The sequence below is a fragment of the Bufo bufo genome, chromosome 9, assembly GCF_905171765.1.
Source record: "Bufo bufo chromosome 9, aBufBuf1.1, whole genome shotgun sequence".
Lineage (NCBI taxonomy): Eukaryota > Metazoa > Chordata > Amphibia > Anura > Bufonidae > Bufo > Bufo bufo.
Genome location: NC_053397.1, coordinates 17,523,906 through 17,595,994, shown reverse-complemented (window position 1 = coordinate 17,595,994; position 72,089 = coordinate 17,523,906). Strand labels below are relative to the sequence as shown.

General features: G+C 47.6%; 1 protein-coding gene and 1 long non-coding RNA gene across 3 annotated transcripts; one reads left to right on the top strand and one right to left on the bottom strand.

Moving 5' to 3' along the window:
- Positions 1–37,761: 37,761 nt before the first annotated feature.
- LOC120979736 lies at positions 37,762–64,190 on the bottom strand. Its single transcript, XR_005774372.1, has 3 exons — positions 64,140–64,190; positions 63,048–63,111; positions 37,762–38,018 (listed from the first exon to the last, which is right to left on the bottom strand). It is a non-coding gene; the product is annotated as an uncharacterized LOC120979736 (long non-coding RNA).
- Positions 61,371–68,855, top strand: LOC120979735 (serine/threonine-protein kinase pim-3-like). 2 transcript variants are annotated; one of them, XM_040408686.1, is made up of 6 exons: positions 61,371–61,617; positions 65,531–65,631; positions 65,962–66,012; positions 66,103–66,466; positions 66,583–66,759; positions 66,972–68,855. In XM_040408686.1, the coding sequence occupies exons 1-6, from the start codon at positions 61,533–61,535 to the stop codon at positions 67,145–67,147; spliced, it is 954 nt and encodes a 317-aa protein (XP_040264620.1). In that variant the 5' UTR covers positions 61,371–61,532; the 3' UTR covers positions 67,148–68,855. The 2 variants fall into 2 exon arrangements, with proteins under 2 accessions (XP_040264620.1, XP_040264619.1); XM_040408685.1 differs by lacking the exon at positions 61,371–61,617 and adding an exon at positions 64,338–64,630.
- The last annotated feature ends 3,234 nt before the right edge of the window (positions 68,856–72,089 follow it).

The following is a 72,089-nucleotide window of genomic DNA, read 5'->3' as shown; positions in this document are numbered from 1 at the left end:
CTTTCTGTGAAGGGGGGGAAGTTTCGCTCTTTTTTTGCGTCCTCCTATTTGATTTGGGTTTAGTTTTTTCCATTTGCTCATCCTCCGTAAGATTATCCGGCCTGAAGTAGTGGAATCGTCTCCTGCTATTGAAATGTAAACAATATATAGGCTAAATATAGACGCCGGAGGGTGCGCAGCAGCCGCCGTATACACCTAAAAATGTCAGCCCTGCATACCGCTAGGTAAACACTGCTGCCTTAGGGGGAGGAGCCATGACCGCCGCTGGGGAAAACATCACATGGACGGCCAGACGATTGAAAACAACATAAACAAGAAAAAACCTTGGCTCCTTCGAGATGAAGCCGGAGCTAAAAGGGTCACTATAAAGTCACTGCGCCGCGCTGCAACCTGCGGCATCATGCGACTTTGTAGAACTGATTGAGCTTTGATTTGACTTTGCTTTTGTCCCTCTACCAGCCAGAACGGTGGTCCACGGCCTCCCCCCATGTATCAAAACCCACCGTGTGAACTTTCCCTTAGGGTACATGCACATGGCAGCGTAGTTTATACACATTTTCCGCACCAAAATCCAAATGTTAAGGCCTAGTTCACACGAATGTTTTTTTTTTGCGAGTGTACGGTCCGTAAACGGAACCATTCATTTCAATGGTTCCGCATTAAAAACGGAATGTGTTCCGTAAGCATTCCGTTTCCGTATTTCTGTTTTTCCGTTCCGTTGAAAGATAGAACATGTCCTATTATTGCCTGCAAATCACAGTTCCGTGGCTCCATTCAAGTCAAAGGGTCCGCAAAAAAAACGGAACACACACGGAAATGCATCCGTATGTCTTCCGTATCCGTTCCGTTTTTGCGGAACCATCTATTGAAAATGCTATGCCCTGCCCAATTTTTTCTATGTAATTACTGTATACTGTATATGCCATACTGAAAAACGGAACGGAAAAACAGAACGGAAACACAACGGAACTCAAAAACGGAACAACGGATCTGTGAAAAACGGACCGCAAAAAACTATAAAAGCAATACGTTCGTGTGAACTAGGCCTAAGGGTGAGATCTGCACTGAAAATCCGCACATACCATTGACATGCTGCAGTTTTCGAAATCCCCACCCCAAGGCAAATTTCCGCACCGTGTACATGGTCCTGTATTAAAGGGCATCTGTCAGCAGTTTTGTACCTATGACATTGGCTGACCTGTTACATGTGCGTTGAAGGCATCTGTGTTGGTCCCATGTTCATATGAGAAAAATGGTGTTTTAATATACAGTACAGACCAAAAGTTTGGACACACCTTCTCATTCAAAGAGTTTTCTTTATTTTCATGACTATGAAGGCATCAAAACTATGAATTAACACATGTGGAATTATATACATAACAAACAAGTGTGAAACAACTGAAAATATGTCATATTCTAGGTTCTTCAAAGTAGCCACCTTTTGCTTTGATTACTGCTTTGCACACTCTTGGCATTCTCTTGATGAGCTTCAAGAGGTAGACCCCTGAAATGGTCTTCCAACAGTCTTGAAGGAGTTCCCAGAGATGCTTAGCACTTGTTGGCCCTTTTGCCTTCACTCTGCGGTCCAGCTCACCCCAAACCATCTCGATTGGGTTCAGGTCCGGTGACTGTGGAGGCCAGGTCATCTGGCGCAGCATCCCATCACTCTCCTTCATGGTCAAATAGCCCTTACTTTTTAAGTTTTCCCAATTTTTCGGCTGACTGACTGACCTTCATTTCTTAAAGTAATGATGGCCACTCGTTTTTCTTTACTTAGAATTTGTATTATGGCAAGAAAAAAGCAGCTAACAGTCTATTCAGTAGGACTATCAGCTGTGAATCCACCTGACTTCTCCTCAACGCAACTGATGGTCCCAACCCCATTTATAAGGCAAGAAATCCCACTTATTAAACCTGACAGGGCACACCTGTGAAGTGAAGACCATTTCAGGGGACTACCTCTTGAAGCTCATCAAGAGAATGCCAAGAGTGTGCAAAGCAGTAATCAAAGCAAAAGGTGGCTACTTTGAAGAACCTAGAATATGACATATTTTCAGTTGTTTCACACTTGTTTGTTTGTTATGTATATAATTCCACATGTGTTAATTCATAGTTTTGATGCCTTCAGTGTGAATCTACAATTTTCATAGTCATGAAAATAAAGAAAACTCTTTGAATGAGAAGGTGTGTCCAAACTTTTGGTCTTTACTGTATGTATGAAAATACGGAATGTACACGGACGTCATCCATATTTTTTTGTGGATACGTTTTTTGCAGACCACAAAATACAAATGGTCTTGTGCATGAGCCCTAAAGCTTTCCATACACTTTAAGGCCTCTTTCAGACGGGCGTTGTGGGAAAAGGTGCGGGTGCGTTGCGGGAACATGCACGATTTTTCCGCGCGAGTGCAAAACATTGTAATGCATTCTGCACTCGCGTGAGAAAAATCGCGCATGTTTGGTACCCAAACCCGAACTTCTTCACAGAAGTTCGGGCTTGGGATCGGTGTTCTGTAGATTGTATTATTTTCCCTTATAACATGGTTATAATGGAAAATAATAGCATTCTGAATACAGAATGCATAGTACAATAGGGCTGGAGGGGTTAAATATTTTTTTTTTAACTCACCTTAATCCACTTGATCGCGCAGCCTGGCATCTCTTCTGTCTCCTTCTTTGCTGTGTGCAGTAACAGGACCTGTGGTGACGTCACTCCGGTCATCACATGGTCCATCACATGATCCATCACATGGTAAAAGATCATGTGATGGATCATGTGATGACCGGAGTGACGTCACCACAGGTCCTTTTCCTCCACACAGCTAAGATGAAGACAGAAGAGATGCCGGGCTGCGCGATCAAGTGGATTAAGGTGAGTTAAAAACCCCTCCAGCGCTATTGTACTATGCATTCTGTATTCAGAATGCTATTATTTTCCCTTATAACAATGTTATAAGGGAAAATAATAATGATCGGGTCCCCAGCCCGATCGTCACCTAGCAACCGTGCATGAAAATCGCACCCCATCTGCACTTGCTTGCGATTTTCACGCAACCCCATTCACTTCTATGGGGCCTGCGTTACGTGTAAAACGTACAAAATAGAGCATGCTGCGATTTTCACGCAACGCACAAGTGATGCGTGAAAATCACCGCTCATGTGAGCAGCCCCATAGAAATGAATGGGTCGGGATTCAGTCCGGGTGCAATGCGTTAAACTCACGCATCGCATCCGCGCGGAATACTCGCCCGTGTGAAAGGGGCCTAAGGGTGGGCCCACACTAAGGTTTTTGTTTAGTTTTTCTGCACGTACGCATTTTTGTGGTGTTTTTTGGTGCAGTTTTGGAGGTATAAATGGCAGCTCCAGATGTTCACCAAAAGTCTACGGGAAATCCGAAATGCAGGACACACAATCCTTTTCTTTCTCCGGCCACTTCTGCTAATTAGGCGGCTTTTGTTTTATAAAACGCAACAGGCTTAAGCTTTCGCAGTTTTTTTTTCTACTGTTTTGACAATGCCTTCTCTATAGGGGAAATCTAGCAGAAAAAACAAAGGGCTCACACGGTCATTTAGAAAAATGCAGCTTAAATTTTATTTATTTTTTTAATCGCCATAAAAAACTTATGCAGGATGGAAAACCCTGTTAGAAAAAAGAATGTGTGTAGAGACCCTAGGAGAGCTTTCATCTTTCCTGAGGCTTCGAGCCAAGCACATGCATGCTCGGCTCGAAGTTGGTGGCTTTAGTCAATGTGTATGGGCCCCTTCAAGGGGTTGTTTTATTGGAGACAACCTCTTTCAAAAAATGTAGCCGCCAGTTTGCAGCTCCACTGGCAGACATCTGATCTGCTGCATCGGTTTAGAGATGTCACCCACTATGAAGGGTGAGACTGCGCAACCAGATCCGCCTGCATGGAGCGGTGTCCCTGCACGGTGGGGGGCTGCGGGGCTAAAACGGTGAAGGGGCCCCGTTTGTGCTTAGGACTGGTGGGGGTCAATACGATCAGATCAATTTCTGAGATGAGAAAACCCCTTTAAAGAGGTTGTGGGAGATTTTTATATTGATGGCCTATCCTCATGCGGAAACCCTCTTAAAGGATAGGCCATCAATATGGAGATCGGAGGGGGTCTGACTCCAGCAACCCAGCCAATCAGCTCTTTGAAGGGGCAGCGGCTGAGGGCCAAGTCCTCTTCTTATGACAGGGAATGGACCTGCAATACTGTGCCCGGCCACTATACAAAGTATGGCGCTGTGCTTGGTACGCTGTGAAAAGGCTGCAGTGCTCACTGGACAACGAGCAACTGATTGACGGGGGTCCTGAGAGCTGGAACCCCACCAATCAGGATAGGCCATCATTACCAAAATCTCAGACAACCACTTTAAGGCCTCTTGCACACGACCGTATGGATTTTTTTTTTTTTGTATTTTGCGGTCCGTTTTTAACGGATCCGTTGTTCTGTTTTTTGTTTCTGTTTCGTAGTTCCACAAAAAGTCTCCGTATGGTTTCCATATGCGATCCGTTGTTTGTGGATCGCAAACAGAAACATCAAATTTGTAATCACTACTGTAATGTACATGAATGTTTTTAAACAGTAAACGCATGTGCAAAGTGGGCATGGATCCGCAAAAAAAGGATGACGTACGGATGTGTTACGTATGCATTCCGTATTTTATGCGGACCCGTTGACTTGAATGGAACCACGGAACGTTATTTGCGGACAATAATAGGACATGTTCTATCTTTTAGCGGAACGGATATACGGAAATACGGAAACGGAATGCATACGGAGTACATTCAGTTTTTTTTTTTACGGAACTATTGAAATGAATGGTTCCGCATATGGACCGCAAATGCAATAGGCCTAAGGCTACATGCACACGACCGTATGTGTTTTTTGGTCCGCAAATTGCGGATCCGCAAAATAACCGGATGACATTCCGTATGGCATCCGTTTTTTTTTTTTGCGGATCCATTGTAATAGTGCCTATCCTTGTCCGCAAACAAGAAAAAATTAGGACGTGCACTATTTTTTTGGCGGAGCAACGGAACGGACATACTGATGCGGACAGCACACGGTGTGCTGTCCGCGTTTTTTGCGGACCCATTGAAATGAATAGGTCCGCATCCTATCCGCAAAAAAAAAACGGATCGGACACGGAAACAAAATACGGTCGTGTGCATGAGGCCTAAGGATAATTGATTTTAAGCCTCAGAATGCAAAGAAGAATGCTTCCACTCATTGACAGCAAGCACAGATCTTTAAAACTGTGAAAAATTGAAACACAAATTCTATTACAGAGTTGCAGAACTTTTCATTATATGACGGCTTACGTTTAGAGATGTAATACCAGAAAATTCCTTTAAATTTTAACCCAGATACCTGGCTGCAGCCGCTGTGTTCATCCAGGAGCTGCCGTCTGCTTCCAATCAAGCAGGATGGAGTCAATCTCAGCTAATCCGTCTGTCCATTTCCCTGTCCTACCTCCTTAAGATTAATGGCAGACAGAATCTGTGCCGGATTACAGGCTAACTTGTGATTAGAATTAAAACGACTGACTTGCTTTCCCTTTCACCGCCAGTTATAGGTATGTCTTTATGTAACCATCTGGTTCTCGGGTCTGAGATATTCGCTCCGCGTTCACACAGAGAAAATCTGCACAAACACACACATGAAAGCGCGGGGTCACATTCTCGCCGCGTCCTTCCACAACATGCAGAGCGATGCATAAAACATTCGGGCCGAGACTCGCTGTTCTCTGATGAAGCTGATTACGGCTAATTAAATTGATGCCAGATTAAAACAGAACAAATTGTGATGCCCTAATCTGAAATTCAGACATAAATATTTTGGTGGCGGTTCGGTGTTCTTGTACCTACAACAACGCATGCGGTAGCCATTCAGACGGCTTAAAGGTTACGTCCACCTCTCTGACCATTTATTGCTTCTAAAATAATAATATTTAGAGATGAGCGAATTTCATATTTTGAAATTCGCTCACGCTTCGTTTACTGGTAAAAGGTGAATTGCGTTTATGGATTCCGTTACCACGGACCATAACGCAATTCTATGACGGAATGCCTTTAGAGGCATTCCGTTGCTCATTCCGTCAGTCTATGGGCTGCCAAACGGATCCGTTCCATTATGTAGGGGAGTCCTCTCCTGCATAACGGAAACAGGATGGATCCGTTTGGCAGCCCATAGACTTCCATAAAGGCATTCCGTCATAGAATTGCGTTATGGTCCGTGGTAAAGGAATCCATAACGCAATTCACTTTTACCAGTAAACGAATCGAAAACGAATATCCAGAGCTGCACTCACTATTCTGCTGGTGCAGTCACTGTGTACATACATTACTTATCCTGTACTGATCCTGAGTTACATCCTGTATTATACTCCAGAGCTGCACTCACTATTCTGCTGGTGCAGTCACTCTGTACAAACATTACATTACTTATCCTGTACTGATCCTGAGTTACATCCTGTATTATACTCCAGAGCTGCACTCACTATTCTGCTGGTGCAGTCACTGTGTACATACATTACTTATCCTGTACTGATCCCAAGTTACATCCTGTATTATACTCCAGAGCTGCACTCACTATTCTGCTGGTGCAGTCACTGTGTACATACATTACTTATCCTGTACTGATCCTGAGTTACATCCTGTATTATACTCCAGAGCTGCACTCAATATTCTGCTGGTGGAGTCACTGTGTGCATACATTACGTATCCTGTACTGATCCTGATTTACATCCTGTATTATACTCCAGAGCTGCACTCACTATTCTGCTGGTGGAGTCACTGTGTACATTACATTACTTATCCTGTACTGATCCTGATTTACATCCTGTATTATACTCCAGAGCTGCACTCACTATTCTGCTGGTGGAGTCACTGTGTACATTACATTACTTATCCTGTACTGATCCTGAGTTACATCCTGTATTATACTCCAGAGCTGCACTCACTATTCTGCTGGTTGAGTCACTGTGTACATACATTACTTATCCTGTACTGATCCTTACTAACATCCTGTATTATACTCCAGAGCTGCACTCACTATTCTGCTTGTGGAGTCACTGTGTACATACATTACATTACTTATCCTGTACTGATCCTGAGTTACAGCCTGTATTATACTCCAGAGCTGCACTCGCTATTCTGCTGGTGGAATAACTGTGTATGTACTTTACATTACTTATCCTTTACTGATCTTGAATTACATATTGCATTATATTCCAGAGCTGCATTCACAACTCTGCAGGTTTTAGTGACTAACTTACCCAGCACATTCCACGTGTTCTGCGCTTTTTCTGGTGATGTGCATTTTGGGATATGTCATCTTTACACCAAACTTTGTACAGTAATCTGTAGGGGGAAAAAAAAAACTGTCGCCCTGGAGTATAGGAGTTCAGCTAAACTGTTAGGGACGTACCTGACTAACTGCATTGCCAAACAGCAGAATTGTGAATGCAGCTCTGGAGTACAAAACAAACTGCCACGCTCCTGAATAGGGCTGTGTTGCTATTCTCTGTGTAGCGAGTGGCCTTAGCGATATTATGCCAGAGAATACACAAAGGGGTCCTTTTGGTATCGAGATGGTCACATATGTTGGACCCCCACAGATCAGAAAGTTTCGGCGTATCCTACCAATATTCCATAACATTCACTAATGAGAATGCCGCTTTAAAACACGCACGGCTTCTCCATCCTATGCCGCTCATCATATATAGACCCCGCAGCTGACGGATTTCCGGCCATGTGCGAAAATACAATTATGAATTGATTTTTTTTTTAAAACTATTCTTCCCATGCCCTTTTCTCCAGCATCCCTCCGCCCCAGCCAACCGGAGGAATCTCTGTCATGTGCGGCTCAGGGCGTCCTACACAATCTGCCGCTTACAATTCTGAATTTGTTTTAAGTCTTTTCTAGCCCGGGGTAGGCGGCAATTTCCTGCAGTACCAGAAATCAGAACTGCTCTTGGTTTTGCATTCTTCTGGGGGGGGCTGTAGCGTAACGTCTGCAATGCAAAACACTGTAGTCACATGAGGCGGTCACTCGTGAAGAGGCAGGCCAGAACCGGCAGCAGCAGCTTCCCATTAACAAGTGACATTGATATAAACTCTTGCTAGGTCATCCGAGGCTGAGATCACAAGACCCGCTTAACCCGTCCACCGCCAGGCCTATCCGGTTTCACCTTGGATGGCAGAAGATGACTGGTTTTGCCGGACGTCCTCTGCTCACAAAGTTCTTTTCCAAAAGTAGAGACTCAGCTTTTCCAGAATTCTGAATGGCAAACCTTTCTATTCTATACGTTGCCATGATTCTCAGTCGGAGTCCGTACGGAGGCAAAACGAGCCCCAACGGCCCTGTGTGCCGCTATACTACTCCAAAGTATGTAATGGCGTAGATTGAACTGCAGTACCCCAGAATAGGTTACTTGCAAAATTGCATTTTTAAAGGGGTTGGCCCATCTCTTACTTTGGTGGCATATCGCTAGGACCCACACCTACCTCTAGAACGGGGGGCCCCAAAGTGAACATGGGTACGCAGAGCAAGTGTAGCCAACCTCCATCCACTTCTATGGGAGTGCCCAAAATAAGTTGAGCTTAGCGCTAACACAGGAACATTGGGACTCCGGTGAGTGGGGAGGTGGCCACCCTTGCGCAAAGCCCTTTCAGTTCACTTCTATGGGAGTCCCAGAAACAGCCAATCGCACTCGCTCAGCTATTTTTGGAACTCCCATTGAAGTGAATGGAGAGCACGCCCTAGATGCGTGGTGCGCTCTCCTGTACTTCTCACCTCTGGGACCCTCATGTATTGGATATTGATATGATATGAAACCAAAGTGTGAGATGGGACAACGCCTTTAATACTGCAATCCGCATAGTTTTGTATGGATCAGTCAGGGTTAACAATCATGACTCTGCCCTTATAGGAGGAGGACATAGGTCCGTCCCTAGTTCACTCTAGTGTTCACTGAGAAAGACAGAGGAAGTACATGTGCTCACAACCCCAGAAGACTAGAGAATCCCCATCTCTGAGATATTTGCATCAAGAAAGCCATCTCTACTTTACAGTATTTCAGAGAAAGAAAGAACCAAGAAGGTCCAGAATCTGCATGCCCCAGCATTGGGGTCAGTCAGTAAGGTATTCGCTGTTTAAGGCTAATAGAGACTTTACTGCAGTAAGAGGAACACTGGTATTATACCCTTCCACACTTGGACACGGTTCTAGCCACCCATACAATAATCCTGTACCCCTCAGCCTAGGAATTACAGACAAGTTCTGTAACACCCTTATTGCTGGTAGTCTCCAAGGCTTCGGCTTCACTACCGTTAAGGACCGAAACATCTCCGGGTGTGTAGCTTCCTTGTCTAAGACAGGTGTGGTCATGGGCTCTAGAGATGAAGGGTGACCACACACAGCAAGTAATGGTGGAGATTCCCACAAACGCCCCTGTATGACATCAGAGGCATAATGAGGTCTAGTTAGACCCAATCTGGCAAAATATGCATGTCGGAGACACGAAAGGGGTGGACTTACGGGTGTGTGACGCGTCGCACCGCTGGATACAATCTTAATCTAGGTTTAGGGTTTCCGTGATGGCCCTTTAGGTCATCCATGAAAAGACAGAAGGTCAAATTATATTAAAGGGGTTTTTCCATTGAGACAACTTGGGTTTCGTCTTCCCAGCTGCTGGGGCCCCCCACCAATCACAAGAACAAAGGCCTGCACTCCCCGTTTAAATAGAGTGTCCACTGCTCCATTCAACTCTAAGGCTGGGTTCACACGGGCGGATGCCGTGCGTGGCATCCGCTCCGTGAAAGAGTGCCAAGACCCGATGCAGACTGCAGAGGCACGGAGCATTAACATGACTGATAATGCTCCGTGCCTCTCTGTGATCTCTTTACTACGAAATCACAGTGAACTGTGATTTCGTAGTAAAGAGGTCACAGAGAGGCACGGAGCATTATCAGTCATGTTAATGCTCCGTGCCTCTGCAGTCTGCATCGGGTCTTGGCACTCTTTCACGGAGCGGATGCCACGCACGGCATCCGCTCGTGTGAACCCAGCCTAAGGCCTCTTTCACACGGGCGTGTCCGGATAAGGTACCGGTGCATTGCGGCAAACCCGCGCGAGTAGGTACCCAATTGCAGTCAGTTTTGACTGCGATTGCGTTCCGTTGTTCAGTTTTTATCGCGCGGGTGCAATGCGTTTTGCACGTGCGTGATAAAAAACTAAATGTGGTACCCAGACCCGAACTTCTTCACAGAAGTTCAGGTTTGGGTTCAAGGTTGAGTAGATTGTATTATTTCCCCTTATAACAGGGTTATAAGAGAAAATAATAGCATTCTGAATACAGAATGCATAGTACAATAGGGCTGGAGGGGTTAAAAAAAATATAAAAATTTAACTCACCTTAATCCACTTGTTCGCGCAGCCGGTATCTCTTCTGTCTTCTTCTTTGAGGAATAGGACCTTTGATGACGTCACTGCGTCCTTTTCCTCACAGATGAAGACAGAAGAGATGCCGGGCTGCGCGATCAAGTGGATTAAGGTGAGTTAAATTTTTATATTTTTTTTAACCCCTCCAGCGCTATTGTACTATGCATTCTGTATTCAGAATGCTATTATTTTCCCTTATAACCATGTTATAAGGGAAAATAATACAATCTACACAACCTTGAACCCAAACCTGAACTTCTGTGTAGAAGTTCTGGTCTGGGTACCACATTCAGTTTTTTATCACGCGCGTGCAAAACACACGAACAACGGAACGCAATCGCAGTCAAAACTGACTGCAATTGGGTACCTACTCGCACGGGTTTGCCGCAATGCACCGGGACGCATCCGGACCTAACCCGGACACGCTCGTGTGAAAGAGGCCTAAGGGCCTGCCAGAGAGAGAGAGCAGAGTACAGCGCTACGCCATTTCTGTCAGTCCCATAGAAAATGAATGGATTGGCAGGTCGCATGACCAACCCACTGCTTCATCAGATCGGGAGAGGGGGGGGACACTCGTTCTTAGGACTTGTGGGGGTCCCAGTGGTCAGAACCCCACCGATCAGTTAATTAATCACTATCCCATGGATAGGGGTTAACTTGAAAACTTGGCACAACCCTTTTAATGTCAGCTGCTCTACTTACCTGGAGATCTCCACCTTAATATTAGAGAAGACAGAAGTTCCCTTTAAGTCCTGTAGTTTATCTATTAGGGGTGCAGAGGGAGCAGTCTCACCCAGGCTCTGGTTCCTGAGGAGACTCAGAGGCCCCTCATTCTCATCAGAAGACACCACAGTTATACATGGCACGTGGTAGATAAGGGCCTGGTTACACATTTTGCATTCGGGCCCACTGCCACTAACAGATATAGTATAAATGGACACTACTTGTGCCATTTCTCATGCTCAGTAGTGTGGGAACTGCAGACTTTACAGCCCTATAAATCACATCTCCCTATCTACAGCAGTCATATAGCGGTAAGACGAGTTCCTCCTTTGTTTTTTCTTGTATAACATCCTGGTTGTGATATTAGAATATGCAAACGTGTTCTCCAAAGATCTGGAGCCAATGGAGCGGCTACATGGGTTGGCACGGCATGATTCCTCGCAGGGTTCCTTTGCCCCTTTATTCGTTCATCAGGTAATCGGCGCCATGTTTACACGGGCCAATGATCAGGAACCTACTTCGGCCTTAGTAAAAAGGCCCTAAGGTTACATAAACTAGAACAAAGTGTCTTAAACTCAATGAACTTCACAACTATTCAAGTCAACCAAAACTCAACACCACGAGACCGGGAGGTTGTATACTCAAAATAGAAGAGGGGGGGTGAATAGTTCTGAAACCACCCGGTACAGACTGAACTAGATCTTCCACAAACAGGAGTTCTCCTTACAATTACCTCGTGTTTACACCAATACATTTCAGGGCTTCGTTCTTCTGGGAAGTCACCTGAGGAAGGACCAAAAACTTGAAACCAATGAGAAGAAAAAGCAGAACAATGTGACTCACAACAACACATCAAAGAAGGTAAGTATGTGGAGTATGGAGGGTGACTGAGGATATACCCCCATCGACCATTAAATAGGCAAGAGCAATGAGCCATAAGGAGGGGGTCATTATGTGGGCAGGTGAGGAGTAGTAGTAAGTGGTGATAGTGACGTTAGGACGGACGGAATTCTAGGCTACGGGCTTTGTTGTTAGGACCAGTTATATAAAAGAAGTGGAGTTACCTGTTTAAATGTCCAGGGAATAGTTAGGGCCACGTTGGGCAGCACGGTATCAGTTAGTGGGAAGGGAATAGCTGTGCAGGCAGTCGGCTTTGTATATGGGCCATGGAGGTTGGCACCCATTGGCTAACCAAGGGGACCATCTATTCAATGGACACCAACTAACTAGGGCATTGGGGTGAAGTGTTGTGATTTGATCTTGGCTCCCCGATGGTGTAGCAGTTAGCTCCTTATTTTCCAAGGATGTATAACCAGATGGACCCCAGTAACACATTAAATAAGTCCCAAAAACACTGTCTAATGAGGTTGGCACCTTTGGCCGAGAAAGGCTGGTTGGGTTCATATGCACACACGCCATCGAGGATGTTTCATGGGTCAAGCGACACCCACTAGCATAACTGTAGGTGTACCCTAAAAATGATCAATCACCAATCCCAGAAGATCATCAGAAAGAACTTTCCTTGGATTGATCAAGTTTTTAATAACTGAACAGATGAAGACAACTTTTTTTTTAGGTTTTTAGGTTTTCAAGGGAAATAAACACAAAAATGGATGACTGCCGCTTAATTTTCTTCGGCTCAAACCCCCTGATGTTTTTGTTATGTCTAATAAATTGAGACATAATCCCACCCAAATATTCCCGCTGTCAGGGGTCTTACGGTAGACACAGAGGAATTTACATGGATGCTTCAGTCTCTTCAAATCCTGTTACTAGTCTTAAATACTTTGACCTCTCTGGACCTGTAAACCCTTTCTCAGGCCTTCATTGTAGTAGGTCTTTCAAGGTGGAATCTGAGGACTGAAGACGTTAAACATAGGAAACAATCACTATAGACCGGGTCAGCAGGTCAAGATCAGAAGCTACATCCTGTAGGGAACACAGTTGAGTGTAGAGAGGGGCTGTCAACTCTACTCTAACATCTTGGTAACATTGTTTTTTGGAGGCAGTCACCCACATCTTGGCCACCACTGCCCTGGACAGATCCCACCTCTGGGCTTTCTAAAGTTTTAACAATAGGGTCTTCTATACCGACTCAATCCTAATGATCTCCCAGTGAGACTGAAGAAGGCTTTTGAATTACACATGAAAGGATCCCATTCATCACCTCTGTTCGGTCAGCGTCCATATAAAACTCAAGCCGTTCTCAAGGACACTTATTTTTGGTAATTGATAATGTCACACGAGAGCAGAGCAGTACCTTGAATCTCCTGGGGCATGACAGCGAATGGGACCTGGGCCCTTATTTTCTGGATCTATGACCACTGTAAATTGCTGTAGATGTAAAGGGAATGCATCAAGAAGTTGGGAGTTTTTTATTTTTTTTTATTTTTGAAGAAAATGTCCGAGGGGCTGCAATATTGGAGGCACACTCTAGTGCAGCAGGAAGTGCCTGCTTTATGGCAGCAGCAAAGAATGGAGTTAATTGACAGAAACGTGCCCACGAGGAGAGCAGTTAATTCTAGCTAAGGCAGCAATGGAAGGACACCATTTGTTTCAGGAACACTCATAGGATGTTCACATAACTTTCCTTAAAGGGGTTGTCCTCTTTGAGGCATATGTGGCATGAGTACGCTAAGAAACATCTGTGATGAAGGTACTACAGGGACACCTATAGCTGGCTCAAGTACCTTAGAGGGCACCTATGGCTGATGCACTATATGGTACATGTAGCTGGGACACAGTAGGTGATACCTATGACTGAGACACTATAAAGAGTACCTATAGCTGGGACACTGTAGGGCATACCTATGACTGAGGCACTATAAAGAGTACCTATAGCTGGGACACTGTAGGGCATACCTATGACTGAGGCACTATAAGGAGTACCTATAGCTGGGACACAACAGGGGGTACCTATGGCTGAGGCACTATAGAGGGTACCACTAGCTGGGACTCAGTAGGGATACCAATGGCGGAGGCACTATAAGGGGTACATATATCTAGGACACAGTTGGGGATACCTATGGCTCAGGCACTATAGAGGGTGCCTATGGCTGAGATACAACAGGGGATACCCATGGCTGAGGCACTATAAGGAGTACCTATAGCTGGGACACAACAGGGGGTACCTATGGCTGAGGCACTATAAAGAGTACCTATAGCTGGGACACAGCACGGGGTACCCATGGCTGAGGCACTATAAGGAGTACCTATAGCTGGGACACAACACGGGGGTACCTATGGCTGAGGCACTATAGAGGGTACCACTAGCTGGGACTCAGTAGGGACTCAGTAGGGATACCAATGGCTGAGGCACTATAAGGGGTACATATATCTAGGACACAGTTGGGGATACCTATGGCTCAGGCACTATAGAGGGTGCCTATGGCTGAGATACAACAGGGGATACCCATGGCTGAGGCACTATAAGGAGTACCTATAGCTGGGACACAACACGGGGGTACCTATGGTTGAGGCACTATAGAGGGTGCCTATGGCTGAGACACAATAGGGAGTACCTATGGCTGAGGAACTATAGAGGGTACCAATAGCTGGGACACTGTAAGTGAGTCGAAGTTTCAGGACAGCTGGAGTGCTGAAGGTTGCTGATCCCTCCTTTGGTGGTATCTATGGCTGGGACACTATATTGGGCACTTAAGGCTGTAGTACTATAGGGGGCACACACCATTATAGGAGGGTCTGTGGTTTACATTCAGGCCTTTGGGGCCAATAAAACCAGAACTGTGATAATTATACGCAACGCCAAAGATAATTATAACATTTATGGCGTTTGTGTGTGTGGGGGGGGGGGGGCACTAATTTTCCATCGCCAGACAATGAACACAGTATGAAGATCTCCCATCTTACGCGCCCTCGTCGTTTTGCTTTGTGTCCACGACAAGATCCTCCAGCTCCCCGCGACTCATGAAAAGGCCCTTTTATTCAGCGTCCTGTTTGACATCACTAAGCATTTTTACCATTAGGTCGATGGCTGGGGCCCTGGAAAAACGTGTCCCTTGCGATGCACGGTGAAATGACGGCTTCGGTTCGTGTGTTTGTTTTTTCTTGCTTTGCCCATGGCTACATCCATTAATCACTGCCTCGTCCCATCCCCATCCCACAGGCCGTTCTCAAGGCAACCATCAACCAAGAGGGCCATGTTGCTGACATCACAAAAAGGAGAGGGGGGGGGGGGTATGTTATGTGACGCACGCACTCGCAGACCACGATGATGATAATGTAGCTCTGTGCCGCCGCTACTGGCGGCGATAGGGGCCCGTAAGACATGTGTCAGGAGCCATGTGATGGCGTCATTGTTGTCATGCATCTGAATAGCAGGGGGAAAAAAAGAAAATTAGGGTGGAATTACCCGGCCCAGTCTGACTCCACTTGTCAGATTCTTTCCACTATGCAATCAGTCCTCCTCGCAGCGCACATCATACACAGTGACTTTTTGTGATCTATCAAAATATTCCCGGCGCGGTGAGTCAGGCTGCAGGCCGCTCTGATTACTTAATGATGTCTACGAGTCCTGCCGGACTGTTTTCACTCTGTGCCGGGAAAGAGAGTCTAACACTCCCCCCCTAAAACCTAAAATATTATATGTCTCATTTACTTCTCTGCCAAAGCGGAGTCAGACGTCTGAATGTGAAATTATACATAGTGAGAGGGGGGGGGGGACTCTGCCGCTGGCAACGTAAAGAGCTTCACCTACACACGTGGAAGGGGAAGGGGGTGGGGTCACAGACGCGTGGCAGCAATAACGTTGCGTCGCGCTGGTTGTTTTTGAGTCGTGCAGGAGAGGGAGCAACTTAAGCGCGTCTTGGAAAAGTCGCATGACGGCGGCAATCAAGGATTACGAATCTTTTGAGATTACGCTCCCGGAATAATATGGTTAGGAATCAAAGAAGTTAAATAGCGGACTCACCGGGTGGAAGGAGAAAGTCGTACGGCACTGGACATTGACCATTAGACCCAGGGGTGCACCTAGCCTTTCTGCTGCCTGAAACGGCGCCCAATCCCTCCGGCCCTACTGTTTAAGGCCTCTTTCACACGGCCGTAGTGCTCCCGTGGCCGTACTGCGGGCCGCATACAGCGGTTCCGCAATACACGGGGCACCGGCCGTGTGCAATTCACTTGAATGGGTCCGCAAATCTGAAGATGCGGAACGGAACCCCATGGAAGCACTATGGAGTGCTTCCGTGGGATTCCAATCTGTGCTTCCGTTCCGGAAAAGAATAGAACTTGTTCTATCTTTTTGCGGAACGGACGGATCACAGACCCATTCAAGTAGAATGGGTCTGGATCCGTCCCGGCCGCCGCACGTGCATTAGGGACCTGCAAATTTCAGTCCCCAATGCACGTAACGGAACCAATACGTTCGTGTGAAAGAGGCCTAAGGCAGGAAAGCTTAACCTGCGGCCCTCTAGCAGTTGCAAAACTAGAACTCCCAGCATGCCCGGACAGCCTCCAGCTATCAGCCTACAGCAAGGCATAATGGGAGTTGTAGTTTTACAACAGCTGGAGGGCCGCAGATGGAACATCCCTGGTTTAAAGCATACTGTGATACAGTTAAATATAGAGAGATATTTCCACAGCACCCACCTGTCTCTAGGTCTTGCCGCCTGAGGCAATCAACTCACCTGGCCTCATTGGTGGTGCACCCCTGATTAGACCCAGGGGCCAGGTTAGCCTTAAAACAATCGGGTGAGTATCAGTATATAAATGTAAAGGGTTCATTCACACGACCACTTTTGGTTTTGGTACCTGTGCGATCTGCAAAAAAATGTGTATTGGACCCATTCATTTCTAGGGGCCCGGAGAGAACATGGATGTCATCTGTGCAGCCATTCTGCAAATTATAGAACATGTCCTATTCTTGTCTGTTTTGCAGACAGGACAGGCATTTTTTCACCGCATACATATTTGGCGGATCTGCGATTTGCGGACTACAAAATGGATACAGTTGTATGAATGCACCCTTAAAAAAAAAAAAAAGGGATCAGAGACAGCAAGGATCCCATAAAGTGTAGTTAACAGAGCAATACAAGTGGGGGCTTAGTCCACTTTAGGGGGCAGTCAATATTACATCGACTGACTCCTTCCTGGATCGCTTATCAACCTTAGGGTATGTTGGTCTTATCATCCAAGTTAAAGATGGTGGAGCCTACGTGGCCCATAAACAATCCTACAAATGCACTATAGTTCAAAGGTATGTTTATTGTATACAGTATAACACTTAGTAGGATTAAAAGTCCTTGTACCGCGTTTTGTGGGGTAAAGGACTTCCCCCTTTATCAGATAAATAGAGGAGCCTATGATAACTACTGGGGGCACTATAGAGGAGCCTATGATAACTACTGGGGGCACTATAGAGGAGCCTATGGTAACTACTGGGGGCACTATAGAGGAGCCTATGGTAACTACTGGGGGCACTATAGAGGAGCCTATGGTAACTACTGGGGGCACTATAGAGGAGCCTATGGTAACTACCAGGGGCACTACAGAGTTACCTTATTACTTTAGGTAGTATTATTACTACTGGTGGTACAGTAGGGGGAGCATTTTTATTGGGCAGAATATGGTGGGCACTATTAATAACAAGGGCATTCTCAGAGACAGGGGCAGATTAGCTATAGACCTTACAGGGAAATTTTCCGGTAGGCTGATGCCCAGGGGGCCACCCAACCACCCCTCTCTGCCACTGGCCGGGTACATAATGAGCTCTTGGCGGTTATTAACGCTGTCAGAATCAGGTACTCATGTACCTGGCCACACATGTCCTCCTGAATTCATCTGCTGTGGCTCACATATCACCTCCTAAACCCCTGTTCCATATCTTAATCAGAGACAACTGGAGGAGGAGGGCAGAAAATGGCCGCTATCGATGGCCACCACAGACTGCTTTTGGGGCAGTATACTCTGATGCTCTGTGGTATATGGTTCTGATGGGATTGAATATTGCGCTATGGTATTTCTGATGTCACCCTGCCTTCTGTCAATTTGGGCCCCTCACACACTACATGGAGCCACGTTTAAATTTTTTTCCAGGGCCATTTTAAGTTCCAAGTCCACCCCTGCGCAGGGAGAATTATTTCTGCATGTAGGGGGCACTATTAGTAATAAGGGCATTCTGGGAGAGCATTATAATTCTAGGGACTTTTGGGAGCCCTATTAGTATGAGAGGGACTATCTGTATGGCACTTCAATTTCTTCTGTATGATATTGGGGGGTAACAGATAGACAGCAGGCAAAGAACTGGGGGCAGCAGTAGAATAACATTGTTAGTGCACCAAGAAGAAAATGGAAAATCAAGGAACCTAAGATCTCTGTGTGCTAAACTCTACTGAGACAAGACATGCCTGAAAAATACAGTCATTATGGTCTGCTCCCAATGGAGAAGATGAGGAAACAGAACATCTACATTACAGGAGACGTCACTGGACATAATGGGTATGTGGTGCTGTGTTCTCCTGTATGTTTGGTAGTGGTGAATGTAATAGCCATACAAATATAAATAGATATGAGTTTGGGTAGATAGATAGAGTAAGGGTATGTGTCACCGAGGTTCCTGGCCTCGGTGGAGTAAGAGCCAGTTTTCATGTGTCAGCAGCAGTTGCTGTTTGACACTTTGCTATTTAGTATGGCTGTAAATAGCTGATCCGGGACCGCTCTTACTGGGAGTAGTCAAAGTGCTGGGTGGGTGACTACTCCCCACGTTCCAGGCCGTGTTTCGTCAGGCCTATAAAAAACAGCCAGCAGTGTCAGGTGTGGGGAATTATCTCTCTCTGACATTGGAGCTCTGGCAATCTCTGTACCGGGATCAAGCCTTGTGCCAGGATGGAGGCCTGAACCCGGGAGGACTGCTCTGTTCTGAGCTATGCTGGTCGGGGGTGGATTAACACCCAGGACAAAAGGTGACTGGTTTTGAGCTATCCGGGTGTGAACTAACACCAATACTACAAATGAACTGTAGTACTGTGTACTTGCAACACGTGTGAAAAAACACAGAGTTATAAACTGGTCTTTGCCTCTATACTGAGTCCGCTTGTCCTGACTACCAGAGCGAGTCCCGACAATTGGTGGAGGATGCGGGCAAGAGCAGTGAGATTGGCGTGAACGCCAATATTTTTGGGTTCTGCATTTTTCCAGGGACAGTTGTATGTCGTACATTAAACCAGCTGTATTACAATCAGTGCCCCACGACAAAATGGAGGCTGTTGCGAAGGCCCTCATGGAGGCTAATCTGCGGCAGCGAGAGACAAACCTGCATCAACGTGAGGCTAATAAGCAGCAGCAGGAGACCAACCAGTTGCTGCTACAACACGTGATGGCTTTGCAGACAGCAGGAGCAACCCCGAACGTCCATGATGCCCGGATACCAGTCCGTTCCGCGATTCCTAAGATGACCCCCGCAGATGACATCGAAACCTACCTGTCGATGTACGAGAAAGTGGCCATCAGGGAGAAGCTATCCCGTGACAAGTGGGCTGAGGTTGTCGCTCCATTCCTGGCATCCGATTCCCAGCGGGTGTATTTTGGCTTGCCGGATGATCAAGCGGCTGACTACCAAAAAGTAAAGGGGGAGATTTTGGCAAGACTGGGGGTGAATGTGTTGGTCCGGGCCCAGCGGGTACATCAGTGGGGGTTTAAGCCAGCTGAGCCTGCGAGACCCCAGTATTATGACTTACTCCACCTCTTGCAAAAGTGGCTACAGCCTGATGTGCTGAGTCCCACGGCTATGCTGGATAGACTATTGGCTGATATGTTCTGGAGGGTGCTGCCACCCCCCTCCAGCACTGGATCGGCCAGATGTCTCCTGGCAATGCCCTGGAAATGGTGGACCTGGTGGAGCACTACGAGGCTACTAAGACTGTTACAGTGGGTTCTTTTGGGAGGGGGGCAGTCAAACCCCGTAAATCTTCAGACCCGGCGACCCACCCGGGGTGTACCCTCTACAGACTTGGCTCCGATACTCTGCTGGCAGTGTCAGGAGCCGGGCCATGTAAGAGCTGACTGTCCACATCAGGTGGAACCCATGGATACTAACTATGGCTACCGTCAGTCGTTATATGCCAGGAAGGTGTGTGCAGCAGGTACCCCAAAAACTCTAATCCACTTGTGCCGGGTGAAAGTGGGAGACACTCCAGCAGAGGCTCTGCTGGACTCAGGGAGTCTGGTGTTCCTAGTAGGGGCTCCCCTATACTGGCCGGAAAGTCGGGGTCATGTGCATCCATGGAGACTTAAAAGACTATCCCACCGCCCTGGTGTCTCTAACCACAGGGGCCAGCAGGTGGACTCACGAAGTGGCAGTTGCCACAAATTTACACTACAAACTTATAATAGGGAGAGGCTTCCCGGCACTGTGGCCTGCTACGAGAGTGACTGATACCCATGAGACAGGGGTAACCCCAGCAGAGTGGCCCGGATTAGGGGGGAGACCACAACCCTGGGAACCCGAGGCCGAAGGGCCAGCGGTAGGGGTGATCGCAACTTCAGTGGAAGATTGGGGGACAACCCCACTGAATGTAATGGTGGGAGATGTAGAGGACTTGCCACCGGGACCTGAGCTGGCCGACCTTAATGTCTCCGGGGATAATTTTGGTACTGCACAACACCGAGACCCAACCCTATCCCGAGCTAGTAGATGGTGAACCACAATAACTGGGGGCAGAGTTGGTGTTTCCCCGTTTTGTGGTTCATCAGGATATGTTGTATCGGGTAAACCAACTGCGGGGTGAACGTATTGAACAGTTGGTGGTGCCCCAGGCTTATCGCAAACTCGTGTTAGAGTTAGCCCACCAACATATTCTCGGGGGGCATCTGGGAATGTAGAAAACACAGGACCGGATACTACAACGGTTTTACTGGCCCAGTGTGTTTAGGGAGGTGGACGAATTCTGTAAGTCTTGCCCAACCTGCCAGGCAACTAGCCCCCAGCAACTTTTCCGCAGTCCCTTGGTACCCCTCCCGATCATCGAGGTACCGTTTGACTGAATCGAGATGGACCTCGTAGGCCCAGTACCGAAGTCCGCTAGAGGACACCAACACATCCTGGTCATCCTAGATTACACCACTCGGTACCCGGAAGCGGTGCCACTGCGACATACATCGGCTAAACTGATAGCTAAGGAGCTAATGGAGATGTTCTTCCGAGTGGGGCTACCTAAAGAAGTTCTGACTGACCAGGGGACTCCTTTTATGTCCAAGGTCATGAGGGAGCTCTGAAAGTTTCTGCATATCAAACAGTTACGGACGTCTGTTTACCATCCGCAAACGGACGGTCTGGTTGAACGGTTTAATAAAACATTAAAAACCGTGTTAAAAAGGGTGGTGTATAAAGATGGGAAGGACTGGGACCTTCTTCTGCCCTATCTCATGTTCGCTGTGCGAGAGGTGCCCCAGGCCTCTACTGGGTTCTCGCCCTTCGAATTGCTATATGGCAGACTCCCTTGCGGTTTGTTGGATGTAGCCAAAGAGGCGTGGGAACAACAACCTACTCCGCATAAAAGTGTCCTGGAGTACGTTACTAAGAGGCAACAGCGGATAGAGACCATTTTGCCTTTTGCCTCTTGTCAGGGAGCATATGGAGGCTGCTCAGCGAGCCCAGAGTCGGATCTATAATCGGCAGGCTCGGGTCTGGATCTTTAACCCGGGTGATCGGGTTTTGGTCCTGGTGCTGATCGTGGACAGTAAATTCCTGGCTAGGTGGCAGGGACCCTACGAGGTACTTGAAAAAATTGGAGCGGTAAACTACAAAGTACACCAGCCAAGGCGGCGGAAGTCGGAGCAGGTGTACCATGTGAATCTTCTCAAGCCGTGGAAAGATAGGGAAACCTGTACTGGAGACAGCCCGCGGCCAGGTTTTCTAGGACTGTTGGTAATCAGGAGGGGGCGGAGGAGAGATAGGAACCGGGCCGGCACCTCTGCCTACCTGTAGCTCCCCTAACTGAAAATTGAACCAGTTAATAAACACTCGAGACAACAGGTAACCTTTAGCTGGGTGATGATCGGCCACAGCTTATTTATTTTAAACGGCAAAACCAAAGAACATCATCTTGGAGCGGTATGCCAACCGCCGGACTCCCGGCGGGCAAGTACGCCATCAGCCATCTCCAACACTCCGCTGTATCAAATGCCGCCAGCTGTGACTTCATATTTCAAATCATACCGCCATTCTTAAAAGAAGAAGACAACATAAATATCTCCAAAACAACAGTTATACATGTTCCTTCACCTTTCTTTCCAACTTTCTTATTTTTTTTTATATAATACCCCTGGAGAAAACCAGAATCCCAAGGCAACTCCACGCTGAAACTACCCATTCAAGGGCGTGAGGGTGGGCAACTCGGCTTCCGCTATCAAAGAGGAAGTGCAGCAGCAGAGGAGGGGGTTATATAACCCGGTTAGAGGGAGGAGACATACCCTACGCCCCTTACAGTGACGTATCTCCCACAATCCCTTAACCCCTTAGGTACCTGACCACACAGGGCAAGGTGCCACACATGACCCAAGGCTGGGAAGGGGGACCACCAGTCCCTAAGCACACTCCCTAAAAAGTCGGGCGCTTGCCAGGGAAGCGGTTTCGGCCCCTCTGTCTGAAGCAGGGGAAGCGGCTGCCACAGTAAGAATGTCTGACAGCCTCTCCTCTAAACATGCTCAGGAGGCCAGGGAGTTTATTAGCCGTAACACGGACGTGTTCTTGTACCTTCCACAATTTGGCATGACATAGTCACTGAGCCTGAGGCGAAAGTCCGGCTAAAACCATACCAGGTACCCGAGGCTTGGCGACAAGCCATCTCGGAGGAAGTGCAGATGATGCTGAGGCTAGATGTCATTGAGGAGTCAAAAAATTAGTGGGCTAGTCCGATAGTGCTAATACCCAAGCCGGACGAAGTTCGATGCATATCCCATGCCCCGAGTCGATGAGCTAATTAAAAGGTTAGGATAAGCCCGGCATTTCTCAGTTTTGGACCTCACGAAAGGGTATTGGCAGGTGCCCTTAACGGAGGCTGCTAAAGAGAAAACTTCATCACACCGGAGGGGCTGTATCAGTACAAGGTATTACCCTTTGGTCTACATGGCGCCCCCGCCACCTTTCAAAGGCTAATGGACATTGTACTTCGTCCACATCGTCGGTACGCTTCGGCATACCTGGACGATATCGTCATCCACAGTCCCGAATGGGAAAGTCACCTACCCAAAGTACAGGCTGTAGTGGACTCCCTTAGGAATGCTGGGCTAACTGCTAACCCAAAAAAATGCGCAATAGGGTTAGAGGAGACCTGGGGCATGTCATTGGGCGCGGAGTTATCAAACCTCAAGTGAACAAAATAGAGGCAATTCGGAATTGGCCCCGACCTGTCACTACTAGGCAAGTAAAGTCGTTCCTAGGAATGGTAGACTATTACATGAGGTTTGTTCCCCACTTTGCTACAGTGGCCATGCCATTGACAGGGCTCTTGAAGGGACGCAGGTCTGTGATGGTTCGCTGGGATGATCAGGCGGAAGAGGCGTTCTCCTCTTTTAAGTCGGCCCTGTGTGGGTCCCCGGTTTTGGTAACGCCGACTTCAAACGGGAATTCATAGTACAGACGGATGCCTCCGAAGTAGGCCTCGGTGCGGTACTGTCTCAGGAAGTTAACGGGGAGGAGCATCCCATTGTCTTCCTAAGCCGCAAGCTTACCCCAGGTACAGAATAGTGGAGAGAGAGTGCCTGGCTATCAAGTGGGCACTCAAGTCTCTCCGCTACTATTTGTTGGGGAGAAAGTTCCACCTGGTGACTGACCACTTCCCTCTCAAGTGGATGAGCCACGCAAAAGAGAGAAATGCCCGAGTCACCAGGTAGTTCCTATCCTTACAGAACTTTAAGTTCTCCGTAGAACACAGGGCAGACCGGTTACAGGGAAACGCAGATGCCCTGTCCCGGGTATACTGTATGGCATGTGTTCACCCCTCAGGGTTGAACAAAGGGGGGAGGTATGTAAGAAGGTACAAGGAATCATCGTGGATGATAGGTATGTGTCACCGAGGTTCCTGGCCTCGGAGGAGTAAGAGCCAGTTTTCATGTATCAGCCACAGTTGCTGTTTGACACTTTGCTAGTTAGAATGGCTGTAAATAGCTGATCCCGGACGGCCCATACTGGGAGCAGTCAAAGTGCTGGGTGGGTGACTACTCCTCACGTTCCAGGCCGTGTTTTGTCAGGCCTATAAAAAACAGCCAGCAGTGTCAGGTGTGGGGAATGATCTCTCTCTTATATTGGAGCTCTGGCAATCTCTGTACTGGGATCTGAGCCTTGTGCCAGGCTGGAGGCCTGAATCCGGGGGGACTGCTCTGTTCTGAGCTATGCCGGTCGGTGTGGATTAACACCCAGGACAAAAGGGGACTGTTTTGTTTTGAGCTATCCGGGTGTGCACTAACACCAATACTGCAAATGAACAGGGTGTGCAACAAGTGTGAATAAAACACTAAAGTTTTTGAGTTATAAACTGGTCTTTGCCTCTATACTGAGTCCGCTTGTCCTGACTACCAGAGCGAGTCCCCACAATAGATAGATAATCGATATTAGGCTACTTTCACACCTGCGTTCAGGTGTCCGCTCGTGCGCTCCGTTTGAAGGGGCTCACGAGCGGTCCTGAACGCAGCCGCCCGGCCCTGATGCATTCTCTATGGAGGCGGATCCACTGAGAATGCATCCGCCTGCCAGCGCTCAGCCTCCGCTCCGCTCAGTGAGCGGACACCTGAACGCTGCTTGCAGCGTTCGGGTGTCCGCCTGGCCGTGCGGAGGCGAGCGGATCCGTCTAGACTTATAATGGAAGTCAATGGGGACGGATCCGCTTGAAGATGACACCATATGGCTCAACCTTCAAGCGGATCCGTTCCCCATTGACTTTCAATGTAAAGTCTGAACGGATCCGCTCAGGCTACTTTCACACTTAGAAAATTTTCTAAGTAATAATGCAGACGGATCCGTTCTGAACGGATGCAAACGTCTGCATTATCGGAGCGGATCCGTCTGATGAAACATCAGACGGATCCGCTCCGAACGCTAGTGTGAAAGTAGCCTTAGATAGATAGATGAGATAGATAATAAGATAGATAGGGTTAAGTGTTTCGATACAATCGGATGATCTACAGATCTTTAAGGACAGCCATGTACATGAAGTCTAGACCTTTAAATTATCATTCCAAAAATATTCAACTTGGAGAATTTTCCAAAATGCCTTTTTCCTGGCCAGTCGTGGAGGCGGCACGATGCTGAACAGAATCTCTACTTGTTGAGCTGTAGTATTTACCGAGCTATACGAGGCGTCTGGCTCACCAAGAACAGCACATCACGACCGAATGAGTCAGGACATGGAGTTCCTTCAATGACTATGCAGTCACCGTGTTCTGGGGATACCAGTGTCTCGCCGGTGCCAAGCTCAGCGCCAAATACACCCACCCACCCACTGAAGGGATTTCGGAACATGCCAAGCTTAGCAGCAACAGATGCTAAGAAGCGGGCGTATTCATGTATTTGTTATATACTGTGCCCGTGTACCTCGTGATCTACCCATCGTGTAGGCGGCACACGCTGCGCATTGCGCTTGGCTCCTGTAGTTCATTGATACTTAGAAGAAGAAAGAACTCTTATATTCACAGTTCATAATAATGGAGACCTGGAGATCCCATAATATTAACGTTGCAGGTCCTATGATAGTACATTTTGTACTACAGTGACCCCATGACAACACTTCCGGTCCACGGGTGGTTTAGCGTAATCAGATGCCACTGTTCACACGGGCCCTCTTCATCCTCCTGATATGTCTGTTTTATTAAATACTTGAATTCTGCAGGAAATAAACTATACATCGGGCCGTCCCTCTGTTATACCTCCTGGAAATGGGTTGAAAATTGGGTGTCACGGGATTGGATAGCAAGGTTAGGAAGGGACAAGGTACAGAAAGTAACTAACTACCATAGTTGCCAACAGTCCCAAATTTGCAGGGAATGTCCCTAATTTTCAGACAGTCCCTGCAAATTTGGGCTGCCCCTGGCTGAAAAGGGGTGGGGGCTTATGAAACCCCTGCCCATAAGTAGGTGGTCCAGCCAAAGGGGTGTGTCTTACACGTCCCAAATTTACCGACTACATAAACTGTCTAAAAGTAAAACAGTTTTTTGTTGCCCATAGCAACCAATCACAGCGCAGATTTCATTTCATATTCTGCTCTTCACAAATGAAAGCTGAGCTGCGATTGGTTGCTATGGACATTGCCAGAATCCTAGCGACCGGAAGTCATGTGACTTTTCCTTACATAACAGCTGTATGTAGGCCGCGGTAACACCCAAATTTTGCCAGGACTTGACTGCAAACCAAATTCGCCGCAAGGACCTGACCTGACGTTAGGAATAACTTACCTAAACACAAGAGTTTTTCAGAGCTGAGGATTTCTGCTGAGAAAAGGGGATTTGTGATGAGATCAGGACAAGCAGGAATCCCAAACAACCTAAGGATGACTTATTAGAAAAGTATGTGGGGGGGCAGCAATTTTCTCCTCTACCGAGATGACCTCAGCCGGGACCACCGGATTGGCTTCTATGGGATCCATAATAAATAACAGACGCTGCAGATTAGAAGACATCAAAAAATAAGAGAAACAAACAACCACATCATGTGACGGCAGGACGGACTACCGGGAGAGGACAGGCTGACATCTTTGCACAAGCGATCTCCCTGTCCTTGCATCATGTGCCGCTTTCAGTGCCTCCACAGAGTAGAATGCCCCCTTTAATAGTTCCTTACAGTAGAATGCCCCCCTAGTGCCCCCACAGAGTAGAATGCCCCCTTTAATAGTTCCTTACAGTAGAATGCCCCCCTAGTGCCCCCACAGAGTAGAATGCCCCCTCTAATAGTTCCTTACAGTAGAATGCCCCCCTAGTGCCCCCACAGAGTAGAATGCCCCCTTTAATAGTTCCTTACAGTAGAATGCCCCCTTAGTGCCCCCACAGAGTAGAATGCCCCCTTTAGTGCCCCCACAGAGTAGAATGCCCCCTTTAGTGCCCCCACAGAGTAGAATGTCCCCTTTATTAGTCCCTTATAGTAGAATGTCCCTTTTAGTGCCTCCAGAGTACAATGCTCCCTTTAGTGCCTCCACAAAGCAGAATACCCCCTTTAGTGTCTCCAAGCTGTAGAATGCCCCCTTTAGTGCCCCCACAGAGTACAGTGCCTCCTTACAGTAGAATGCTCCCATTAGTGGCCTCTAACAGTAGTGCTGGCCCCTGAATCATTAATAAATTAAAAAAACAAAAACACTCTTCTCTCTCCGTTCCCCCGGTGAATACAGCAGACATGCGCTCGTCAGCAGCAGGAGCAATGAAGTGATGTCATCGCGCCTCCTGCTCTGAGCACAAGGATTGGGGAATCATCATCATCATTCCCCGGCCTCGGTGCTCTGTTAGTTAGTACTGCAGGCGATGAGAGCGCCAGCAGATGAATGGTGACGCAGGGAGTGGAGAGCTCCCTTCTTCACTATTGCACTGAACTGTCTCTGCGTTCTAAGGAAAAGTGAGAGCAGAACAGGCCACAGGGATGGCCACCCAACTCCAGGACTGTCCCACTGGATCCGGGACGGTTGGGAGGTATGAGATAGATAGACATGAGGTAGATACTGTATTTTTCTCACCTAGGTTTTTGAGGAGGAAAATAAGAAAAAAATACTTTTCTTTAAACCTCAGTACAGACCCCCATATTAGACCTCAGATCAGACCCCCACATGAGACCTCAGATCAGGCCCCCATATCAGACTCCCACATGAGACCTTAGATCAGACGCCTACATGAGACCTCAAATCACACCCCACGAGACCTCAGCTCAGACCCCCATGTCAGACCTCAGATCAGACCCCCACATGAGACCTCAACTTAGACCCCCATATCAGACCTCGGATTCAGACTAGGGTTCGACCGATATTGATTTTTTTGAGCCGATACCGATAATCTGTGAACTTTCAGGCCGATAGCCGATAATTTATACCGATATTCTATGCATTTTCATTTTTGAAAAAAAAAATCCTACACAAATCTGCTGAAATGAACATGTTTATTGTTAACGTGTAGCTTATTTTTTTTATAAAAAAGCCCTGTGCATAGTACACACAGCAGCAGGGAGCTGACCATGGCAGCCAGGGCTTCAGTAGCGTCCTGGCTGCCATGGTAACCGATCGATTACACTGCCGGGGCTCCGATCAGAAGTTGCCACTGCCACCAATGAGGAAGGGAGAGGGGACCCTGTGGCCACTGCCACCAATGATAAATACTGGGGGGCCTGGGTGGGGGGGCGCACTGCGCCACCAATGTTTTTAATACTGGGGTTTGGGGGGGGGGGGGCGCACTGTGCCACCAATGTTTTTAATACTGGGGTTTGGGGGGGCTCACTGCACCACCAATATTTTTAATACTGGGATTTGGAGGGTGCACTGCGCCACCAATGAAGATAACTCGCCCATTAATTCATATACAGGAGGTAGAGCTAGCTGCAGAATCATATAGCCGCACCCGACCTCTATGAGTGGTAGCTGTGATCCGCGGTAGTTAACCCCTCAGGTGCGGCAGGGGTTAACTGCCGCGGATCGCAGCTACTTGTCATAGAGGTCGGGTGCGGCTACATAAATCTGCAGCCAGCTCCCGCCTCCTGTTGAATTTGAATGAATGAGTGAGTTAACATCATTGGTGGCGCAGTGGCCACAGCCTCTCCCCTCCTCTTCTCCTCTCATTGGTGGCAGCGGCACAGGGGGGAGGGAGACACTGCTTCCTTCTCCCCTGTGCTGCTGAGGGAACCGATACCGATACCTTGGATAACTTTGAAAATCCTGAATATCGGTCGATAATATCAGTAAAACCGATAATCGGTCGATCCATAATTCAGATCCATACATTGGACCTCGGATGAGACCCCCGTATCAAACCCAGATCAGACCACCATGTCAGACTTCAGATCAGATGAGAGCATCAGAGATCAAATAAATTAACTTACCTCTCCTGCTGTGCCACCACTCTCCAGGTCCGGCAGTCTCTCCTGCATTCATGGCTCCCTGGTAGTCTCCGGGCCCACACTGCGTACGACATCATATTGTAGTGCACGCAGTACGTTCTGCTGCTGTATGCAGGCAGGACAGTGCAGCACAGCACCTGGAGGAGGACCAGGGAGCGGTGAGTACAGATAGCACTACAGTCAGGCCTCCTGCATACTATCAAGCGCTTCTATAATGGAAGCGCTCACTTGTATTCTCTTTATAAGACACACTGACATTCATCCCCCCTTTTTAGGGAAAAAAAGTGCATTTTATAAAGCGAAAAATCCAACAGATATGTCAGCACCATATAATAGATAGATTTGGGGTCTGTATCACACAGGTCTTGGATGCAGTGTGTGCATTACACAGAACCATATATCCCGCTTACAATTCTGAATGCACAGAGCGCAAGAGAGGGCGACTTACCTGCTATCTCTTATTACACCTGCGGAGGAATCTCATTTCTCCTCGGCCACACCATGTTATTATTGTCTTTTTTTCTATTTAAGAACCTACGTCACACACTGAGATCACTGAGCCGGGCAGAACAATCAGACAGCAGGACCTGTCCTAAAAGATCCTGTCCCACATAATAAGGCCTCTCTTTTCTCCCTCTAATTATGGACTTGCACCTCGTCATGTCTACACACAGGTAATAGGAAACTTCATCAGGAGTTGTCAGCCTGAGCCTGCGTCACAGAGAGGATCACACACGGAGATAGCAGTGTTGTCTGTTCTGACATCTTAATGAACACAGCGAGTCACAAGCTCCTAGCAATGAATGACAAACCCTGCGAGGGCTTGTTTCTGTGGTGAAGAGTCCGGGATAACGGGGCGAGAGGTCCTGTTTGCAAAATGCATGAGGCCTCAGGACAAACATGTGAATAGGTAGGGAAGTACTGGCAGGTGACATATCACTGATCTGTGTCTGATAAAAGCCAGAATTGTAAGTCAATTACAAATTTTCCCCAAGACTTAGATTTTTTGTTTGCTTGGAGACAACGTCCTGTTAATATTACAATTTACATTAAATGGGTAACATTGTAAAATCACTGTGCCACTAATCATATGCTGATCCTGAGTTACCTGTATTATACTCCAGAGCTGCACTCACTATTCTGCTGGTGCAGTCACGGTGTGCATACATTACTTATCCTGTACTGATCCTCAGTTACATCCTGTCTTATACTCCAGAGCTGCACTCACCATTCTGCTGGTGCAGTCACTGTGTACATACATTACTTATCCTGTACTGATCATGAGTTACATCTTGTATTATACTTCAGAGCTGAACTCACTATTCTGATGGTGCAGTCACTGTGTACATTCATTACTTATCCTGAGTTACATCCTGTACTATACTCCAGAGCTGCACTCACTATTCTGCTGGTGCAGTCACTGTGTACATACATTACTTATCCTGTTCTGATCCTCAGTTACATCCTGTCTTATACTCCAGAGCTGTACTCTCTATTCTGCTGGTGGAGTCACTGTGTACATACATTACATTACTTATCCTGTACTGATCCTGAGTTACATCCTGTATTACACTCCAGAGCTGCACTCCCTATTCTGCTGGTGCAGTCACTGTGTACATACATCACTTATCCTGTACTGATCCTGAGTTACATCCTGTGTTATACTCCAGAACTGCACTCTCTATTCTGCTGGTGCAGTCACTGTCTACATACATTACTTATCCTGAGTTACATCCTGTACTATACTCCAGAGCTGCACTCACTATTCTGCATTACTTATCCTGTTCTGATCCTCAGTTACATCCTGTCTTATACTCCAGAGCTGTACTCTCTATTCTGCTGGTTGAGTCACTGTGTACATACATTACATTACTTATCCAGTACTGAACCTGAGTTGCATCCTGTATTATACTCCAGAGCTGCACTCACTATTCTGCTGGTGCAGTCACTGTGTACATACATTACATTACTTATCCTGTACTGATCCTGAGTTACATCCTGTATTACACTCCAGAGCTGCACTCACTATTCTGCTGGTGGAGTCACTGTGTACATACATTACTTATCCTGTTCTGATCCTCAGTTACATCCTGTCTTATACTCCAGAGCTGTACTCTCTATTCTGGTGGTGCAGTCACTGTGTACATACATTACTTATCCTGTACTGATCCTCAGTTACATCCTGTCTTATACTCCAGAGCTGCACTCACTATTCTGCTGGTGCAGTCAATGTGTACATACATTACTTATCCTGTACTGATCCTGAGTGGCATTGATGATTATTTCACCGTCTATATTCATAGTAGCATCTAGTTTAACCTTTTCATTTCCACAATTTCCACACTGGTTGATTATCGTCCAGGAAGAGCCAAGGTAAATTAGTTATACACAGATATGGTCTTCAGATCCTGGGCATTTGCCCCTTTCGCCCACCTTATGATCTGGTCCTGTTAGCTCCCATCATTTAGTAACACCTCATCGGATCTTGCATTCTACCCTAGTATCACAAAGTAACACATATGTAACAGCAGAGCCCCCCGAGGGGCATATGCCCAATAGGTGGTAGGTGCCTACCTGTGATCAGGGCGATTATATAGAAACAGTGAGTTCCCATTTTAAAGAAGACAGATCAGACTGGAGCAGCGGCGCGTTCTGTAGGAAGATCGCTATATATAACGCAGACCTAAATATAGAAGCCTTGCCTCATTTATTGTGTTCCGCAATCAGGAGAAATATGATTACTAAATGAATCGTTATCACTCTCGTCTGCAGGATCTCTCCAGCCGACAGGCCAGAAAGCACGCCCGCAATTAGCAAGGCAGCTGTGCAGAAGGCTGAGGCGAGCGCGCTGCAAACGCTCTGCTCATATCGGATCCACTGTCCTTAGATTGAGAACTGACCCTCCGAGATCCTCAGTATCCACCTAATGACCCTGCTACAAAGTAATCATCAGTTCCTGGGCCTCGAATATGAAAAATGAAGCAACTTTGCAAACAGTCCTTAAGAAAAATCTTTTGCTGTTTTGTATACACAGCTCCTATTTAAACCTATGAGTCTCCATGGTAACAGACTACAAACAAACAAACTGCACAGTCTGATCCTGCAGCCGTATTATTTTCCCGCACTTGTCAATATGCATGCTTCGATAGGGAACAGATGGAAGGGCAGCCATAGGCCAAGCTGTCGCATTGTGAATATCTGAAGGATCCCCCTAAGAACATTTCGTTTTTGACCTCACTAGCCAATAAGTATTTTTGACACAAAAAATTGGTCTGGCGTGAGTAATCTTTTTGCTGCTACTTTAGCATGGATAACTTGCTCCAGAATAGGTGTAAGGAGGTAAAATTGGGATGAGGTGTATATCAAAAATTGAATCCTGCCCCTATCGCAGTCATTTCCTAACATACTTCCTATATCCTAGTCCAGTTCAGAAACAAACAGCTGTGTAAACGTAGGGACATCTGAGAAGTAATGTATGTACACAGTGACTGCACCAGCAGAATAGTGAGTGCAGCTCTGGAGTATAATACAGGATGTAACTCAGGATCAGTACAGGATAAGTAATGTATGTACACAGTGACTGAACCAGCAGAATAGTGAGTGCAGCTCTGGAGTATAATACAGGATCAGGATCAGTACAGGATAAGTAATGTAATGTATGTGCACAGTGACTGCACCAGCAGAATAGTGAGTGCAGCTCTGGAGTATAATACAGGATTTAACTCAGGATCAGTACAGGATAAGTAATGTATGTACACAGTGACTGCACCAGCAGAATAGTGAGTGCAGCTCTGGAGTATAATACAGGATGTAACTCAGGTTTAGGTCAGGATAAGTAATGTATGTACACAGTGACTGCACCAGTAGAATAGTGAGTGCAGCTCTGGAGTATAATACAGGATGTAAGGCCTCTTTCACACTGGCTTTGTTGGGATCCGGCGTGCACTTCCGTTGCCGGAGGTGCCCGCCGGATCCGGAAAAACGCAAGTGTACTGAAAGCATTTGAAGACGGAGCCGTCTTCAAAATGCTTTCAGTGTTACTATGGCACCCAGGACGCTATTAAAGTCCTGGTTGCCATAGTAGGAGCGGGGAGCGGTATACTTAGTCCGTGCGGCTCCCGGGGCGCTCCAGAATGACGTCAGAGCGCCCCATGCGCATGGATGACGTGATCCATGTGATCACATGATTCATGCACTTGGGGCGCCCTGACGTCACTCTGGAGCGCCCGGGGAGCCGCACGGACGGTAAGTATGCTGCTCCCCGCTACACTTTACCATGGCTGCCAGGACTTTAGCGTCCCGGCAGCCATGGTAACCATTCAGAAAAAGCTAAATGTCGGGTCCGGCAATGTGCCGAAACGACGTTTAGCTTAAGGCCGGATCCGGATTAAAGCCTTTCAATGGGCATTAATTCCGGATCTGGCCTTGCGGCAAGTGTTCAGGATTTTTGGCCTGAGCAAAAAGCGCAGCATGCTGCGGTCTTTTCTCCGGCCAAAAAACGTTCCGTTCCGGAACTGAAGACATCCTGATGCATCCTGAACGGATTTCTCTCCATTCAGAATGCATTAGGATAAAACTGATCAGGATTCTTCCGGCATAGAGCCCTGACGACGGAACTCTATGCCGGAAGAAAAGAACGCAAGTGTGAAAGGGACCTAACTCAGAATCAGTACAGGATAAGTAATGTAATGTATGTACACAGTGACTCCACCAGCAGAATAGTGAGTGCAGCTCTGGAGTGTAATACAGGATGTAACTCAGGTTTAGTACAGGATAAGTAATGTAATGTATGTACACAGTGACTGCACCAGCAGAATAGTGAGTGCAGCTCTGGAGTGTAATACAGGATGTAACTCAGGTTTAGTACAGGATAAGTAATTTAATGTATGTACACAGTGACTCCACTAGCAGAATAGTGAGTGCAGCTCTGGAGTATAAGACAGTATGTAACTCACAATCAGTAATATATTTACAAAAACTGATCTTTTTATGCAGTTTGTCCCTTTAATGCCGGTCAGGCAACTTCCTTATAGATCACAGGTAAACTGCACCCAATTATGCGCGGCCGTTCATGTGATTTGCACAGAACTTTCTTCTATTTGCTAATTTGACCTTATGCCATATGGAAACCAGATCAGGGTTTCATTGCTATGCAGATCCATCAGCCTTGTGTCTTTTTCCAGACTGCAGTAATTGTCTGAAGTCTCGAGACTTTTTTTTTTGTCTTTCTTTTTTTTACCTAATGCTCTGCAGCGTGCCAGATAAGAGGCAATCTCTACTGTACGGCGGAATCAGCTCAGCTTTTGTAGAGAATATAAATGTATAAGAGGAAATCTAAGGAAAAGGGCAGCAGTCACCCAGACATGACCTCTGCATTGTGCCGTAGACTAAATGATGGCGCTGGGGCTCACTTTCGCCTTTCAGACATCTGCACTCCGGCCAACTGAACTTTCCTCCTTTCACAATTTACAGTCTGGATCAGTGGTCTTCAACCTGCGGCTCTCGGGCTGTTACAAAACTACAACCCCCAGCATGCCCTGCCTGCCACAGGCCTTTGTCTAACAAAGTCCCAGAGAAGTGAATTGGGCAGAGTTCACCCTTCAAGGGTACGGCCACACGGAGGGCCGAGTACCGCACGGCCGTTTGAGCCACCGCAGCATCATATTCACTAACTAGAACCGCATTGTTTATTCGGTCTTCATTGGTAATGGCCGTGTGGTACTCACCCGCAAAAACGGCAGCATGTAGGGGCGGACTGGGAACTTAAAGTGGCCCTGAAAAAAATTATTATAAAAGTGGCTCCTGGTTGTAGGCAGATCCAAATTGACAGGAGGCAAGGCCGACTGAAGTAGGTGGGGGTCAACAATACCATAGTACAACACACACAACACAACCCGCGCAGAACCAAATACCACAGTGCAGCACAAACTACCTCCCTAAAAGCTGCACCTTTGTGGTGCATCTGAGGACAGCTGCAGCTGCCAATAGCGCACATAAGTAGATTGTAAGCTCTTGCGGGCAGGGTCCTCTACCTCTCTGTTAATAGTTTCGGGTTTATTGTATTTTTATACTTGTGTAAACCCGTCTGGATGTACAGTGCCATGGAATTAATGGCGCTTTAAAATAAATAATAATAAGTAAGTACTGGACTTTCCCCAGCGGAAATTAACACTAGGAGCGTCAGGTTGCTATGTACCTGGCTGCTCAGGCGGCCTCCTGGACATTGTCCCATGTAGGGTCTCTGGCGCCAGTCCATCCCTAGCAGCATCCAAACCACCATGTGGCCGTACCCTTGATGGTCATACATTTTTCACCTATCCTGTGCTAGAAGCCCCAGCGATCAGTGGAACTGAGCAGCGAGTGTTTCATTCCCCTACAGCACTCCCACAGGAAAAACTAGGTATTGCACGTTGCCTACTGACATCATTGGACCATGTACAAACATCTTGGGTCCTCCAAGAGACACTTTTTGCTAAACCAGTTTACTGACACGTTGTCCTCTTAAGTCTCCTAATACACACCTGTATGACGCAGCCCATGCGTCACGCATCCTTAGTTGCTAATTGACTTTATCCTATTTCAGTCCTCCCGTTAATACAGGGGATTATCTCGCCCTCCAGTGACACCTGTAGCTTCTCCGCTGCCCTGTGCCTTATTCTGCCAGACTCTCAGGAGTGGCTTCTAGCCGGGTAGAGAATGAGGTCAGGAGCAGACACCCATCATGTGTTTTGCATTACGCCGTTCTTCAAAACTCGATTGTAAAAGATGTTTTTCTTCTCCGCCGCTTATTTTTCTTTTTGATTCCAAGCCGAGAAGCCACAGGGACGATCCGTAGGGCTTATCATCAGTCAGTGCACTAGTCATGCAGAGCTCAGGCACAGGACCCTGTTCTTCCAATTACTTTTCTTTAAATACAAATTTCAGCCTATTAATAATGAGGCAGTTTGTGAGCATTAACCCCTAGAATGCCAAAGAGGACTGAATCCGTCCGCATAGAGTTCATAGGTCCTACTGCTGTTTAGGTGGATTTCATTCCTCATCCTCTGCAAAAGCATACAGTCATTTCACAAAAAGTTGATTATACTTTAGAGCTGCGTTCACAATTCTGCAGGCGTTAGAGCTCAGCTCTACAAGCATCCCCTGCTTGGTCAGGGTCTGCACTGAGCTTGGTATGGTAATTTGCATTCTGAGAATGTAGTCTTTTCACCAATAACGTCCAGTAGTCTGATGTAGGAAATCTATTTGTTGTTCTGCAATATAGAAGGTCGGTGAAGATTGATGACTATATTAAGGGACCAGGAGCATAATTGTGAATGCAGCTCTGGAGGACAATACAGGATGTAACTCAGGATCAGTACAGGATAAGTAATGTATGTACACAGTGACTGCACCAGCAGAACAGTGAGTGAAGCTCTGGAGTATAATACAGGATGTAACTCAGGATAAGTAATGTATGTAGACAGTGACTCCACCAGCAGAATAGTGAGTGAAGCTCTGGAGTATAATACAGGATGTAACTCAGGATCAGTACAGGATAAGTAATGTAATGTATGTATGTACGCAGTGACTGCACCAGCAGAATAGTGAGTGCAGCTCTGGAGTATAATACAGGATATAACTGAGGATCAGTACAGGAGAAGTAATGTATGTACACAGTGACTGCACCAGCAGAACAGTGAGTGAAGCTCTGGAGTATAATACAGGATGTAACTCAAGATAAGTAATGTATGTACACAGTGACTCCACCAGCAGAATAGTGAGTGAAGCTCTGGAGTATAATACAGGATGTAACTCAGGATCAGTACAGGATAAGTAATGTATGTACACAGTGACTGCACCAGCAGAATAGTGAGTGCAGCTCTGGAGTATAATACAGGATGTAACTCAGGATCAGTACAGGATAAGTAATGTATGTACGCAGTGACTGCACCAGCAGAATAGTGAGTGCAGCTCTGGAGTATAATACAGGACGTAACTCTGGATTAGTACAGGATAAGTAATGTAATGTATGTACGCAGTGACTGCACCAGCAGAATAGTGAGTGCAGCTCTGGAGTATAATACAGGATGTAACTCTGGATCAGAATGTAAGAGCCACAGTACATAACATGGAACTTTCTATAAATCTTCATGCTGAGTCACTCAATCATATCCAGTATAATTTGCAATCTTCTCTCTCTGGCTGTATCCTCCACCACCCCGTAAGTCGTCTCCTTGTGTAATATTCTACAGCGCTGTATTACAGTACCAGAAGGCATTGCCAAAGACACTTAATGACACTTTAATAGGCCAGGCAGTCATATTTGAACCCTTTATCCGGCCCTCTCCTTTCTTGCTTTGCCAGTGTGTCAGTCTTTCCTGCACTTCTTACATTTTATTCATGAACCAGTAAGCTCATCGTGCACAGGTCCTACCAGATACTGTGTATGTCAGTGTGTTAGGTCAGATAATTATAAGAATCTGTCATGACTCCTCTTCCATCATAAGGAATCTTTCGGAAATTATCTTCTGCATGATTTTCCTTAGCACCTGACATCACGTTGTGACAGCCCGTGTAGCAGATGATATATGGCGTGCCCCCTGCCTGGACTGTTTTACAAGCAGGATTTATTTCCACATTTTCTGCTTGGCAGTCCAGAAAACTGACGTCTCAACATCACCAGCGATCTCGACGCGTTTCACGTCCACAACCTCATCAATTCTTGCACAGATGAAGAGGGGCTCTGGCTGTTTCCCTCCCGTGGAGCTCCTCTGGCAACCGTGCGCAGATATTCTGACGTGTGTAAATTTACGCAGTGGGTACTTCCCGTGCTGCAAGAAAAGTCGAGAAGATTATTCAAAATCTTAAAGGACGCCCAGAAGCAGGCCCTTATTAGGCGGAATATTTCATACTGCGCTAACTAAGGGGGTCATTTCGTATTCCGGAACAAAGTTCAATAAAATTGGAAGAATCAGATTTTTCAAAAGTGTCAGTCAAGGGGAGGAGTTTGCTCAGTATGTCCCGCCCCTCTTTTCAGCCAATGAGCAGAGAAGGGTCATGTGACACAGCCCTGTCCCCCATGGCAGTAACCTGCAACCTGTGGCTCTACAGCGGTCAGGGAAATGCAATAATGTAGCAGCTTTAAGTGGTAGTTACATTGTAGCAGGGGGCGGAGCTTACTTTTTGCCCCATTGGGGGCCCATACAGTCCCCGTCCTCTAGGACTGAGAGTGATGATGGCGCTTAGGAACGCACGCTATCAAGTCCTTTAGGCAACAGGTGACAATACTGGATCACTGACAAGTGCATGGAGACCTAGGTTGCCACCCAGCAGCCACATACTCTGTCGCTAAGCAACAGCCTAAACATGTTCAAAATGCTTGACATACAGTACAGACCAAAAGTTTGGACACACCTTCTCAAGAGTTTTCTTTATTTTCATGACTATGAAGGCATCAAAACTATGAATTAACACATGTGGAATTATATACATAACAAACAAGTGTGAAACAGAAAATATGTCATAGTCTAGGTTCTTCAAAGTAGCCACCTTTTGCTTTGATTACTGCTTTGCACACTCTTGGCATTCTCTTGATGAGCTTCAAGAGGTAGTCCCCTGAAATGGTTCACTTCACAGGTGTGCCCTGTCAGGTTTAATAAGTGGGATTTCTTGCCTTATAAATGGGGTTGGGACCATCAGTTGCGTTGAGGAGAAGTCAGGTGGATACACAGCTGATAGTCCTACTGAATAGACTGTTAGAATTTGTATTATGGCAAGAAAAAAGCAGCTAAGTAAAGAAAAACGAGTGGCCATCATTACTTTAAGAAATGAAGGTCAGTCAGTCAGCCGAAAAATTGGGAAAACTTTGAAAGTAAGGGCTATTTGACCATGAAGGAGAGTGATGGGGTGCTGCGCCAGATGACCTGGCCTCCACAGTCACCGGACCTGAACCCAATCGAGATGGTTTGGGGTGAGCTGGACCGCAGAGTGAAGGCAAAAGGGCCAACAAGTTCTAAGCATCTCTGGGAACTCCTTCAAGACTGTTGGAAGACCATTCCAGGGGACTACCTCTTGAAGCTCATCAAGAGAATGCCAAGAGTGTGCAAAGCAGTAATCAAAGCAAAAGGTGGCTACTTTGAAGAACCTAGAATATGACATATTTTCAGTTGTTTCACATTTGTTTGTTATGTATATAATTCCACATGTGTTAATTCATAGTTTTGATGCCTTCATAGTCGTGAAAATAAAGAAAACTCTTTGAATGAGAAGGTGTGTCCAAACTTTTGGTCTGTACTGTACGCCTTAAACGCCTCCCTGACAGAAAACTCCACTCTTTAAAGGAGTATCCCTTCAAGGGGGTCATCAGAAAATAGAAAAGGGGGATCTGTTCCATCACTCCACCCCCCAGAAACTGCACAATTTAGGGGTAGTCACAGGCATCAGAAGGCTATATAGGCCCCTAGCTCTCAAATCCCTTAAAGCCAATATAACTTACAACCCACATAATTGGTAGCTTGGTCTCTATACACCAGAAAGCTGCTTTAAGTTGACAGTGGCCCCCCCTTTGATGACTGGGGCCCCGTATAATAGCACAGGTTGCATACTAGCATCCCTCCTGTTTATGTGCTATTTCAGATATCTCATGTCGGCTGCAGCTGCTACACCAGACAAAAGCTATTTCTCAATATTTTTAATTTACTTTTTTTGTTTTGCTGTCAGTGAATGGAAACATTGCTATTTACATACATCTGTTTAACAACTGTCCCGATGTTGTCGAAACTGATACATGTGCACTGCTAATACATTCTGCCTCTCAGTTTGTTTTTAAATGTCTGCTTGCTGTCATTGAATGGAAACAGTTGTTGACATCCAGAGGCTAAATGTCCAACTTATGTAGTGCAGTTTTTGTAAGAAAGGAGTTGTTTTATAATCATGGACCCCCTTTAAATATTGATGACTTAGGCCTCTTTCACACGCTCTGTGGCTGTACTGCGGATCCGCAATACACGGGCACCGTTCTGTGGGCATTCCCGCATCACGTAGGCGCACCCAGTGCTTCCGTCCCGTGTCCTATCTTTTTGCGGAACGGGCGGATCGCGGACCCATTAAAATGAATGGGTCAGCGATCTGCTGCGGCTGCCCCACGGTCGGTGTTCGTGCTATGCGGCCCGCAGTACGGCCACGGGGCGCACACACGTCCGTGTGCAAGAGGCCTTATAATAAGGATAGGTGATCTGTGGGGGGTCTACCTCCTGGCAACCGCGCCAATTCAAATTTTTCAGGAGGCTGCGGAGTCCCGGTAAGCGCCATGACATCCTCGCAGCTTACCAAGCACAGCGCCGTACATTGCATATCGGCTGAGCGTGCTACTGCAACTCAGGCCAATTTACTTGAATGGGACGTGACCGATGAACGTGATGTCACTGGCTTATGATCTACCCTATCAAAATCTCAGAGGACCCCTTTAATGCCAGTTAGTTCACAATATTTATCTGTAATGCAGTGATCGCCAACAGGTGGCTCTCAGGGCATGCTGGGAGTTGTAGTTTCACCGCCGCTGGAGAGCCACAAGTGGACATCTGCAGCTCTAAACTAAAAAAACTGCTTGAGAATATTAGTAAACAACCCATAAAAACAAACCAAAACACAAAAAAAAATCAAATGGAACAAGAAAACCCCTTTCTTTTTTTTTTTCATCCCAAATCAGCTTAAATTAGTCCGAAACACAATCACCCCCCTCCGCACCCTCCCGGACTTCCTCCATGACCAGTTGCCCCTCCAGATACACAAGGCCCGTGTTGTGGTAAGAGCGGAAAAACAAGTGGCTGCCATTCAGGACTAAACAGAGGGATGAGTTCTGAGGAAATCTCCCGGCTGGAATAACACAGATCTGTTGTTTCGCGGCGATGGCATGAAGCCGTTTCATCACTTGTGGACCGGGGCGGTAAACATGGGGGCAGCGAGTGACGGCAGCAAATTTTCTGCCTCCTTTGAAGCTGAGAGGCTTTTAAGAGCCCAGGATCAGTCATGGCCGGGATACAGTTTGATATAAACAACATTTAATCACAAAGTTAAGGAACTTTCTAATAAACTGTCACAATTGCAATCGCTCAAGATCTCTGCTGTCAGTGAATGGAATTATTCCCATTTACAATGAAAGCCTAAAAATCTTGTCAGGCCCCCGTGTCCACAGCTAATGGGCATTGGAGGAGATTTAAGAAAACTAGTGTAAAGGAAAACTTGTTTAGTTGCCAATAGCAACCAGATTCTCCCTTAAAGGGACTCTGTCACCACTTTCTAACCCCCCCTTTTAAAAGTATTGTTCTCTCCATGGCGCCCTTGTGATTACAAAGGTGTTGTTATAACATAAATTCGCCGTCTCGTTTTGATAAAAATACCTTTTATCTAACCTGACAATCTTGTGGATAAGGTGCCCAGGGCGTTTCTGAAGGTCTGAAGCTGCCGCCCGCCGCCGTTGGTGCCCAGCTCCTCCCCTGATCCTTTCAGCGCCGCCTGAATGTAAAGAAATCCGCCTCCGACTCTCGCTCAGTGCCCCCTCCTCCTTTTCAAAGATCCCGCGCGTGCGCACAGGCCTGTGCCTGATGCGCCCGTGCGGACATTTAGAATCAGCCTCATTGAGCGAAGTGCGCATGCGCGCACTTCGCTCAACCTCCTCATAAGACGAGCACTGCAGCCAGCCACTCAGAGCCTGCCAAGCGCTGTATGGAGCCGCAGGCTCTGAGTGGCCGGCTGCAGTGCTAGTCTGATGAGGAGGTTGAGCGAAGTGCGCGCATGCGCACTTCGCTCAATGAGGCTGATTCTAAATGTCCGCACGGGCGCATCAGGCACAGGCCTGTGCGCACGCGCGGGATCTTTGAAAAGGAGGAGGGGGCACTGAGCGAGAGCCGGAGGCGGATTTCTTTACATTCAGGCGGCGCTGAAAGGATCAGGGGAGGAGCTGGGCACCAACGGCGGCGGGCGGCAGCTTCAGACCTTCAGAAACGCCCTGGGCACCTTATCCACAAGATTGACAGGTTAGATAAAAGGTATTTTTATCAAAACGAGACGGCGAATTTATGTTATAACAACACCTTTGTAATCACAATGGCGCCATGGAGAGAACAATAGTTTTAAAAGGGGGGGTTAGAAAGTGGTGACAGAGTCCCTTTAAATAGTTCCTTTGGAAAATAAAAGGTGGAATCTGAACGGATTGCCATTAAAGAGGTTGTCCAAGATTTTGATATTGATGGCCTGTCCTTAGGATAGGACTCCTCCCCTGCATAACGAAACGGGACGGATCCGTTTCGCAGCCCATAGACTTCTATTATGATAGAATGAATAACGGAATACCTCTAAAGGCATTCCGTTATGGTCCGTGGTAACGCAATTCACCTTTTACCAGTAAACGAAGCGCGAACGAATTTCATAACCTGAAATTCGCTCATCTCTAGTTACCACCACCCTGCAATCGTGGTCGTTCTTACACACTAAAGGAAAAATCGCCGGCCTCTCTGGTGGCGGGGACCGTGGGAGTGCGCATCGGCTGTTTTTTTTTTCCCTATAGTGTGCAAGCATGACCACCGCTGCTGGATTGCAGGGTGGTCGTAACCATGGAAACGAGCAGTGTTTAATGTGATGGGAAAATGAAACCAGACAGCAAAGGGAGCAATATGGACAATCACAATACATTAGTACGTGGTTTCTATTAATTAATAATAAATGATGATATTTGCTGAAGCGAGACAAACCCTTCAATTTTTTAATTGCAAAAGTATTCAAATCCATCCAGGTGATGGTTTGAAAACGCCAGATTATTATTATTTTTTTTGCGACAGCCCCTTTAAAGAGGTTCCCCCCATCACCACTTCATGACCAGCGCGAGTGTGACCTCTGGGACGCTCATTGGTCCTGAGAATGAAGGGGCCGCAGCGATTGATCACTGCAGTGACGCCCCCCTACCCCCGATGGCCATCCCTATATTGTAGAATGGAGCTGTGCTGCAGTTCCTCTGCACAGCAGGCCCTTGGTGTGGGAAGGGGGGAGCGCTCTGCAGGAAAAAGGTGGGGGTCCTACCGATCATTATGTGACCGTAAACAATGTGGCAATACCATTACTACTGAGTATTCTATCTGTTCTACGTCGACAGCAATAAAATCTGATATTAGGAACACGCCGAACAGGAACGTGTTATATCCGCTGCAATTACCAGCGGGGAAACCACCCCAAAAAAATGAGAATCTGCAGCTTTATTTCCTCAGCCACGTTTTATAAAAAGGTCATTGCTGTAAGCAAAAGTGATGAGATCTGTGCAAAAAAACTGCGCGCGCAGAGCTTTAGGGCTTGTTCACATAGAAGTTCCGTTTGGGGCTTCCGTCGCAGAAACCATAAAAAAAAACAGACAAAAAAAAAAAGTCCTGCAGGGGGAACTTTTTTTGTCCAGTAAAGAAAAAAAAAAAAAAGAAAAAACACTAGGATCCCCGAAGGAACCTGAATGGACCCCATTGTATCCAACTGCGCCAGATCCGCCACTTACATTATTTTAGCTGTTAGGCCTCTTGCACACAAACTTTTTTTTCCCATTAACATCCCTTTTTTTGCGTTCCGTATACGGAACCATTCATTTCAGTGGATCCGCAAAAAAAACGGAAGGTACTCCGTATTCCTTACGTTTCCGTATTTCCGTTCAAAGATAGAACGGATAACGGACAAGGATAGGACTGTTCTATCAGGGGCCGGCTGTTCCGTTCCGCAAAAAACGGAATGCACACGGACGTCATCTGTATTTTTTGCGGATCTGTTTTTTTGCGAACCGCAAAATACTGAAAAAGCCATACGGTTGTGTGCAAGAGGGCTAAGGGCTCTTGCACACAAACGTTTTTTGCGTTCCGTATATGGGCCGTATTTTTATTCCGTATACGGTCCTTATATATGAAACCATTAGTTTCAATGTGTCCGCAAAAGATGCGAACAGCACTCTGTGTGCTGTCCTCATCCGTTGCTCCGTTCCGTGGCCCCGCAAAAATGATGAGGCATGTCCTATTCTTGTCCGTTTTGCGGGCAAGAATAGGCATTTCTATAATGGGCCTACTGTTCCGTTCCGCAAATTGCGAAAGGCACACGGGCGGCATCCGTTTTTTTGCAGCTCCGCAATTTGCATGGTCGTCTGCATGAGCCCTAATCTCCGGTGTGAAAGAGCCCTGACAACTGTTAAAGGGGTATTTCTTCTGGACATTTACGGCATATTGGTAAGCTATACCATACATTTCTAATAGGTGCAGGTTCCCCTCCCCCTTTGGGACCTGCTCCCGTCTGACGCCATTTAGTAGTTCCTACCTCAAAGAAGTCTAAAGGGCAGGAATGTACTTCTTCCATCTCCTAACTAGCACTTTACTGTCCCTTCACATGGACTCAGATCCGCGCTGACAGGGTGCGTAAAAGCATGTTCTTTTGACAAGAAAAATTGTCATCAAATTATGCATTTCCAGGAGGAATTACAGAGGACCAACACAATGTAAAGAGAAATTGCTCCAGCGTTATTATTTCATGAGGAAGGCAAGTGTTTAATAAAACAGACATGTCACCAGAGTATGGTCCTCGCTCACGGGGGTCCAGAAAGCTGAGATATGGGGGGTTGTTTACAGGGTCCTCACACTGTATGGCGGTTATAGTGGTCCTTGCACGCCCTGTAATAACAAAACGTCAGCTCGAATTTGCCACATTTCAGTGCAAGAACAGCTAAAACTGCTCTACCGTGTGAAGACCCCGACAAGCAGCGACTTATATCTCAGCTTCCCAGTCTCCTATGATTTTGACATGGAGGGAGGGTATGTGGGAGATTAGCCACTGTCCTACTGCTTTACTGTGTTTGAATCCCAACAAACAGCTCCATGTATCTCAGCTTCCAGGTCTCCTATGATTGTGCCACGGAAAGAGGGAGATGTAGGGATTGACTGCAATCCTACTGCTGTACAGTGTTTGGACCCCAACAAACAACTCCATATATCTCAGCCTCCTGGACTCCTATATTTACAACATGGAGGGAGGGGGGTGTAGGCATAAACTGCAATTAGGGCTCATGCACACAACCGTATCCGCTCTGCGGTCTGCAAAACACAGATACCGTCCGAGTGCATGCCGCCATTTTTTTTTATTTTTAACTCCTGCATCTTTTTTGTGAGGTGGCAGAATGGACATACGGATGCGGACTCCACGCGGCGTACTGTCCGCATCCTTTGTAGCCCCACTGAAATGAACGGGTCCGCATGTGATCCACGAAAAACGCACATCGGATGCACACCGAACATACGGCCTTAGGCTACATGCACATGACCATTGTGCGTTTTGCGTTCCGCAAAACACGGATGGCGTCCCCGTGTGTTCCACAATTTGCAGAACGGCACGGACAGCCATTAATAAAACTGCCTATTCTTGTCCGCAAAACAGACAAAAACAGGACAGGTTATATATTTATTTTTTTGCAGGTGCTAGGCGTTCACGCCACGCATTACACCCGCACGGAAAACTCACTCGTGTGAAAGGGGCCTAAATCGGATTTCTTAGAATACAAGATATTTGCCCCAGTAAATTTTTTTGAAAATTGGGAAAATAATCAGAGCGCTGCATAAAAGGTTTTCTAAACATAAAGATTCTGCGAGAACTGGAAAAGGGAGCTCAGGATTAATAAATACCGTTAGGGATAAATATGACGGAAATCCGACCGTTCTCTCCTTTGCTGCTAAGGGAATGAATTTCCTTTACGTTGGAGCTAGGAACTTGTAGCCTCAATGAGAGGAATGATTTGTCCTCTATTTTATAATGTATTTAATTCTGTATTTATTTATTGTAATTATTAGCATTCAGTTGTATACGTTTGTATAGTCTGATGAGTGTATCGAGTACAGGAATCATCTGAGGACGCAAAATGACCGTAGGCTGTGTACACTATAGTCCTGCTCAACTATTCCTCAGCACGGTTTTGCCATGGGGTTAATAAAGACATCATATAGAACATGACAATCTCTTTCTAACAAGAGCCCTGCACCTCACATGGATCCAGAGATCTCCCCATTTATTGCTCTGCTAGATTTAGTTCAGGCTGGCAGATCAGGAGTGTGTCCTTCCGCCGGGGAGTGTGTCCTTTCTGCTGTAGCTCTTTCCCTGTAACTGCCACAGCTTCTAACAGAAGATATGGCTGGTGACAGTTGAAAACTTAAACTGAGCGCGTGCGACCGCCTCAGTGAGGTGGACAGAAAAATAAGGAAAAGGACAAACAGCAGGTGGCGCTATACAGATACATTTTATTAAACAGTTCAGTGGCTATAGTAAATTTTAAATTACATGTAAGTGTAATGTGACATGGAGGGAGGGGGACGTCAGGATTGTTTGGACCTCAACAATCAGCTCCCTATACCTCAGCGTCCTGGACTCCTATAATTATGACATGGAGGGAGGGGGATGTTGGGATTAGCCGCAGTCCTATGTGAATTTTCGGGTCTTAAGTGGAGTTAGGCTTTAATAGATCAGGAGATAATAAAGGATGCAAGATTTCGCTGTGGGAAAAATGGAACCGTTGGGGATTAAGAGGACTTCAGAGGAACGTCTTGTGAGGGTCTGGAGATAAGTGCTCCCATGTCTTTGGCAAGAGGCGCCCTGCCTTTTCTCAAAAGCCCCATTAGCACTTGGCCTAATAAGTGAGGCCTGGAATGCTACACTCAGGCATCGCAGAATTGTCATTGAGGATTCTTTCCGACGCGGAGCTCAATGGAACAAGTTTCCTCTGCGGCCGCCGAATGACGTCACGTGTAAACAGTGTCCTCTTTCCATGCCATGTTTCGCCCTCCGCTACTTTAAACAAAATAACTCGGCCATTTATAGGTCGTCGCATTTCCACTTTATGTCTTCAGTAGAATTGGAGGCCGTTTTTTTTTTTTTTTTTCTTTTCGTGGACAGCTTTGGGACCACCGTGCACCCTGTAATGGGCAGACCTCACGCCGCCTGAAAGAATCCTAGCAGTGGCCAGGGTCCTGGCGCTAGGAATATATATTTTTAAAAAAAAGGAGATTTTTGTGAAACTCACCTGTAAAATCTTTTTCTCGTAATTTCCATTGGGGGACACAGACCATGGGTATAGCTTAGAGATATTACTAGGAGGGACACTATGCAAAAAAAGAAGCTCCTCCTCCTCGGGCTATACCCCCAGGCACCTCCAGGAGAACTTCAGTCGTTGCAAAAGCAGTAGGAGAAGGAGAACGGAAACAAAACATTATGGAAACCATCACACAGCACACCCTAAGGCGTAAACCAAAAAAGGGGGCGGGAGCTGTGTCCCCCAATGGAAATTACGAGAAAAAGATTTTACAGGTGAGTTTCACAAAAATCTCCTTTTCTCGTTCATTCCATTGGGGGACACAGACCATGGGACGTCCCAAAGCAGTCCATGGGGTGGGAAAAAAGAACAAATCCAACACCGCCAGGAATAAACGTCCAGTAGTCAAACCGGAACCACAGCCTGCAATACCCTGCGCCCAAGAGCAGCATCAGCCGAGGCCAGAGAGTGTAACTGATAAAACTTTGTGAAAGTATGTAAGGACGACCAAGTGGCCGCCTTACACAACTGGGAAACGGATGCGCGATTGCGTCTAGCCCAGGAAGCACCCACTGCCCTTGTGGAGTGAGCGGTAATCCGCGACGGCGGAACGTGGCCGCGAGCGCGATATGCCGCAGCAATAGCGGAACGGATCCACCGCGCCACGGTGACCTTGGAAGCCGCCAGGCCCTTACGGGACCCTTCAGGAATCACAAAGAGAGAGTCTGAACGCCGGAAGGAAACGGTAGCCCCCAGGTACACCTTCAGGGCCCTGACGACGTCCAGGGAGTGGAGAGCACATTCCTTGGGGTTCACCGGAGAAGGACAAAAAGAGGGCAGGACAAGATCCTCGTTAAGGTGGAAGGGAGAAACCACCTTGGGCAAAAAAGAAGGCACCGGCCTGAGCACCACCTTATCCTGGTGAAAGACCAGAAAAGGTTCCCGGCAGGAAAGTGCGGCCAGCTCCGAAACTCGCCTGATGGAGGTTATGGCCACCAGAAAAACTACCTTCCAGGTGAGTAAAACCAGAGAGATCTCCCTCAGAGGTTCAAAAGGCGCCGCCTGAAGGGCGCGCAGAACCAAGTTGAGATCCCAGGGGGGCAAGGGAGGCACATACGGAGGAACCGAATGCGCCACCCCCTGCAGGAAGGTTTTTACAGGTCTCAAAAAGGCAATGGACCTCTGAAAAAAGATAGCCAAAGCAGAAACCTGACCCTTTAAAGAACTGAGCGACAGACCCATGTCGAGGCCGGACTGGAGAAAAGACAGCACCACTGGGACAGAGAAACGTAGGGGCGAGTAGCCCGATTTCTCACAAAACACCAGGAAGGCCTTCCAGGTGCGATAATAGATTCGTGAAGAAGCCGGCTTTCGAGCCCTGATCATGGTTCTTACCACCGCATCAGAGAAGCCTCTCTTCCTCAGGATGGAGTCCCGCCCTGATGGTTGACATAAGCCACAGCCGTGGCATTGTCCGACTGAACCCGCACCGGGCGAGTCGCCAGGAGAGGAGTCCAATGGGAGAGGGAGTGGAAAATCGCCCTCAATTCCAAAACGTTTATCGGGAGACGGGATTCCTCCGTCGACCAGACACCCTGAACTGTGAGGTTCCGGAGAACACCTCCCCAACCGATGAGGCTGGCGTCGGTGGTGACTATCGTCCAGGAGAACGGAAGGAAGGACTTTCCTGACGATAGGTTCAGGGGAGACTGCCACCAAGGGAGAGACGCTCGAACTTGCCGGGACAGACGAACAGGAGTGTCTAGACCCCGAGGGTTCTTGTTCCAGAGGGCAAGGATCATCTGTTGTAGCGGACGAGTGTGAAATTGGGCGTACGGAATCGCCTCGAAAGAGGAGACCATAAGGCCCAGCACCCGCATGCACTCCCGAATGGTGGGACGTGGAGAGCGTAGAAGGAGCACCATTGCCAGACGAATCTGGGAAGCCTTGGAATCTGGAAGAAACACCCGAGAAATCGAGGTGTCCAAGATCATCCCCAGGAACGAAAGTCTCTGGGAGGGGTGCAGAGAGGACTTGGGGAGATTGATCAGCCATCCGAACCGTTCCAGGGATTGAACCGTGATTCGGATGCTGTCCTCGGCCTGTGGAAGAGACGGAGCTTTTATCAAGATGTCGTCTAGGTATGGTAACAAAGAGATGCCCCTGGTGCGAAGAAGCGCCATGAGAGGCGCCAGAATCTTCGTAAAAACTTGAGGGGCGGTTGCCAACCCAAAAGGTAGGGCGACGAACTGGTAATGACGCCCCCCTATGGCAAAGCGCAGAAAGCGATGGTGGGACTCTGCAATAGGGACGTGCAAGTAGGCGTCTTGAATGTCCACAGACGCGAGAAATTCTCCTGGACTCAGAGAAGCAATAACGGAGCGAAGGGACTCCATGCGAAACTTCCGCACCCGTAGAAACTTGTTGAGAAGTTTTAGATCCAAGATTGGACGCACTGACCCCTCTTTCTTTGGAACAACGAACAGGTTTGAGTAAAAACCTGTCCCTTGCTCTTCTGGGGGAACGGGGGAAATGACACCACGGTCCAGAAGAGAGGAGACCGCAAAAAAGAGGTCCGAGGCCCTGGCTGGATCCCCCGGAACGCGAGAAGGGAAAAAACGTTCCGGCGGGCTGGACGCGAACTCCAACTTGTAGCCGGACGTCACCACTTCCAGAGCCCAGGCGTCCTGAACGTGAGCCCTCCAGACCTGTTGAAAGGAGAGCAGACGGCCCCCCACCACGAGGGGTGGGGGCACCCCTTCATGCGGAGGGTTGCTTGGGAGCAGGAGGACGGGCTGACTGCGCCCGAGGCCGCCAAGAAGGCTGGGGCTTGAAGAAAGGCTTCTTGCGGGAGTCCTGGGACCCCCCTGCCGATGAGGATGACGGCGTCCTGGCAGTGGAGAAGCGACGAAAGGACTGGCCCCGGAAACCTGAAGGCCGAGACCGAAAGGGACGCTTGGTCCTGGGCTGGGGTAGATGAGTGCTCTTGCCCCCTGTTGCGGCAGAAATGAATTCATCTAGTTGAGCCCCAAAGAGCCTGGACCCTTCAAAGGGAAGGTTAGCGAGGGATCGCTTGGATGAGGCATCAGCATCCCACACCTTCAGCCAGACCTCCCTGCGCTGAATGACAGAGAGGGCCGAAATACGGGCAAAGAGGGAGCCGATGTCCATTGAAGCCTCACAGAGATATTTAGACGCTTGAGACATCTGGATGATAAAATCCAGAGTATCTGCAGAGGCGTCCTGCTCTGACAGATCCTGGTGGTGGCGCTGCAACCACGTTGTAAGGGCTCTGGCGACCCAAGCCGACGCAAAGGCCGGTCGCAGGGAAGCGCCCGCCAGCGAGAAGATGGACTTGGAAAGTGAATCCAAACGTCTGTCCACCGCATCCTGCAGAGAGGAACCGTCTAGGACGGGAAGGGCCGTGTTCTTGGCTAACCTGGCCACCGGAGGATCTACCTTAGGGGAAGAAGTCCACTTTTCCACTGTGTCAGCTGGAAAAGGATAAAGCGTATCCATACGCTTGGTGGCCGAAAATTTTTGATTAGGTCGATCCCAAGCTTTTGATAGGACCGCAGTGAATTCCTCGTGAATAGGGAACACGGCGGACTCCTGTTTCTTGGGTGGAAAAAGGGAGAACTCCCGACTAGTGGAGGGAGGAGAATCCCCTTGTATATTAAAAGTGTCACGGACAGCTGCCACCAACTCGGTTACCATGGTGGAAAGCTTAGGCAGGGGTTCCCGCTCCGTGACTTCGTCCGATCCGGACAATTCCCCATCGGATTTGCGCTCCCTGCGAGGGGGAGAGTCAACCGGGCATGCCTCAAGGCGAGGGGGAGAAGCGGAGTCATCCGAGGAGGAATGCTGCCGCTCACGCTGCCTTTTAGAAGTCAGACGCCCTCTGTGAGAGTCGCTGAGAGGGGATGGAGTGGTGGATGCCACTGGAGTAGTAGCCGCCATGCGCTCCATGAAGGACATGGCTGCCTTGGCAACTAAGGCCAGATCAGCTGCCGCATTAGACATGGCGGAGGCCCAGGCGGGTACCGCTGGATCCGCAGGGGCAGAGGGAGGACCGGGCTGAGCAAGAGAAGAATAAATGTCAACCTCCTTGAACGGACACTAAGCAAAGACTGAAGTTCTCCTGGAGGTGCCTGGGGGTATAGCCCGAGGAGGAGGAGCTTCTTTTTTTGCATAGTGTCCCTCCTAGTAATATCTCTAAGCTATACCCATGGTCTGTGTCCCCCAATGGAATGAACGAGAAATAAAGGGGCTCCCCTTTAGCAAACCCCCACTGGACACTTCCCAAGGTCCCACTGGTCTCTAACTCCTGGTTCCTCTCGACACAGGGAATGTGACCACTCAACCAATAATGGGCCGCCTCCGCAACCCACCTCAGCCGGTAATTTGGGAATGGTCATACGTCCTGTGTCAGGAGGAATCCAGAAGTAAAAACTTGGGAAGAGTCTGGTTTTAACATCGACCTGCAATAGAAGATTACTTCCCTAACAGATCCCGCTGTGGTCCTCATGGCTGCAGCAGCGATATCACATCAAATGTGCCAGTGATTGGCTGCAGCGGTCACGTGTTGTCAACATGATGTCACTGCGACAGCTGGGAAAACAGGAGCAGGATCTTTCAGGTAAGTAAACCTCTATTCGTTATTACAAGTCGCTATGATATGCCCCCAAAATGTCTGGTAGGTGCAGGTCCCAGAAGTGGGAACAGAGCTACGTTATGGCAGTGCACTTCATTTATCAGCAGGACTTGCTGTCCATAGAAACCAATCAGGGTAAAATGCTCTGAAAAAAGATAGGTCATCAATTTCTAATCGGCCTGTGGCACCCCCACCGATCAGCTGTTTGAAGAGGCCGGTAAGCGCCGCGGCCTCTTCCTAGACCAGTGACGTCCCAATCATCGGTCACGTGGCATAGGTGCAGCTCAGTCCCATCCAAGTGAATGAGACTAAGTTGCAATAAGAGGCGCTTAGTAAACTATATGGAGGTTGGCAGAGCTCCTGCCTCTTCAAACAGCTGATCGGCGGGGGTGACGGGAGTAGGATCCCCATCGAGCACATATTAATGACCTATACCCTCTTGGAAAACCCCACAGCTTCCATCACATAGGCTTGGATTTACAGGAGTCTTCCACATTCGGAGTACTGATCGCCCGAGGACAGGTCATCGATATTAGATCGGTGGGAATCCGACTCGTAGCACCTGCACCGATCAGCTGTTTAAAGGGGCAGCAACGTTTAAACCACTGTTGTTTACCTGCTGTCTACGTGGTGCAGAATATTGCACAGCTTTGCCCTATCCACTTGAATATGACAAAGCTCCAATATCCTGAAGATGGCCCCCAACGACGAGGACTCAGTGCTCGCAAGCGCGTCATGGCCCCTTTAAAAGGCTGATCTATTTGGGAGACTGGTGTTGGACCCTCGCCAGATACTCATGGCCTGTGAGAAGGATATTCCATCAATAGCCTAAACCCAGAAAACCTCATTAAAGGGGTATTCCCATCACATACAATGGGAGCATATCGCTAGGATATGCCCCCATTGTCTGATAGGTGCGGGTCCCACCTCTGCGACCCGCACCTGCAAGGAGAACGGGACTGGGAAATGAATGGAGGGCGCACTGCGCATGCACAGCCGCCCTCTATTCATTTCAATGGGGGCGCAGAAAATAGCTGAGCTGTGGCTCGGCTATTTCCATCTTCCCCATAGAAATGAATGAAAGCAAGGGCCATTCACTTGTATGGGAGTAGCGGGGAGCAGCGCTTAGTGGTGGAGGGACCCCTGGGGTACTCCAGCCACAGCTCTTCCCGCTCCGTTCTCCTTGTAGGTGCTGGTCCCAGTCCCAGAGGTGGGACCCGCACCTGTCAGACAATGGGGGGCATATCCTAGCGATATGTCCCTATTGTAATGTGATGGGAATACCCCCTTTTAAAGATTAGGTCCTCCAAGTACCAGAAATCCCCTTTAAGAGCGTTGATTCCATATTCCCGCGTGCTCTATGATGGTATAAAGATATATAAATAGAGACATGGCAGCGGCGCTCTCAATTAGGTTATGTGATACCCTACATAGGAGAACATGCAGTGCTGATAGGGAACACATCCTACAGGGGGGGTCGGACTTGACACACTTCCAGGACTGCAGAAAGGTCAGACAATTGTACCCGGGCGTCCGTCAGATTAGTCGCTTACAACAGCGGCGTATTAAACCACAGCTCTCAGCCACTTGGAAAATAGGGCATTATTTGGAAACCCTATAGGTCTGGTCAAGGAGTTACGTATGGGAGGTGTGAGAAAGGCTGCACTGATGACGAGACCGCATTGTACTGCTCTGCGTACATAAGAACCGGAAACGCGCCGGTGGAGCAATTCACCTGCTCCGAGGGAGGTGTTAAATGTCACCGACTGTATGCTGCTGGTTTATAGTAAGAGGACAGAACAGCACGTCGGGAGAGATGTACTAATGCCATTACACCAGGTTTATAACAGATCGCCATATCAACAAAATAAAGGGGTAGGACAATGAGATGTGCCGTCAATGTCAGATAGGTGTACGGATATCTCCAAAGTAAACCGACAGCAGGGACGCATGCGCGGCCACCCAACTTTCACCATTACAGCAGTCCCATAGTGGCGAATGGAGCAGTGGCTGCGCTTGCGCTCTCTACTCACCACTCAGGGACCGTGTGCACTCACTTTGCCATTTGCTAGCGATTAATAGAGAGCGCGCCGCACATGCGCAGTGTGCTCTCCATTACTTTGGAAGATAGGAGTGGATCCCAGAGGTGGGGCCCACACCTATCCGACATGGACGGCGTATCCTAGCGATGTCATCAATGTCCCAGATGGGCCAACCCCCTTTCATGAGGAAAAGGCCATCAATATTAAAATCTTGGAATATCCCTTTAAAAGCAGGATAGGGAATAAGGTCTGATTCGTGAGGGTCTGACTAGCGTGGAGCAGACTTGTTTTTTTTTTTTTTAAAGTTCGCATTCAAAGTTCGGGTTGGGGTTATCGAAGAATCCCATTATGGATTCCAAATTCAGTTATGGTCCGTGGTGGCGGAATCCATAATGGGATTCTTCGATAACCCGAACTTTGGACGCAGAACTCAAAACACAAGTTCGCTCAACACTAGGTCTGACAGCTGGAGCCCCCACTAACCATGAGAATGGGGGCCAATGCTCCTCATTTGAATGGAGCGGCAGTCACACATACACAGAGCCGCTCCATTCAGCTCTATGGAATGGAATGCAAGGGCCCCAGTTCTTGTGATTAGCAGGGGCCCGGTGTACAGACACTCATCCCCTATCCTGTGTCTTCACGGGACATGCTTCCGATATACCTGGGGGGAGGGAATTCACTACTGAAGTCCATGTTTCTTGTGTCTGCGTTGATATAATTTGCGCCAAATTATTTATGTTCATCTGCGCAGAAATTAAAAAAACAAAACAAAAAAAAAGGACATTAACTTTCAAAAACCGCGCTAATTTTTTGTCACATCCATAGGGTTTTATCTTCACCACAGCTGCTGTGTGTGTGTGTTCCAGCCTCTGAATGATTCTATTCACTGACAGCAAACACTGTGGAATCCAAACACGAAGCTTATTTTTAATGTTACTCAAAGAGGATGCCGTACTCGCCTTTAATTCCATGGGAAGGGCATGGGTTTAATTAGACTGTTACTGAACACACGGGGATAAAAAAGAAAGAACACGTGTTCCGTGCGGCTGTACAGCAGGAAGGTGACAGCGCGAGCATGCCGCTCAGTCACAGGTGTCGCGCTTGCTCTCAGTTTCGCAAGCTCAAGCTGCTCTATGATGACACACCGCCAGCCCACTGTACTCACAGCTGAAGAAGGTGAGACCTTTCCAAGCTGAATGCCAAATTGTAAACCCCCACATCCACCCCCCTACGCTCTGTCAACATTAGAGAATAACTGCAGGTAAGCTCTATGCTAATTTGCAAAAGTTTACACACCCGACTAAAATAAAGAGTCACCAATAAGTCTCTGAGCCCTTAAAACCGCACTATTCAAATCATTACTTTATCGGTTTCTAGAAAAACCAGGCGACAAGCAATACAGCATTCAGGGGTGCGCAGGTAAGGCACACGTAATGCAGCTAATAAGGGAATATTCGCAACGACCAGACGTTCCATAGAGAAATCCTTGAGGCTTTAATATAGTGGGAAAATACTGGAGCCCTGTTCAGAAGGGAGGGGCACACTAAGGGCTTATGCACATAAACATTTTCTTTCCGTTTTTTTGGTGTACCGTATGCGGAACCATTCATTTCAATGGGTCTGCAAAAAAAAAAAAATTCCGTATGTTAATTCCGCCAAAAAATAGAACATGTCCTATTATTGTCCGCATTATGGACAAGGATAGGACTGTTCTATTAGGGGCCGGCTGTTCCGTGAGATACGGGATGCACGACGACGTCATCAGTACTTTCTGCAGACCGCAAAATACATACAGTCGTGTGCACGAGCCCCAACTCATATGGTCGGCCCGAAAAATTTGCCCACCCAAATTTATTTTGAATTGAGGATCTGCACTGCGCAAGCGCTGGCGGGCCACTTTTCATGGTAGTAGGGTACCAATCCACCTTTCAGAGGAATCACGACTGACAGTCTGGTTGCAAGGGAATCCTCCTTAGCATGTTTTCTAGGATCTTAATATTGATGACCTATCCTCGGGATAGGTCATCAATATCAGATGGGCGGGGGTCCAACACCCAGCACCCCCATCCATCAGCTGTTTGAAGACAATGCCCCCGCCGTGCCAGCGATGCCTTCCCTAGCGCACAGCCTTTTCTTCAACCAGCTGATTGGCGGGGGTGCCGGGTGTCAGATCCCCACCGATCGGATATTGATGACCTATCCTGAAGATAGGTCATCAATATAAAAATCCCAGAAAACCCCTTTAAACGGGTGCTCAGGCCACAAGATAGTTGAGCTGTCAGGATCTCAGAGATAAGGGCTGCACACATCGAGCCATCAGGGCAGCTACCTGACGGATTCAGTGTAAAACAGGAAGCAAGACAGTCTGCAGATACACTGAAAGTGAAGGCCGTAGAACAAAAACTGTAGAAAATTCGTAATAAAGACCGATTTTTTTTCTTTTTTTTTAGCCCAAAATGAGTAAAATGCAACTATTAAAAAAACATGTCTTGGATAACAACTTTTTTTTTTTTTTTTTTACATATGGGGTACAATGGGTTAAAAAATACCCCACCAATTCCCGGCAAGAAGTACCTAGATATGCCTGCTCACAGGAGGCAGGTCTCCGTTGCAGCCAGTGATTGGCTGAGCAGGAATCCCGCTGCCGTTATCTGCGTGTTGGGTCAGAATCAGGAAAAGGACGCCAGTAAAGGACTAGGGCCCCTTTAGCTGAACCAGCAGGGGGCACTCCAGTCCACAGGGTGGGGGAGGGGTTTTGTTTGGCAAGAGTAGCATGCACCAGGAGTGTGTGTGGGGGAGGGAGGGGGGTGATTTTTTTGCACCCACCTGTTTTTTTTTTTATACAGGTGCCCTCAATTCGACCAGCACAGAGTCAGCAGTGGACAGGGAAAGGGAAATCTCGCCATCTGCTTTAAGCGCAGCCATAGATTCTGTGTGCGCACCGGTAGCCTACATCAATAAGCGTATACATTACAATATAGCACACCGTACGGCTGCAGCTGCTCCCCAGGAGCCCATTTTTCTTCTAAAAATTGACGCGAACAGCCAGGAGACCTGTGGTCTTCACATGATCCGGCCGCAAACAGACAAGAGCGATTGTCAGCAGAGGAAGAAGTGGGGAAACGTCCCGCGGAAACTAAAGCGGCCCTGTCCTCGGTGTCCCTGCTGACCTCTCGAGTTCATAGAGCTCGTGTTAGCGAGGTCGGTGCGGTCATTAGAATAAGCTACACAGCGGCTGCAGAACGCCTCCAATACGGTGTACTAAAAAAATTATAATAATCCCAGCGTCTGGCTGGGTAGAAATGGTTATTACGGGTTGTTAACCCTTTGTAAGATGGAGCAGGAGGCCTGGGATAAAAAGTTGAAGCGGATTGGGAAGGAGGGAGGGGCCCTTCAGCTCCTGGATGATCCCCTGGCATCGTAGTTGTAATCATTGTAAAATGAGAAGTTCTGCAATTCTGCAATAAACTTTGCACTTCAATTTCTCAACATCTCTGCTTGCTGTTCGGAAATGGAGACACTCATTGATATACCTGCCCTAGTCTCGTTCACACAGACGCATGGCTCTCAGCTCTCTCATGCCCTCGTGACAGGAGAAGGTCATCGGGTCAGGTTTGCAGCCTCTGGATACACACTGGAATGTCTCTGTTCACCGATAGCAAGCAGAGATATTAAAAGTGGAATACTCTGTTCTAGCGGAGGGAGAAGCAGAGTCCACATTGTAACTGCTACCAGATATTTTATATCTATGGCTGGGCATGCATACAACATGGGCTCTGGGCGTGCGTAACAATGCAGCACAACGTATGGACCGAGTACAAGCCCCGGGCGGAACAACCCTCGCCCCACGCAGGGGAGAATCAGTCACTTTACGGGTATTGTTTCCTCGCGTTGTTAGGCTCTTCATATCACAGGAGTTGTGTCATTCTGTTGCCATGGGATACAACACAAAGCTGCCGCCTGGATACAAAGTAGCGACACACAGATCCCTGCAAAGCTGCGTCACACCCCAAGCAACGCAAATAAACAATGTCACGTATATATGTGAGTCACGTGGATTTCCAAGTGGATTAGTCGCTGTTTTTTGCCGCCGACCCACAGCAAAAATCCATGTCAGATTTTCTTGTGTGGCCGTACCCTAAAACCAACATTTAAAGGGGGTCTCCGGGCTACAGATTTTGACGACCTGTCCTCCGGTTAGGTCATGAGATCGGTGGGGGACTAGACAAATGGGGTACCTGGGCTGCTTTTGAAATGCAAGACCGCCACCACTAGGCAGACGGTATGGCGGTAGACTGCTCCCATGTAAACAATAGGACAGACCATAGCAGTCATGATCGGAGGACCCCTTTAAACTGATACAGCTTCTGAAACCATATATCAGGGATGCTCAACCTGCGGCCCCTCCATTTGTTAGCATGCCTTAATAGCTGTAGGTTCTCCAGGCATGTTGGGAGTTGTAGTTTTGCAACAGCTGGAGGGCCGCAGGTTGGGCATCCCTGCCCTATAGAATGTTAAAAAAAGGGACTTTCACCGCAATGGTTGTTGCTTGGGGACATTCTTGTATTTCCTCCTGTTTGTGATAAACATCATCGCTATGAAGGACAGCAATGGCCTCTGGCACCCGCTGAAAACACAGGCACCCGCCACCTTCTTCAGCACCAGGGTCGGCAGCAGCGATAAAAACGAAATACCAGTCTGCATAATAAAATAAAAATTGGGTGCCCCGCTTCCCTCCCATCTGCACAGCTGTGGGGGGGACGGAGGGGTCGTGTCTAGTGTTGAGCGAACTTCTGTTTTAAGTTCGGCGTCTAAAGTTCGGCTTTCGGTTAGCGGAGAATCCCGATATGGATTCCGAATTCCGTTGTGGTCCGTGGTAGCGGAATCAATAATGGCCAATTATTGATTCCGCTACCACGGACCACAATGGAATTCGGAATCCATATCGGGATTCTCCGCTAACCGGAAGCCGAACTTTAGACGCCGAACTTAAAACAGAAGTTCGCTCAACACTAGTTGTGTCCCAGTGCAGGGACTGATTCACCTCTCCCCAAATGTTGACCCAGTTATTGCGTACGCTCTCGGGGGAGGCACGGTTCATAGTCTCCATTTCAGCAGCACCACCGAACATTGCAAAATATTCCAAAACGTAGACGCGATTTAATAGAGCTAAAGTCAGTCATGACCTCACCAGCAACCAAGACGGATTCTCCTGCCGTCAGATGTTTATTCCATTCATTTCCATAGCGCTGTACAGACATGGCCATCACTCACCACAGCCCCCGTTACCATTTGGGCTTATGAGCTAAATTCCAAATGAACCCCATTTGTATGGGAGTAAACCCACAAACACGCAGAGAACCTGGATCTCAGCGCTGCAAGGCAACGCTGCTGACCGCTGCACTGGTTATAAATTAAAGGGCCAGCATCCCGTCCTGCTTCATGCTGGTCAGATATGCCTGACAACAGGGAGCAATAGACTGCACTCAACACGGGTAGAGGAGACAGACTACAGGGGGAGGGGGGGGGGGGGGGGGAGGGAAGCTCACATGAAAATCTGGCTAATCACGGACGATGAGTAGACTGCAATGCGATATCGCGCCCAATGTATAATTATGGGACACATGCAGTATTAGGGTCCACTCACACGTATTAGGGTCCATTCACGGACACTGGCAATGTGCATTCCACAATTTGCGGACCAGACATCGCCGGCACTATAATAGAAAATGCCTAATCTTGTCCGCAATTGCGGACAATAATAGGACATGTTCTATTTTTTTGCGGAAACGGAAGCACGAATCCGCAAATGCGGACCCATTTTCCGGACGTGCAAATGGACCCTCAGGCTACTTTCACACTCGCATTTTGGCTTTCCGTTTGTGAGATCCGTTCAGGGGCTCTCACAAGAGGTCCAAAACGGATCCGTTTCACCCTAATGCATTCTGAATGGAAAAGGGATCCGCTCAGAATGCATCAGTTTGCCTCCGATCAGTCTCCATTCCGCTCTGGAGGCCGCCTGCAGCGTTTTTCTGTCCGTCCTGGGATGCAGAGCGAGACTGATCCGTCCTGGCACACAATGTAAGTCAATGGGGACGGATCTGTTTTCTCTGGCACAATAGAAAACGGATCCGTCTCCCATTGACTTTCAATGTAGTTCATGACGGCTCCGTCTTGGCTATGTTACAGATAATACAAACGGATCCGGTCATGATGGATGCATGCGGTTGTATTATTGTAACGGATCAGTTTTTGCAGATCCGTGACGGATCCGCCCAAAACGCGAGTGTAATAGTAGCCCTAGGTGACAACAATTTTACATTATCACCTTATTGCAGAAATTGCAATGATATCACCTAAGGATACGGCCACACATATACGATGCAAATTTTCCGCATGCAATTCTGCAATGCGTCTGTTCTGAAGGTAAAGAAAAAAAAAAGTTAAATCTGTGGAGTTCACAGCGCAGCATGGCGTATGCGATTTTGATTCATGTCACGAAAATTTTCTACACAAATTGACCTGCTAATTTCCACCGTAGAATTTACCCTTTGCAATGCAGACTAAATCCTGCTGCAAGAAAGGCCTCATTCACATGTCCGTGATAAAATCCGTGAAAAGATGATCGGCGATGCACGCGTGAAGGATCTGTGTTTGGTTCGTGTGTCCGTTTTTTTTTCTTTGCTCACCATGTGTCATCAGTGTTTCACGGACACCGTAAAGCTGAAAATTTTCAAAGCATCTCTTCCTAATGATCGGTGAAATGCGGATATCATCCGTGTTTTTCCCTGACCCATACACAATAATGGGCGCGATGTAAAAGACAAAACAGAGCAAGCTTCCATGCTAAAAATGTGAATACACACGTTAAAAAAAAACAGGTACGTGTGCTGTCCATGGAGAACACGTACAGCACACGTCTGTGAATCACCAACATGTGAACGTGACATAACTCATGCAGATTTCGTGACGGACCCCAAGCAAAACAGAGGTGGCCGTACCCTAAAACCACATTGTATGATAAGCGGACCATCTTTATCCATTCACTGATGGACTATGGTTATAAAATTAAAAAAAAAAAAAAAATTAAAAAAATTCTGTAACGTCTTTGGCAGATCGTGTAAAAGACCCAGTGTAATAAGAACTGTCGTAATATTCACGGGCAAGTAAAAAAAATTATATATACACACACACGTATTGGCGGAGAGGTAAGCGCACAGGCGCCCCGGCAGCTGGAACAATAAGAGGTTTCAAATAAAAAAAAGAATGCTGTAGTTGTATGGAAGCCATGCCGCTCCATACTTAGTCACCGATGGGTGGATAGGCGTGGAACTTCACCCTCCCCCGGACCCTCCCCCTACTTCGCTGTCAGCAGTGTCATGTTGCAGAGTCCTTGAGCCTCAGTCAATGTGAACGCTGCTATCTTAGAGGACTGATCATTCCCTTGGACTATACCAGCACCGGCCGGACTTCTAAAAAGGGGTAGGAGACCAGCCCGGAGAAAACGTTACGGCAAGACCGTCACCCTTCCACCGGATCGTGCCCTGCCGATACTGCCACCATGTCATCGGTACAAGTCATCTACCATCAGAAAATCCACAATTACCTCCTGAATTCCGTATTCCCCAAAGATGATCTTCCAGATGGTGAGTTACGTTTTGCAACATTGTATCCGTGGCTTGTGCACAGTTGATATTACGTTGCATTTCTGCAGCAAATTGTTTCTATTTCAATTTTTTTTTTATGTCTATTTTTTACAAAACGTTTTGCAAATCTCTCTAGAATATTGTGGTTGGGCAGAGCCGGCGGCGCACATGACGGCTATTAGAACTATTAAAGCACGGGCGTGATTCATAACATACGGTTTCTGCATCCTATGCACCGGAGAGGAAGGGATTGTAGGGAACGGATTATGACAGCTCTGAACTCAATATTATACTGGAATATCATATGATCTGCCACAGCGGCGGAACATCTAAGGGGGGGGGGGGGGGAGGCGTACAATGAGGTGGGGGGAGGGATGTTAGGTAACCACCGGGGAAGCCTGTGCTAAAGGGAACCACCGCCATCTGTGCGATATATATATATATGATAACGCCGGTGTATTCTATAAGGTCTACCGGGTGTATACACCCTGAGGGGGGGAGAGGGAAGGGGTCCCTGGGCTTGGTGTAACATTAAAGCAGGCAGATAAGATGGATGACGTGTCCTGTTCACAGCCGGTGTTATCCCACTACACATCTGCTAAACCCAGGAGCTTGCAATCAATGCAATCAAAGCTGCAGGATGGCGCCACCATAAAAAATATCCTTAAAAATTACCATTATTAAGCAGGTTAAAGGGCCTGACCTCCCATCTTTTATAATGCAAAAATAGGAGGGAGGGAGGGGGGGGGGGGGGGATGGGGAAAGACCCGTGTATATCTATTTATAGAACGCTGCGTGCATCAAATGCAGATTTTTATTTTATTTTTAACACCTGCCAACATGGCAGCTGACTGATCCTGCACAATCCCCACTGGGGGTTCGCTATTGACACCAGACCTTCTCTTTGAAGATGCAAGATTACATAAGAGTATGAAGGAGGAGGAGGAGGAGGGGGATGGGGGAACCCCAATGTAAACAAACCCCCGAACCTGTATAGGATAGAAGCAAACGCCCTGCCGACAGGGATTATTCGATCGGCGCGGCTCTAGGTCATCGGCCTTTCGGACGGTGACATTTATATGGGCTTACAGAAGGACGTTGTAAATAAAAATGGCTTCTCAAATGCATTGTGCAGGGTGGGAAATGATGGAGGGGTGGGGGGCGATAAGGGCATCATTAGCTATTAGGTTGGAGAACGCATGCCGAGGGAAATCTAGGTGAAAGATCTAAGCGGTATTAGAAGTGCGTAGAAGGGTTTGGGCGGTATTACAGGGCACCGGCGAGGTGAACTGTATTACACTGACATATCTGGCAAGGAAAATGTCAACAGTGAGCTCGGGGGCGACCCCTAGTGGCCGCTGGCGAAATGACGCCGGCGCTATATTAAGAACGCTTATTACCTTGCTCAACTAATTAGCACGTCGGCATACCTTTTAAATTGGGTGTTCACCGAGAGGGTTTCGATGATGTCGGCGTGGAGAATTTCTTGAATTTCTGAAATTAGAGACGTAGGCTTCTTACGGGGAAAATAAAAAAAATCATCCAAGTGACCTACATACAGAGACACAAGCGTCCATTATCAGGTTATCACGTCACGGACAAACACAGACTGTTAGAGCGTAAAAGCGTACGGGCCAATTCATCGGGGGGGGGGGGGGGGGGCCACGATTAAATACGAACGGATCAACAAAAAAAAAAAAAAAAAAAAAGTAAAGAAAACTTTTTTTGGGCCATTTAACCCCGTGTGGGGGCTCAAAGGGATGGCGCACCCTTTGAAACGATTGGCGGCGAACAGTCAGGGATACGTCTTACGCAGCTGCATCCGTTTTGCAAAATACGGATACCGTCCATGCGCGACGCGTTTTTTTTTGCGGACCCAAGTATGGCAGAACTTAGGTTGTATATTTTGGCGGAACGGACATAGGGATGCCCCGTCGCGCCCCCGCACACACTACCCACCCCTTTGTAGTTGGAAAACTACAACTCCCAACAGGCAACTATATGATGCAGCTCCTGCATGAGACACATACATTATATATATATATATTATTATTTTTTTTGTATGCACTTTGCATCAGGTATGATGGGGGTTGTAGTTCTCGAACAATGATCTCTGATCTTGCATGCCTGTTTGCAACTACGTGCAAAGTCCATCCATGGTGGCTGCTGGAGAGACCACCCAGCCTTGCAGGCTGCAGACCCCCTGCCTCTCACCCATGTGGGGGGGGAAGTAACCTCATGTGCTCCCAAGATTTGGCGCCATAAGCAAGCCTCCGTCTCATCCTATAGGAATGCGGGGGGGGGGGGGGGCCGCGGCCAGCCTCATTTACGGCCATTATTGAGTAAACTGAGATAAACGCCACTTAGGCGCTTCACAAGATCATTGTATCTTAATGTCCGTGCTGGAAAATTCCGCCTCTTCTCCTTCCCCCCCACAAACCACCATGTGCCGTAACTACAATAGAAAAACCTGGCGGCTCCGGATTATCAGGAGGGAGGAGGAGGGGGGTAAAACAATTTACAGTCCATTTGTAGTCACCCGAAAGCCACGCCCCCCACAGCTTCTCGTGTGGCATTCAAAACTGCTTTGTCCCATCCCGCGCTCTCATTGGCTGCCCTGCCCTCTCAGACGCGGGAATGAAGACTCCCGGGACGCGCCCTCATTGGTCAGCGCCGTTCCTCCCTGGGCTAATACCTACGCGTTGATTGGCCGGCGTCGTTCCCTCCCTGAGAGCTGATTGGTCAGTTCTTACACCTTGGGCATAATATACAATATTGTAAGCGCACGGGGGCCACACGTGGAGCTCGTTGTTCTACCGGCCGGCTGGAAGAAGCGTGGTGTGCGGGAAAGGAAGCAGAAGCAGCAGCGTCATGTTACTGGCGGCGCAGGGACCCTTCATGGATCGCCATCCTAAGGCTTCTCTGCAGTGTTACTATAGGAAGCCGGGCGGCGGCGGCGGCGTCCATCACTCCGCGTCCTCTGCGGCTGACGAGCAGGGGAACATCACCCCAGGTAGACGGAGGAGCTGATGGTCATGCGGTGGAGGTAGCAGAGCCGAGCCGGTCCTTTTTCATGCAGTTCTTTGCAAGGAACCAAGTGACAAACTCAGCTCTGCTGCATCTATATTGCTAGTTCTACGCCTATTTGTAGTCATGCAGTTTTTTGGTGTCTGCACCTCATTACAATGCACTTGTTTCTGTTTATTGAGACCATGTAATTATGCAGATTATTGTGCTGTAGCTTTCTATGGGGTATATGTGGGGTCTGCATTGCACTGAATCTCTGGGGCAGGATAGGCCAATGCACACTATAAATGAGGATTATTAGCTATTTTTGTGCTATATATTATGAGAGCTGTCATTAGATTAGATGAGGCTGTGTACAATGCTGATAGGAGAGCGGTGGTCATTGATCTGGGGGGGTAGGTGATGGCTGATTTCCTCTGCGCCGCCTAGATTCGCTGTGGTACCTGCATCCATCCAAAGGCTGCAGCTATTGATCTGCCCAGGGGCGGGGGCGCTTTGCAGATGAGCAGGTAATGCATAGAGAGAGTGGGTGTGGGGGTGGTCTCCTCCTGAGGGAGGGGTTTCCCAAGGATACCCGCAGAGCTATGCTTGAGGAGGAGGAGGAAGGCGGGGTTGCCTTATCCGCAGGGAGTCTCCCAGATCCTGGCGCTTTCTAGGAGATGCTGCGGGGGATGAGGCATGCCGGTGACTCACCTGCTGTGTACATGCAGTGTCGGATATGATGGGGGTCTGTGCAGACCTCACACCCTGATGGCGCAGCCGTTCTCACTGGATATCATCCCGCTGCAGCCCCTTACTCTATTGGCAGGTATCTTCTATGCCGATTGTCTTATCCGTCTCGTGCGAGGAAGTATCATCTTGACATCCTTGTTCCTTCTCTTCACAGTAAAAGAACCATTCGAGAACTGCTACCAGGTGGGCCCGGTGATTGGCACCGGCGGCTTTGGCACAGTCTATTCGGGAGTCAGACTGGCAGACAAATTGCCCGTAAGTTTCATTTCATAGCGTTATGTCCTTTAAGGGTGGGCAGTTGACCCTTTGCATGCTTGATCACGCTGCTTTGCATTGTGGGGGTTCTACAAGTCAGACATAGATCCATTTTGCACAGTGGGTAGCGGGCTAACTCTAAGCTGGTAGCATCGTGCAAACATAGGGACGACGCAAGATAATATAGTGACCATGGGTGTAGGGAGGTTTCTGGACATGCTTATAACGGGGAACAATAGGTAGAATGTAGGTGTAGTGTCCCTTTAAGGGTAGCTTATATTATATTGCATACATGGGATGTATCGTTGATGGCCATGTCTTTCTTTACAGGTTGCCATCAAGCATGTGTCAAGGGACAGGATTGGAGAAATGAAGCACATGGTGAGTTCATTACCTAAAGACGATAGTACAATGTATGGGTTGGACCAAAAGCCCTGGACGGTCATATTCATGGTGACCTTCTTGTTACAGAATGGGACCTTGGTTCCCTTGGAGATCTACCTCCTGAAGAAAGTGTCCACCGGCTGCCGAGGAGTGATCCGTCTCCTGGACTGGTACGAGAGGCCGGACGGCTTTATCATAATCATGGAGCGGCCGGAGCCCGTGCAGGATCTCTTTGACTTCATCACAGAGCGAGGGGCCCTCGGCGAAGACCTCGCCGCCAACTTCTTCCGCCAGGTGGTGGAAGCCGTGAGGCACTGCCACTCCTGCGACGTGGTTCACAGAGATATCAAAGACGAGAACATTCTTGTAGACCTCAGGACGGCAGAGCTGAAGCTGATCGATTTCGGCTCTGGTGCCTTGCTGCGGGATGCTGTTTACACCGATTTTGACGGTAAGTCGCCATCAAAATCTCTGCGAATAACGTTTTACGCTTCTAGCTGCAGCTCCTGCAGATATCCAGGGTTTGCATTTTGAGTAAATGTTTCCCCCCCTATGTGTCTCCTCTAGGTACACGTGTCTATAGTCCTCCAGAGTGGATCCGGTTCCACAGGTACCACGGACGTTCTGCCACTGTGTGGTCCCTGGGCATCTTGCTGTATGATATGGTCTGCGGCGACATCCCCTTTGAACACGATGAAGAAATTCTCAAGGGAAAGATCCAGTATCGCTGCAGGGTGACTAGAGGTAAGAATCTTTAGAGGTGTATCATGCATTTGGATGGAATGATGGGACTTGTAGTGGGGGGGGGGGGGGGGTGTCATTGCTTTGTCCAAGATCTCACCTCTACTTTATCAGCAATGACCTTGTACTTTAAGAAAAGAGAAAAATGATATTATGTTTGCATTTCTTTTTTTTTGCCATATTTTTAAATTTTTGTTCTTCTGGTTCCTCTGCAGAATGCAAGGATTTGATTGAGTGGTGTTTGTCCAAGAGACCCTCTGACAGACCTTCCCTTGAGCAGATTCTGTCCCATTCCTGGATGACCCAGGAGCGTCTTCTAGACCAAAAGGACAATAAAGTGTCTAGGAAAGTGGACCAAGAATCAACCAACACAAGTCAGGAGAGCCTCTAATCTCATACAGAGACGCTCGATGAGCGAGACAGGAAGGATCTGTCGCAGTCCCGGTTGTGAATGGGCTGGCGTGGGCTTGTGTGTCCAGCCTTACAAGCTTGGATTCCCGGTGGGATGGAAGGAGCTGTCCCACCAGAGTGTGACATACTTGTTGGGGGTCTTAAAGAAGGGACTTTATTTTTTCTTTTCGTACCTAGAAAAATGTGGTGACCTCAGACTGTGGACTTATTCCAGAGACCTCTCGCTTTCCCAGTAGACTTGACGGGGGAAGGATGTGAGCAGGCGCAGTGGGTCGAGGGGCGGGTAGCCCTGGATGCCATTGTGCGGGGGGGTTTCACTAGTAAGACTATCCATATCCGCTGTATTGGGGTTGATTAGCTGCAGTTTACACTTGACCTCTTCAATGTTTGTTTTGAGTTCGCCTCCAACTGGAACCAGTTATCCTGCATTGACACTAATTTTATACATGGACCAAGCAATAGTTGATATCGGCGAGCGGTCAGCGGCCATTCTTGGCCGCAAATCCAGACTGGTTCCTGCTGTGGCTTCCATCTTTAAGAGCCAAGTACATTGCAAGAGAGGTCATAAGGTTAAGTGGATAATCTTGAAAACCCAGGCAGAATTGGGTTAGGCTGCAGAGCGGAGCGTTAATAACCAACAGGTTGTAGGGGCCGAAAGCAATTTTGGCTGCATGTAAGCCAAGTACCCTGCAATTTTTTTTTTATTTTTGTCGAATTGGGATACCCTTGTCTTAAAAAAAACAAAACAAACTTTTTTTATATAGAGCAAACAACCTTCTCACTGCTCTAAAAGGGGACCTGCACCATAATGTGGTAGTGAGGGGGTTAATTGAAAGGCTTCCTCGGAGGAAAAAAAAAAAGTGATAGTAGGGTTAGATGTCCCCATACTAAACAGGGCAATATTTGTGTGTTGCAGGAGTCGGCAACATCAGGCTCTTTGGCTGTGGAGGAACTGCAACTCGCACAATGCATATTTCTATAAAAGTGAATGGAGCACGCTGGGAGTTGTAGTTTCACAACAGCCGGAGTGTCGGAGGTTGCTATCGCATAGCAGTAACTGCCCATTGCAATTTTTTTTTCTTTTTCAAACACCTCCATGTCACTGAATATTTTACATGTCATTTTTTTTCTTACCTGGTTCTAATCCATGTTTATAAATACTCCCTTTTTGGTCCAGAAACTTTTGTACTGTTTTGAGATTTCAAACCAGATTGTAAGAACGGATGTGCTCGGATCAGTCGCCCTTTTAAGGGTCACGTCGGGTTTGCCCCCAGCTCTATAGGACTTAGTTCACATGTGATACTCCATAGACATCGTAGCCAGTAAAGGTATGCAAGTATTGCATTGTAATCCCTCGTCACATCATGCTTTCTACCCACGGTAGATGGGAGGTGATATGAGGAGGGATGAGTATGCTGCTGCTTTTTGATCTTCTGTCGATTCTCGCGCCAGGAGGCGGAGATGAGTTTACAGTTGTCGGACCTCCAAAAATAAAAATTGACTTGCTCTGTACAAAGAGCTTGCTACAATTTCAAATGCACACTTGCATACCTATCTAGCACACATAATGACACATGGGGATTTTATATTATATTTTTTTGTAAATTATAGATTTGATTATCCCGTGGGTTGATTGTGTCTTAAATCCTTACACCAAGCCTAATCATTCCCACACTGAACAAAAAAAACGAACTAGGCCTTATGGCAGCATTTGTTGCGTCTAGAGGTTGATACTGGGTACGTACAGTACCTCACACAGTGTTCACTGGTCATGTCCTAATTTATTTTATTTAATCTATGTAACTCCGGCCTCGTTTGACTTTTTTCGATTGAGGCCGTTTTTATTTATAAAGAGACTTCTTTGTTTCCTTTGGAATATGAACGCTATTTATAAATTTATTATTTTTTCTTTCTTTTTGTTACATTCTGGATTTCAGAATTTTTGTCAGTTTTATTTAAGTGTTCAATTGTAACTATTTTCTTTTAATAAAACTTTGTAAAAAAAAAAAAGTGAATTTGTGTGCTCGTGTTTCTTACAAATCTTTAGCCATGAGAAAATATCCTCGATGGTCAACGCATGGGTAAATCCGATGCCAGCAGCGGTCCCTAGGTGGCTACCCTTTTGATGGGCATGCATGGCAATAGTAAGTAGGGTCACAGATTAGAGGCGGCTGCCTTACAGGTAGCTAAAGACAACACAGGAGCTCTAGACAGTACAGACACAATATGGCGTTTTCCTTACTATGATGGGGGTGATCTGCAATAGAAATTTCTGAAGTGCGGCATTCGCTTCACTGGATAATGACCATGTGCTTGACCATGTATTTGCCAAGCAAAAGAATTTACTAGTTTAGAGTGTGAATATCATGGGAAATAGGCATGTAAACTTCTGTGGATCGGGGATAAGGATCTGATCAGTGGGGGTCCAACTACTTGGACCCCCCACTTATCACAAGAGCAGGGGTCCCAAGAGTCCTGAATGAATGGAGCAGCGGTTGAGCATTTACGCTGTTGCTTTATTCATGGCAGCACAACTCCCAATAGAATACTATAAAAGAGAAGCAATAAATAAAGACACAGACACTTCTATGTGTGGATAAAATTGGCCGCACTGTTTTAGGGTTAAATTATTGAAGGGGTTCTCCCATCATATGCCCCCATTGTCTGATATGTGCGGGTCCTACCTCTGGGACCTGCACCTACAAGGAGAACGGAGCAGAGAAACTTGACTGCCGCCCTCCATTCATTTCTATGGAGCCGCTGAAAATAGCCGAGTGCTGGCTCGGCTATTTCCGTCGGCCCCATGTAAATGATTGGGAGCGGTGGCCGCGCATGTGCAGTGCGCTCCCATTCACTTCAATGGGAGAGGTGGGGAGCTGCGCCCGGTGGTGGATGACCCCGGGGTCCTCCAGCCAGAACTCTCCCGCCTCCGTTCTCCTTGTAGGTGCGGGTCCCAGAGGTGTGACCCGCACCGATCAGACAATGGGGGCATATCCTAGCGATATGCCCCCATTGTCTAAGATGGGATAACCCCTTTACTAGATAAAAACCAGAATAAAATCTACATTTAATAAATAGTTAAAACCAACATGCCATACTACAGTCATTAAAACAAGTCCACCCAGCAAAAGCTGGGCAACACCCCCTACAACAAACATCACGACTGAACAGGGGGAGGGTGGGCGGGATACGGTATTCTAACTCTTCTGCGCCCCAACTGACACGAAACACCAGATTACCGGGTTTAAATAGAGAAATCCTTCCCGCCATTAGAGATGACAGCAAATCACAGCTGTCAGATTTTCCCGCTCTGGTTCAAACATCCAATAAAAACCCCTAGCAAACGGGCAGATTAGAGCAACAACAGGCTCGTCCTTCAGTACAGCTGACCTCAAGTTGGCCCCAGATCTCCTCAGGTTCAATTACCTGCAATAAATGACTCTGCATACATATATGAGAATGGGGGGGCGGGCGAGAAACCCGAAAAACGTACAAACATATATGTATAATTCCGAAAGCTTATTAGGAGTGTGCCGCCATGTGTCCCCACAAGCAAAAGCTCTGAGGGGGCCCTGACATGAAAGCTGTGCTCTGACTGGTTGCTATGGGCAACACATACAGTTTGGATAAATGAGGCCTACATGTCACTGCAGCCTGCTGTCTTCCTTAGAGGAGAAAACTCCCCAATTCATGAGCGCATGTGTACAATATATGGCGACCTTCCAGCTCTGGGCTGCCCGGTGTCAGTAGTTCCAATGAATTGGTTGCCTAAAAATGAGTCCAACCAAAATGACCTCCTGAGCGATGACTGTGCACAAAAGAATTGCATTTGCTGGTTCGGAACGTATTATTGTCTGACATATTTCTGTGTCTTGTGACTCATGACGAGCTTTATATCACATTCCAGTGGTGAAGTATGTCCCATTGTCCCAGTAACACCGCATACAAGCGCTGCATTTCTGACATTCCAGATATGCCACTAATCATAGATACATAGAACTTTCCATTACAGATACACTGAACCACCAGCCATCAGGTCCAGTTGGGTTAGATAATATTTTAGATAATTGGCTGAATATAGCTGCGGCGACCCCAGCCCTTCTACAGAAATAAGCTTGGATCGCTATATTAGTAGGTCTCGGGTGTTGCTGCTGTAATATGGGCACTAACACGTGGCGCCATTTTGGTCATCTGGTGTTACCTCAGTGAGATAACTGGTCAAAAACTGTGGGAAGAACGCTAGTGCAGCGTATAAAGAGAGAGATAGATATTAGACAGATGGATATAAGATGGATAGATAGATACCGTGAGGGACAGAAGTATTTGAACACCCTGCGATTCTGCAAGTTCTCCCACTTAGAAATCATGGAGGGGTCTGAAATTCACATTGTAGGTGCTTTCCCACTCAGAGAGACAGATTTTTTTTGTTTTTAAATTCAGGAAATCACATTGTATGATTTTTAAAGAATGTATTTGTCTTGCGCTGCTGAACAGAAGTATTTGAACACCTGAGAAAATCAGTGTTAATATCTGGTACAGAAGCCTTTGTTTGCAGTTACAGAGGTCAGACGTCTCCTGCAGTTCTTGACCCGGTTTGCAGACACTGCAGCAGGGATGTTGTCCCACTCCTCCACACAGATCTCCTCTAGATCTGTCAAGTTTCGGGGCTGTCGCTGAGCAACACAGAGTTTCAGCTCCCTCCAAAGATGTTCTATTGGATTTAGGTCTGGAGACTGGCTAGGCCACTCCAGAACCTGGATATGCTTCTTACGGAGCCACTCCTTGGTTATCCTGGCTGTGTGCTTCGGGTCGTTGTCATGTTGGAAGACCCAGCCACGACCCATCTTCAATGCTCTGACTGAGGGAAGGAGGTTGTTGCTCAAAATCTCTCAATAGATGGCCCCATTCATCCTCTCCTTAAT

Excerpts from the sequence above, each read along its gene's own strand:
- LOC120979735 (XM_040408685.1), top strand. The coding sequence starts at position 64,489 with ATGTTACTGGCGGCGCAGGGACCCTTCATGGATCGCCATCCTAAGGCT. Across the intron at positions 66,013-66,102 it reads TTGGAGAAATGAAGCACATG|AATGGGACCTTGGTTCCCTT; the intron begins GTGAGTTCATTA and ends TTCTTGTTACAG. Across the intron at positions 66,760-66,971 it reads TCGCTGCAGGGTGACTAGAG|AATGCAAGGATTTGATTGAG; the intron begins GTAAGAATCTTT and ends GTTCCTCTGCAG.